This window comes from Nelumbo lutea, chromosome 1, assembly GCF_056320005.1.
Source record: "Nelumbo lutea isolate HS-2025 chromosome 1, American lotus-T2T, whole genome shotgun sequence".
In the NCBI taxonomy this organism is placed as follows: Eukaryota; Viridiplantae; Streptophyta; class Magnoliopsida; order Proteales; family Nelumbonaceae; genus Nelumbo; species Nelumbo lutea.
In genome coordinates this window covers 32,525,494-32,597,582 of record NC_142684.1, presented here as the reverse complement: position 1 = coordinate 32,597,582, position 72,089 = coordinate 32,525,494, and the positions used below count along the sequence as shown (strand labels likewise).

General features: G+C 36.1%; 1 protein-coding gene and 1 long non-coding RNA gene across 2 annotated transcripts; both read left to right on the top strand.

Annotated features, from left to right (window-relative positions):
• Nucleotides 1–24,782: 24,782 nt before the first annotated feature.
• LOC148874193 (uncharacterized) lies at nucleotides 24,783–32,087 on the top strand. Its single transcript, XR_016104971.1, has 5 exons — nucleotides 24,783–25,229; nucleotides 25,394–25,450; nucleotides 31,624–31,685; nucleotides 31,776–31,816; nucleotides 31,914–32,087. It is a non-coding gene; the product is annotated as an uncharacterized LOC148874193 (long non-coding RNA).
• Nucleotides 32,088–45,534: 13,447 nt separating this feature from the next.
• Nucleotides 45,535–48,495, top strand: LOC148874192 (7-deoxyloganetic acid glucosyltransferase-like). Its single transcript, XM_088965716.1, has 2 exons — nucleotides 45,535–46,200; nucleotides 47,448–48,495. Exons 1-2 carry the CDS (start codon nucleotides 45,654–45,656, stop codon nucleotides 48,398–48,400), a joined length of 1,500 nt encoding a protein of 499 aa, XP_088821842.1. The 5' UTR covers nucleotides 45,535–45,653; the 3' UTR covers nucleotides 48,401–48,495.
• Nucleotides 48,496–72,089: the final 23,594 nt, after the last annotated feature.

Genomic DNA, 72,089 nt, shown 5'->3' with positions numbered 1-72,089 from the left:
TTTCAGGGGTATTTTTGTCCTTAGAAAAGTCAAAATGTGTCATTTTTCCAATTAAAATCAATGTTGTAACCTCTGAGAGTCTCTATGCAAAACTGAAAAGTTTTAATGGCTGAAATGCATATTTTGGGAAGCTGGTGTGAAGTCCAGTTGAGAGAGGGTGTGTTTTTATGGAAAATGAGAGCAGAAGGGCGCCTCCTTTATGCTAAACCAAGTTTGGTGCCCCTCCTATTGTATTAGCATGCTCCCTACACCTTAGCAAACCATAGGGCACCTTTTAACCCATTCTTTTCACTCTTAGCGAACGCTAGCCACCCCTACGTGTTTAATCTCCACCCTCTACCTCTTTTAATCTCAACCACTCATTCTAAGGCACTCTTTTTCTAGCTTTTAAACCCTAGGGTGCCACCTAAGTACTAATCCTCACCATTCAGCCCCTCACCACTAGATCTCAGCCCTCCACTCCATCTTATATCACAGCCATCCACTCTAGGGCGCCACCCACCTCTTTTAATCTCCACCTTTCATCCTTAGGCGCCTCAATCTCCTCCATTCATTTATGGGCGCCCAAATCTCAGCCTTGCATAATATTGAGTGCCCTTTCCTTCTATTCTCAACCTTAGGATCACCCTAGAGCCATTCTAACCCTCTATTAGAAACCCTAAGGCACCCATAACTTTGCTAAAACCTAGCTGTCGCCCCCTTCTTTCTCTCTAATCCCAATTGTATCCACCATTCTCTATAAAAAGGACCCAAGAGATTCTGAGAAATGGTTAGATTCTACCCTCAAATAAGACGGAAGGCTGATCCTGAGAAGTTCAAGGGTAGAGGAAGAGGAGGATGCCTAGGCAAGAGGAGGGGTTCCTACATGCAGTTTGCCAACACCACTACTACCACCTCTGGAATCGAATCCCAACCACTTTTACTTTATTTTAGTTTTAATTTATGTTCTTTCAATTCCAATTTCATTATTTCCTTTATGCAATTTATTTCATTCCGACTGATGTTTGTTTTCTTTTCTGCAGATCTGCAACTCGGCCAGGTAAGACAAAAGGCCTAGTTCGAGAAGTTTGAGGGTCAAAGGAGAGATCCGAAGACTGCTACCTCTGATCGGATTACTGATTTTTATTTCGTTTCTTTCATTTTATTATTTCTATATTTATTTATGAATCTGCACTTTTAACTTTCAGTATTGTTCGAATTCTATATTTTCCTTAGTTTAATTAATTAATTTTTATATTTCTTTACTTCCGTCTTGTGTTCTGTTGCCCAGATTTGAATATGTATTAATTTTCCCTCGCTTCCCGGTGGATATGCTCCATTCTCACCCTTTTACTGCATTTGTAATTGTTGGAGACTTGGAAAAAATTTATAAATGTTTAAACTGATGTTCTGAAGTGGTTAACGACACACTTCCAGACACACCATATATATGTATAGTTTTTTTGAACTGTGTGTAGGATATGTAGTCACGTATTTTGGTTAGTGTTTTCCCCGTTAGACTTGGTATGAAATGGACAGTGTCAGAGCTCACTAATGTCGAGTTATTTTGCAATTGTCTGATTATAGTAAACTTTGCAGTTTATTCTTTTTGTATATGTTTGTGGTATAGATAAAGATAAAGTAAATAACGGGTGCCTGAGACTTGTAACCCAAAGCTTCATAAGTAATGTACAATGCTTGGGGTTGCTAGGGCTCTATGAGCACTCACCTAGCGTTTCCAAAGCTCTTTTGAGATAGTCACTTGGGTTTCTAGGGATCTATAAGATATTTTCCTGGGGTTGTAAGGTTTTGCAAGATGACGACCTATGGACACTAGGGTCTTATGATGCGAGCCCTTGGGATTTCCAGGATCTTATGATATGTGGGTTTAAGGTTGCCAGGGCCTCTTGGGGTTTGCCAGAGTCTTGTGATATGAGCGCCTGGGGTTACTAAGGCCTCCTGGGGTTGCTAGGATCTTATGATAGTAGCGCTTAGGGTTGTTAAAGCCTCTTGCGGTTACCAAGTCTTGTGATATGAGTACTTAGGGTTTCCAAGGCCTCATGGGGTTTCTAGGGTTTTATGATATGAGCACCTAGGTTACTAGGGTCTTGTGATATGAGTGCCTGGGGATGTCAACGTTTTATATATGAGCACCTGAGGTTGCCAAGGTTTTGTGATATGAGCGCCCAGGGTTGTCAGGGCCTATTGAGGTTGCTAGAGTCTTGTGATATGAGTGCTTTGGTTTCAGGGCCTCCAAGGGTTGCTAAGGTTTTATGATATGAGTGCCTAGGGTTTTTAGGCCCTCCTTGGGTTGGTAGGGTTTTGTAATATGAGCACCTAGGATTGACAGGGCCTCTTAGGGTTGCCAGGATTCTGTGATATGAGCACTTGGGGTTGCTAGGGTTTTGTAAGATAGTTTCTTGGGATTACCAGGGCTTATTATAACCTGGGTGTTAGCCCAGAGGTGGTGCCCAAATTTGGTAGACTAGGCGTGTAATAAATAAACTGCATTGGCGTTTAGCGCTTCTTATTCAAGACTTCTATGTGATGTCGCAAGAAACATGTTATTGAGTTGCAAGATATGTGATGAGTGCATAAATATTTTCTTAAAACTCATTTTATAATTCATAAAATTGACTCAAAGTCATATCTTCATTGTTAAATAAAAACCATGTTTAAAATCATGTTTTTTAGGAACAATGATGAAATAAAATTTCAGAACTAGATGATAACATATTTTACATATTTTAGAAGATGGTATTGAAAGTATTTTTTTGAAAATAAATATTTGAATAGGAAAACCTTGATGAAATAGCATTTTGTGAAAATGATATGAAAAAAACTTATTTTTCTTTTTTGTTAAAATGCTAAGATCATGTGTCTTTTCAAGTGGTTTGTTTGAAAAGGTCGTGATTGGAACTAAGTGATGCTTTTGAAGGAAGGTGAAATCCATCATATGAATGGCTGAACCATACAAGATGGTTGGGCAAAATTTCAAAAATTTTCTTTCAACATTTTGGAAATTGCATTCCCTGTTTTAGAAAAATTGCATTTTTCAAGGATTGTTCTTGCATCGGAACTGGACCAAATCTAAAACCAAAATAGAGGTATAAGTATAATTGACACAGATTCTACAAATGTAGCTCCCAAAGTTATAGTTCATGCCTGAATCGAATCCCAAAACCAGCCTCCACTAAAATTGGCATAGCTTGGAATGAAGCCGGTTCAACAACGTAGTTTTCAGCAAATCTGCAATCCAACTCTTTGGATCATACAAGGGAGGTGAGAAAGAGTTGATAATGAATTAGGGTTTCTAGGGCGGCAAGAGCAAAGAGAAACAACTGATAATAGTGATCTAGAGCAAATCAAACTCTCTTTTCTTTAACGTTAAGGAGCACCACTTCTAATTGAATTAGGAGGTTCCTAATCCAAATCTTTATATGGATTTGGACTTTATTGGTGGATAAGACTTATCCTTTTATCAGTATGGATGCTCTAGACCCATATCCAAACCCATATTTTTCCAAGTCACATGACTACTTAAGTTGTCATTTGATCACTTGATTAATCTTATTAATCATGGGCTTTAGGCCCATTAAGCATGTGGCTCACATCCCTAGGTAGTTATTTGCCCATTTTGGTTTAATTTATATGGCATGGGACCCCAATAACGACCTTACATAAGCCCACATGGGTTGGGCGTAGCCTCTATGAAAAGGCTTGGCCGAATTCACTTTTAAGTACAATGAACCCCTGAATCCACAAGTATGGACTCTTAATGGGCCCAACATTAACAATCAAATGATCATTGAGTCTAGCCATCCTATAAAGGCCCAAGGACAATGGACTTAAGTAAGATATAGCCCATTAGGTAAAAAACCCTTAATGGTCTCTTACACTTAACCTCTCATCCCATAATGATCAAACACTGCGCGATAGGAAAGGACCTCTCCCCTGACTACAAGGTGTAGTGTTGCACTCTCTGCTCGGATGGGTCTCGGGAATTAAAACCTTTTGCAAACACTTTTCTTAAAACAAAATATATATTATCATATAAATATATTTTGCTAAACAAATCTCAAACATGGTTGAGTGCTTTGAACAAACACACTTGAGTGAATTCTCAGACTACCCCAACAATCCAGGTTTTAACCCCCAAAGGATCTCACTAATTGGCATATCAAAGACAACTCGATCTGACACCCATTGTAGTACCATAATCTAGTCTAGGGGTTATGTGTAACTTTCCAGTTTTTCCCATCAATCTTCAAGGTCTAGGGCATAACTGGAAAATGGTCTGGGTTTAGTGTTTCAAACAAATACACACTACATGTGCCTCAGGTCCAACCCTAGTAATTGAGACAAGCTACCTCAACTTCTTTGGTAGTGCACTAGTGTCAGCCTTTTCAAGATAAACTCCCCAAGTCTATCCAAAGGCTGAGAACATTCTAAACTAACACGAGTCTCATAACTGTCCGGTTTAAGGGGTAATTACATAGAAACACACCAATCATAACATAAAACAATTATGTACTTTTATTCATTTACAATAAATGTATCAGTACATCAATCTGATTGGAGCTAGGGGCATACATTGTCTAACAACTTCATGCAATGAACCAAACTTATATCTAGAGCTTCTATCTGAGCTATCATAAATTGAAACGTAGACATGTCAATAGTTTTCCATTATTTGAGTAACTAATTTTCAAAACTCTTCAAAAGAAAATAATGAATATTGATCCATATGTGAAAATAATGAATATTAATCAAAATAAAAATCATTTTGTTTAGAAAATAAAAAAGATGAGGACATTGTGCTTAGACTATATCCATCAATTCAAAAAATTTAGAAGAAAAAAAGTACGACCACTGAAGCACAATGGGTTGATAAGGATTCTAAAATTGAAATCAAATGGTTGTTCGTCTATATCCTGAAGCATGATTATATCCTATTTGCTACATGATGAGACTTCTAATTACATGGAATTCAGTCAAGATATCAGGTATCACATCTTTCTAGTAAGGCATGAAGAAAATTTTCTATAGCATTAAAATAAATTCAAAAGTGTACAATATAAGATAATGATTAATTGTTAAAACTTGTCATTTCTATCTACGTGTACCCTTATTTTGTTCACAAATAACAGTATAAATAAAATAAGGTTAATAGGGGGGGACTAGGTGAACAACATAATTTCATTTTAAGGAAAATGAGATTTGAGATCGGAGACATACATGCTTGCTCCTGGAATTGGAACAACATAGGCTTCCCAAAACCTCTCAGTTTCAAAACTTTGTTGAAAAGACAATTTCAAAGAATTGGAACAACATAGGCTTCCCAAAACCTCTCAGTTTCAAAACTTTGTTGAAAAGACAATTTCAAAGGGAAAGGGACAAATAGAGTACGACAGGATGTTTCGATTGACTAATAATGATAATTTATCCCAAGCAATGCTACATATCAAAAGTAGTGTTATGATCAATGCAAGATTACTGACCAGTTTACATGATAAAGTGGGCCAACAACTAAGTAACAATAGATCATGTTGAGCAAGGGAGGGAAATAAAAAAGTTCAACTAGGTTTTCAAGGAGGAAATAAATTTATCTGAATAATATGATAATGAGTTGGGAGTGCAAGACAACAAACCATCATTCTACTAGGATTTGTTCCACTAGATTAAAATATCGATAACTATTTTCATTGAGGGAGGCTGCAAGCTTGATGTTTGAAGTGAGAACTAAGCTACTAAATAGTGATGTAGATGGATGTATGGTCAAATGCAATCGCTTGCTACAACAAGAACAAGATCATTAGAGTTGAAGGTGCTTTAGCCCTTGTCATTGGCACTTTGGGACAACAAAAACACCACCTTGCAATTGGAACCTAGGATTGCAAAATAGTTCTTGCATTCATAGTATTTTAGTCTAGAATGTCTTGGTGTGTACACAAACCAAATATCACACTACATGACATCTTTTTCATTTTTCTTATTCAATTCAAAATGCAAAAAGAAAGAAAGAATACAATAGATATTGTACTGATGAGAACATAAATCCTATAACCTTTATAACTATTACCTAGTGGACCTGTTCCACTAGATTATAATCTTCCCACTATAAGTAACCAACAATCTCATTACGTTGATAAATCCCATTTAGTAAATAGACAGGCTCTTTTAGACCAAAAGTACACCTAATTACACATTTAGAGAGAAAAAAAGGAAAAAAATATAAACAAGAGCCTAATAGAAGAAAGCTAAGACATCGTGTCATCAAAGATTTCTTTTTTTTTATACCTAATGTTTGTTAAACACTACAAGAAATATGACTTTTAACTACAAACAAAACCATAGTTAAATGTTATAAAAACTGTAACTATCGCTATATAGCTATGGTTTAGCCATGGACAGAAAACTGTAGCCTATGTTCATGTGGCTATAGCCTACAACTACGGTTAAACTAATCCGTAGTTATAGCATATCTATAGCTATAATAGTTGTCTGTGGCTACAGGATGGATGCAAACTGTATAAGCCTTTAGTCATGGAATAAACTACAGCTAAAAGATGCATATAGCCATGGTTTTTCGTAAATCGTAGCTATTGTTCAAATCTATAACCATAATTTTTTTGTAAATCATAGTTAAAATCTTTTATTTATAACTATGATTTGTTTCAAACTATAGCTAAATGCACACCTATATCCACATTTATTTTTTGCAAAATCGAAGCTAAATACTTCAACCTATAGCTATGGTTTTTAAAAAACTGTAGCTAAAATGTGCAATATGTAGCCACAATATATTGCAAAACTATAGCTAAATACGCTATTTATAGCCATAGTTTTTTTAGCAGAACTAAAGCTAAATACATGAACCTATAGCTATGGCTTTTGACAACTAACTAAAATGTATGATCTATGGCCATGGTTTATAACAAAACCGTAGTTAGAAAGTTGAAATCTATAACCATGACTAAAATGTATGATCTATGACAACAATTTTTGATAAACTGTGACTAAAAGTTGAAATATATTCAATTTATAGCAATAGACTTTTTGAAAAAAATGGCGATAAAATACCTATTTCATTCATACGCATCCCATAGTCAATTGTTCAAATTAAAATAATAAATTAGTACTAATCGGGACCACCACTTTAAAGCAATACCTATTTCATTCATACATCACATGAAAATTATAGAATAATTTTTAACAAATGGTTATATTAATATAATAAGAAATTACATTCAATGTATAATTTGAATACATCCATTGTTCTACCAAAAAATATTCATTGTTTAAAATGTATTACAAATGTCAAAATTTCCTCAATACATGTTAAAGTCTACAATAAAAGAAGTATCCACTATCTCCAACATGCTTTAAGAGCCACTTGTTGCATGCTTAACTTACAAAGAAAAATAAACAAAAGCCAAAATAAAGATTATTTTGATGATCTATTTAAATATGCAAAAAGTAAAAGAAACTAGGTAATAAAAATCATTAGTAGTTTGTCATTGCAAAATAAATTTTGAACTTCTAATTGAGTTTGGTGTGCTTGTTTAACTACTTATGAGAAAGGAGGAAAATAGATTGCGTAGAGGTTATAATATTGATTTCAAGTTTCTTTAATTTCAGGAGGAAAATAGATTACATAGAGGTTATAATATTGAGTCATTCTCCTCAGCCTAGACAACACCACCCTAGAAGACTTGTCTTCGGGATGATATTGTGCAGCTACTCAAGGACAACGCTCACTTGTTCACCTGGTCGATGGCAGACATGCTGAGGATTGACCCCAAGGTCATCACCGACCACCTAAACACTGACCTGCGCTACCAAACCATAAGGTAGAAGAAAAGGAGCTTCACCTCAGAATGGTAGTAGGTGATCAATGAGGAGGTCCAGAAACTACTCGACGCTGGCTTCTTCCGAGAAGTGACTTGTTCGTACTGGTTGGCGAACATGGTGATGGTTAAGAAAGCCAATGGAAAGTAGAGGATCTGCATTGACTTCACTGACCCAAATAAGGCCTATCCTAAAGATAGCTTCCCCCTGCCGAGGATTGACCAGCTTGTCGATGCAACGGTGGGGCATGAACTCTCATGGATGCGTTCTCAGGTTATAACCAAATCCAAATGCATCCTTACGACTAGGAGAAGATAGCATTCATTGTTGACTGAGGACGATACTACTAAAAGGTGATGCCCTTCGGTCCAAAGAACGCCAGTGCTACCTACTAGCGGCTGATGAATCACATATTCAAAGATCAGCTCAGACAAAACATGGAGGCATATGTGGACGACATGTTGGTGAAGAGAAAAAAAATCGAACAACACCTGGCTGACCTAAAGGAAGTCTTTGACACCCTCAAGAAATATCAAATGAAGCTAAACCCCACAAAGTGTGCCTTTGGCGTCGGTTCCAATAAATTCCTAGGGTTCATGGTTGCGCAAAGGGGGATGAAGGAAAACCTAGAAAAAATTCAAGCCATCCTTGACATATATTCACCATGAACCTACATAGAAGTGTGCAGTGCCTCACTGGATATATAGTAGCACTAAGGAGGTTGTGCCAAAGTCTGCAGATTGGTGCTTTACCTTCGTCAAGGCACTAAAAAAAGTAAAAGACATTTAGTGGATGAGGAATGTGAACAGTCCTTCCAAGAACTGAAAAGGTACCTAAGTTCACCACCTCTAATCACAAAGGCGAGCCTAGGAGACTAACTCCTACTCTACCTGTCAGCTAGAAATGAGTTGGCCAGCTCAGTCCTGGAAAAGGAGGAAGGTCAGACCTAGAGGCCAATATACTACACCAGTAAAGTCCTCACAGGAACAGAGACACGGTACTCAAACTTAGAGAAAGTCGTCTTGGCTCTAGTCACCTCGGCAAGAAAGCTCTGACCATACATCTAGGCGCATAGCGTATGGGTAGTCACCAATCAACCATTCAAGCAAGTCCTATAGAGGCCGGAGACGTCTGGTTGCCTAATTAAATAGAGTGTGGAACTAAGCGAGTTCAATATCGACTATGTGCCTTGACGAGCCATCAAAGCCTACGCCTTGGCTAACTTACTGGTTGAGTGCACCTTCTTAGTACAAGATCCTGTCTATTAGACAGTTTTGTATGCCCTTAGCTTCAATCAAAATGATGTACTTTATGAGTTTATTGTAAATAAATAGAAGTGCATATTTGATTCATGTTCCCCTGATATGTTTCTGTGTAATACCCTGAAACTGGACACTTAATGTGACTCGTGTTGGTTTAGAATGTTCACAGCCAGTGGGTCGGTCTAGGGAGACCTATCCTGACAAGGCTGACATTGTGGCGCCACCAAGTCGGTTGGGGTGGCTTGTCTCAGCTACCGGGGTGAGACCCTAGGCACATACAATGTAAGATTAATTGAATCTTTGAACTGGACCAGATTTCCAGTATTGTCCTGGACCTTGGAGATTGATGGGAAAAACTGGAAAATTACATCCAACCCCTAGACTCGATTATGATACTGCACTAGGTGTCGGATTGGGCTGTCTTTGATGTACCAATCAGTGAGATCCTTACCGGGGGAAAAACCTAGGTGTGTTGGGACAGTCTGAGAAATCATCTGAGTGGGTGATCATAGTGACATGATCAGCCCCTTTGTCGGACAAAGGTAATGATCGGGGATGCACTCTCATTGATGGAAACCAAGACTGCCGGCAGCCGATTTCAATCGTTGAGATTTGTTTTGCAAAATATATTTTATATGAGATATAAAAGTATATAAATTATGGTTTCGAAATGGTTTGCAAAAGGTTTTAATTCCCGGGATCCATATAAGCAGAGAGTGCAACACTGTTCCTTGCAGCCGAGGGAGAGGTGCTCTCTTATCGGGCAGTGTATATCATTATGGGCTGAGAGGTTAAGTGTAAGACCATTGAGGATAATACCTGATGGGCTAATCTTGCATCTGTCCACAGTCCCTAGGTGTTACAAGGTGGCTTGGCCCAAGGACCACTTAGGGTAAGTGTTGGGCCCATAGAGCCCATCTTATGGGTTTCAGAGGGTGCACTGTCCATAACAGTGTATTCGGCCAGGCCTTGTAACAAAGGCTGGGCTGAACCCATGTGGTTGATGTGTAGATCAATGTTTTGGTCCCACGCCATACAAGGAAGCCCAACTGGGCAGCAGTTTGGAAGGCTAAATGAATACATAACCTTAAATGGGCCTTAAGCCCATTTCGAACTGGGCTAATTTGATTAGTCGCTTAAGGGGCGAATTCTGAAATGGATCAGCTGATAGGATTGGGCCCAGATCCTATCCACTTAGAGAGTACAAGATCTAAATGAGATTTAGATCTGGAAACCTCCTAATTAGATTAGGAGATGGCTGATCTAATCTTCAGATAAGATAAGGGTTATCCCTTATCACTTAAAGGGACTTTCAATCCAAATATGATTTGGGTTAGCAACTCATAATGGGATTAGGAGCTGATCCCTTTTAAGTTTATAAAAGGAAGAGGGGGCGGCAGCCTTTAGACATGCAAGCAATACAGAGATTCTTGTCTTTAGAGCTGAGATTATTAGAAGAGAGAATTCTGCACCCTACGAATACTCTCTTGTCGCCTCCTTCCTGCAGCCGCCGCCTATAGTAGTTCGATCTCCAGTTCTTGGGAGAAATCAAGCTTGGTTCTTGATTCCAATCTTTTGGAGAAAAGATTGGTGGAAGTTGTATTCACAAGCCGTCCAGGTGATTCTTGAGAAGGATCAAGTTCTTTTGGAAGAACACTGCTGATTCTGCTCCACCCTACACTGCGTCATCTTCAGTGGGAGCAGATTTTGGATCCTTCCTTGGGCGTGAATACCTCCATTGGGAGATACTACTTCTCTGTATTGGATATCATCTCTCCCTACTCCTTTTGTTTCAGATTTGGTTCAGTTTATGGTTCAAGAATGATCATTGAAAATATGATTTTCTAAATGAGGAATTCGATTCCCAATTGAAGGGAGAGAAATTTTTTTTGAAATTCACCCCCTTATTCTGCAACCTTTGGGCGTCCATGTGATGGATTTCCTATCCCTTCACAGTTAATGTCCCACTAACCTAGACTCTTCTTGTAGATGGCTCATCCAACCAACAAGTCAGTGGAGCCGAGTTCATTCTCCTCAGCCTAGACAACACCACCCTAGAGCACTCCCTTAGGTTTGATGAGCTAAACTGAGTATGGAGATCTAATAGCAAAACTTTGGATCACCCTTGACCTTGGAGCTTGGTGAGTTGTGGCTTTCAACGACTTCTAGCTAGTGGTCAACTAGGTTATCAGATAGTTTGAAGCAAGGGTGTTAGCTATGGTGAGCTACTTGAAGAAAGTGCAAGGGCTCATTCAATAGCTCAAACACTTCACCATTCAGCAAATCCCTCGAGCTGATGGACATCCTCAGGGCCTTCCCCATTGCGGTCGAGTGAAAGAAGTTCCTCCTCGTTGCAATGGACTATTTCACAAAGTGGTTGGAGGTCAAGCCCTTGGCATGCTTTATCGTGCAAAACGCCCATAGCTTCTTATGGGGGTATAGTCGTTTTGACATTCCTTGGGTCCTCATGACCAACAATTTTTCCCAGTTCACCGATTAGAAGTTCAAGGCCTTCTATGCAAAGCTGAAGATAGACCATCAAACCATGGCCATTCACCAACCACAGGGCAATGGACAGACCGGAGTGAGCAACCAAACTCTGCTCCACGGTCTGAAGACTAGACTTGACAAGGCAAAGGGTAGATGGGTCAATGAACTACAAAGAATCCTCTAAGCCTACAGAACCATACCATGGACAACCACCGAAGAGACTCCTTTCAACCTAGCATACGGAACCGAAGCAATGATCCCCATGCAGATTGTTTCTCCTACTCTTTGGACCGAACTCTACAACGATGAGATGAACAGTGAAAATCTCCGTGCAGAGCTCGACTTAGTAGAGGAAGCCCGTGACTGAGCACACCTCAAGATGACAGCACAACAGACCAGGACGACCGAGTATTACAACTCCAAAGTCTAGAGGAGGGAGTTCAAGATAAGTGATCTCATCCTCCGCAAAGTCATAGTACAAGCACCAGGAGAAGGAAAGCTCGGACCCAATTGGGACAGTCCATACAAGGTGATCAGAGTCCTTGGTCTAAGCACCTACAAACTCTAATGACATCGAAGAGCTAGAATATTGAAAACCTAAGGTTGTATTACTAGAAGTTCAATCAATAAAGCTCTCTTTACATCTAATTGACTAGCAGACATTACACAAACTCGTCTAGCCAAACTCTAATGGTCGAGGTGCTCTAAGCGTCATTGCACACACTTTCACACAATGGCACCACCGAGCCAAATGCAACTAGCCGACCAAGCCGACCTAAAATGATTAAGGCCCATGCGGGAACGACGTCCCCACCCCAAAGGGCAAGAGGACGGTCATTAAATTCCACACATCTAGATGACAAAATGTTAGAGCAGAGCCAGCCGAGGAACATGGCTAGCCCAACTACAACATAAGGCTCCCTCGAGACCAGGTGTCACCGAGCCTCCTAAAGGCATCAAGAGCTCAGAAACACCTTAGCCAATGCAAAACCAAGGTAGTGGAGCCTACAACCTCAGCTACCAAACACCTCGGCTAACGTAAGACCGAGACCCACAATCAACCCAAGGCACAATAGTAAAAGAAATGAAGCACATGGAAAAGATTGTTCGACAAAAAAGTTTTCCATTAATTGACAAGAATAACTACATAGTTTAAAGCTTAGCATACCGACCCACATACATTATAGAAATAAAGAGAAGAAAAAGTAGGTTCTTCAGTCATCAACAAGGGGATCCTCGGCTTGTTCATTGACATCAACAACGCCATCCTCCCCGTCAAGCGTAGGGGGTTCAAATGGGCCGAATCCCTGAACAACCTCGGCCACCTCCAAGAAGTGGTGTATGTACAACCCTTTACTGGCAGAGAGTGAACCCCTACTGCCAAGATTCAGTGGCAAAGTCATCCAGGTCATTCTGGTAGGCCTCTGAAGCCTTGTACTCAGAGACGTCCTCTTCCTTTGCCCGAGTAACCTTCACCCCGATGATCTTAAGCTCCTTCCTCAGAGCATCCTGCGTCTCCTTTAGGTCATGGATGTGACTCTTCAGCTTTTGAATGGTGTTTCCCTCTCCTCGACACCGCACTTCTGCTTGGATAGCTTTACCTTCATCTTGATAGACTCCATCTTTAACTACTCATACTTGATCTCCCGCACCTCACAAAGGCGTCGCATTGCGCGAAGGCGGTAGATGAGACCAATGACTGAGCAAACAGACCGCAAAACAACAAATTATCAGTATGAGAAAAGCAATGAACAACAACAAAAGAAGTAGAACTCGTCGCCACAGTCTGGTGCATGGCTACGCTCTCCAAGGAGCTGCTGGTCGAACTACTAGCCTCCTACCTAATGCCAGGGAGCATCAAACCCCAAGCAAGTTGCTCAAGCACCCCTTTCATCTTAAGGATGTCCTCCGGCCGAATAGTCCACTATGACATATACAACCTGGTCGAGCTCTCTTCCACATTACTCTCCAGCATGTTGCCCCTCGGTGGTGATAGACGCTTGAACTAGGCCACGACCTCTTCACGATTGGCGACAACAACCTTCCTTGGAAGCCCTAGCCTCTTCCCTTGTCAAGGCGTGCACTTCGCGAACCACCCCTATTGCTTAATGACCCTAGGCTACACACTCGGAGCCTTAGCCGCTTGTGCCCTCCTCTCCATTGTGGCCCTCATACACTGAGTCATCTCCTCAGCACTAGACATGTTCATTCTTGCATAGTTTGCCACAAAGTAGATATGAGATCAAAATAATGGAAAGATCGTACAACCCACGAACCAAACTAGTGGTGGTCGCTCGTGCTGCTCATCAGCCCAACACAGATCAACATCAAGAACAATGTATACTCCTGCATATTTATCCTCTCTATTTGCCTTATGGGTGCCAACTCCTTCCTAGGAAGCTCAACCTCGATAAGTGCCTTCACCTTAGCCCTCGGAACACAAAGCTCGGTAGGGAATGGCTAGCCCTCAGGGCAGCGCAAAAGGAAGAATCTCTCCTTCTAGTGCTTCACTGATGAGGGAGCCCCAATGAGTACTTTGTTATGTTGTCAAGCCGAGAAATAGTAGTAACCCTGCTAGTGCTTCTTCTGTGCAAGAAATAAGAGAACATCGATAGAGTGATGCCCATGTTGTGAACCGAGCAATAGTAGAGAAGACTAACTAGGTATCTAAAGGATTTTGGCATCAGTTGGACCGGCTGGATGCGGTACCACCTCAACACCACAGCAATATCCTCGCTCAAAGGAAATTATATCCTAATTATTAGGTTATGCTCATAAATACAAAGCTCACTCACCAACACTCAGGCACTTCAGCTCATACTCTGCAGAAATGTAATACAAGGCCCTAATTCGAGCAAAATGCCATAGGGCCAAACAATAGGGAGTAGATGCAAAACAACTACCAAACCATGTAGAGGCGTTGGGCCCCTCATCTAACACAATCTCCACTTTGGTTTTGTCAACCTCATTCCCCAAGACTGCGGCCTCCTCCACCACCTCAACCTTACCCTTGAGCCTATTGACCTCACCCCCTTGGCCATTAGTCTCGTGGACCACGAGTGTGGCAGCCTTGGCATGAGACCCCTACTCGGACTCATTGCTCGATGAACTAAAAGAAGAGGATGAATAATAAGAACAAGAAGACGAGGAAGAGGAGAACATCTTATCAGAAGAAATGAAGACTACACTGCAAGATAATTGAAGCAACAACTGAGGACTACTTCTCATTGAACTCCAAGGAGTAGACTCTTTGCAAATGACAAAGGGAAATGGCTCTTCACCCCTCTTTTATAAACCCAATCAACGGTCTAGATCAAATCAAATCAATGACACCAATTCAACTCCACACTCTGCATGCGTGTTACCTTGGGAAGACAAAATGGCACATCTACCGACCTATCTCGAAAAAGGCATAAGCATCAAACTGGTCAGTTCACTTGGGAAACTGGCTTCACCCCAGGCCACTCAACTTGGGAAAGAAGAGAAAGAGCAAGTTAAAGTTCTTCAACTAAAGACCACAGAGCTCTTCTACACGAAACTGCAGCCGAGTACTACACTCTTCGACTTCGGAACTAGAGGAGTGATGTTTGGGTTATTGTTGAGTTGGTGAAGATTTCAATGTGACAACCTTCGTGGCTGGTTTATCTCCCCATCCACGTCAGCGCCACATGGGATACATAAGCATGACCAAGCAGTGTCCCACACGGAAGAGGAAGTTAACCCCATCAAGAAGAGGAGTCATCCCCAAAGACCTCAACAGGTAACCTCACCCCGACAACCTTAGAAACCTCATCTGAGTAGAACATGGACCTCCCATTATATATAGGTAATCTCCACCTAGGGTAAGGGACTTTTGGACTTTGTTACCTCTACTTTACCTCTTTCTCTTAGACCAGCACTGTTCTTAACTGCTCAACTTGACCACTTACCCTTCCATTCAACTAACTTGAGTGTCGGAGTGTCTACCCGGGAACAACTCCTCAAGCCTCTAACTTTTCCTCTTGGTTGAAGATCCCAGTGCGTGACTTCGTCCTTCCACCTCAGCCTCCTACAATTGGCAGGACTATCTGATTGCTTCCTCAGTTTTGAACACCTCGGATCATACAACATCAATATGTATAAAGAGAAGAGGATTTTAGGCTATTGGTGAACAGGGCTTTTGTTTCATATCTACTAAAAAATGTGCTATACTTCAAATGGAATCGGAAGAGGATTTCAAGAAAGGTGCCTAATTAATCCACTAAAATAGGGGGGATATTAAATAGCGGAACTTAAAGTAGGCATAGTATAGTATAAAGAATCCCGAACAAGGCTTAAACCAAATGGTTACATGTATTGGTATGATAGAAAAGCTTTACCAGGATCACAATAACATGATGCAAATTGAAATAAAGAAATGCAAGAAAGTCAAATTGGATATTTACTTACAGAAATTGTGTAGGACAGAAGCAACTACAATATAGTCCCTTCAACATTGTAGCTTGCAGGATAACACGTAAGCGTATGGCCAGATTGACCAGTGCAAACAGATACACATGGATGCATTTTGAAACTCCTTATGTTCCTGAGATTGAATGAGTATGAGACCATCTTGGCACATGGCCATGAATGTGCTTCGTTTTCCTAAAAGAAGAAGGTAATGAGATTGTTTAGAGCGTATAGTATAGATCTAGGAATAGAAATTAAAAATTTTAATCTTTTTTCATGTATTCAACAAAATGAAGAGGAATGAATTCTAGAAGTAGAGAAAATGAGTTTGATCCGTTGTTGGAAAGTCTAGAAGGGTTATTTTCTGCTACGATTCTAGTATCGAAGATACTACTGTTAGACAATGTATGCCCTTAGCTCCAAGTAGATAGATGTACATTATGTCATTTATTGTAAATAAATAAAGTGCAGAATTGATTCACGTGATTTGGTGTGGTTCTGTGTAATACCCTTAAACTAGACACTTATGAGACTTGTGCTAGTTTAGAATCTTCACAGCTGTTGGATAAATCTGGGGAGACTTGAGGTACATGTAGTGTGGGTTTTCTTGAAACCCTGAACCGTACTAGATTCCAATACTACCCTAAACCTTGGAGATAGATGAGCAAAACTGGAATGTCAAACTTGACCCTTAGACTCGATTATGGTATTGCATTAATTATTGGATTGGGCTGTCTTTGATATGCCAACCAGTGAGATCCAAAGAGGGGATCAAAACCGGTGTATGTTGGGGCAGTCCGAGAATTCATCTGAGTGGGTGATCATAATGACAGGATCAGCCCCTTTATCAGACAAAGTGAATGATCGGGGAATGCACTCTCTCTGATGGAAACCTAAACTATCGGTAGTAGATTTCAAACATTGAGATTTGTTTTTGCAAAATATATTTATATAAAGATATACATACATATATATATATATATATATATATATATATAATAGTTTCAAAATGTTTCCAAAAGGTTTTAATTCCCGAGACTGTGTAAGTAGAGAGTGCAACACTGTACCTTGCAGTTGAGGGAGAGGTCCTCTCTTGTCGGGTAGTGTTTGATCATTATGGGTTGAGAGGTTAAGTGTAAGACCATTGAGAGTAATACCTGATGGGTTAATCGTGCATCTGCTCACATTTCTTGGATTTTCATAAAGTGGTTGGATCCAAGAACCATTTAATGTAAATATTGGGCCCATTAAGAGCCCATGGTGATGGACTCAGGGGTTCACTGTCTCCTATAGTGAATTCGGTCAGGCCTTGCAACAAAAGCTATACTAAACTCATGTGGCTATTGTGTAAATCGATGTAAGGGTCCTACGCCATATAAAGAGAGCCAACTAGGCTGTAAGTTAAGGAGTAAGTGAGCACATAAACTTAATGGGCCTAAAGACCAATTCGAAATGGGCTTAAGTTAGTTAATTAAATAGGGCAAGATCTGATTTATAATTTGATTAGGATTAGCTGAAGGATAAGATAAGTCTTATCCATTTAAGAGTCAAGATCCAAATATCAGATTTGGATCAAGAAACGCTCTCCTAATTAGATTAGGAGGTTGATTCAAAGAAGACTATAAATATGGGGCGAATTCCTCAGTTTTAACTCAGTAATCTGTAGAGTTTCCCTCTGTTCTTGCTGTCCCTACTCAGTTCGATCTCCACTTTTGGAAGTGATCAAGAAGTGTTCTTGATATTGCTTCTTGGTAGAAGAAGCAATTTGAAGTCCACTAGGCAAAATCAGTTCGACCAGATTTGCGTAGTTAGTGTTTTTCTAGGAAATCAGTTCCCAGTTTTTGGGCGATTGATCAAAAAATTAAATCTTTAATATTTTGTTATATATTTAGAATTGTTCTATTTATGTTTTTGAATTTTGGTCTATTCGTATGGATGAGATCGAAATCTTTCTACGGTGCAAGAAATTTGCGCATCTGCGTTTTTCTATTCATTGTTAGTCTATAATTATTATTATTTTTTATTTTTAGATGAAATTTATAGGAATTTGTTTCTGATGTAATATTAATAGAAAAAAATTAGGTTTTCTATTTTTTTCATTGAAGACAAAGCTGGTTCACATGGAGGAGAGGATTTGCGCAGATAAGAAATTTGCGATCTGTGATTTGCAAAAATTGAAACTGCAAGCAGCGACTAATTTTTCTTGCAGGTTTGGATCCACACGAACTACCCACTAATGTGTTTGTTTTCTGATTTTGATTGTCATTTATTAGCTGTATTTAGTTTTCAGATCGTCCTCTTGAATTGATCTTGAATTAAACATCAAACCCTAGACCCATTAAAACCAGATTGGACTAAACTGGTTGGACCAAATCTCTGGTTTGATGGGGGTTGTTCTCAGCCCTAAAATTTCCTTCATGGGCTGAGGGGTTGATGGTTAATTGCAAGATGCAATTCGGCCCACATCTATAAAACCCAATTTTAATTTTTTAAAGCTACCTTAGCCCAATTCTGCATAAATGCTATATGGGCCAAACTGCTCTTTGCAGTTCAGCCCATATACCTAGACAATATTAATTGGTAATATTTTGGGTTTTAAATGGGTTTTAATTGTGGGTTTTATAGTTATTTAATTGATTGGATCAATTATGGATTTTATGCATGTGATGTATGGATGTGTGATGTGCTACGTAAATGGGCCATAAGCACTTGGCCCATGTTGATTCGATAGTGGCTCTTTCACTTACAATGACTGAATGCACATCATTGCCATGGTGTTCATAAGATCATTGGATGACCTCCCTGCTAACGGGCCCACATCTACTTCCTCCCCAAGAGGAACCGTGCAGAACCCCTAGCTGTTTAGGGCCTATCTAAATCTGACTTTATGAAAGTTAGTGGGAGCCACTTTGGTTTGACCTAAATAAAACTAGGGCATAATTATTCATTCCCTCTTGAAAATATAAGTGCATGTGATAGGGAGATTCATATGATGAACTCTCTAAAGGCCTTCCATCATTAGCATGAAGATGGATCATTCGGTAATGAGGAGATGCACCATAAAATTGGGCTATCCATTTGCTGTTGGATCTGTTGGATTGTTTCATAAGATGATAGGGGCGTCATAGACCGATGTGGGAGGGGCCTATTCTAAAATGGAACCCTCTCACGGTACCTTGGCATTCACGAATATGATGGATAAACACTTACTGGATAGAAATATTTAACCTAAATGGCAATGAACCTTGTCTGATAGATGCCAAAGGAAAAAGCTCATTAGATGAGTGGATATGATCTTTCATAGAAGGTGGTGGGGTTATATAGTTGAAACAGTTGGCTCCATGCACTGTATGTGGTTTCCCACATTTCCAGAGACATAATTTCACAGTCTCCATCACAGAGATAGGAGAGAAATCTCAGAGATGAACAAATGGAAATGGAATATAAATTAAAAGCCATGTCTATGTAGTAAACATAAATCAATTTAGGTTGTGGACTAATAATTTGTCTTGCCTTTTGTCAAAAATGGCAAACAGACAATTCGCCAAGCTGTTAAGCGATAACAAACTTAATGGCCCAAATTATGTTGACTGGTACCGTAACCTTATGCTGGTATTAACGTCGGAGAAATTAGACAAGGTTGCTAAGAACCCTGATTTGGATCGTCCAATTGATAGGGCTTCTAAGGCATGTAGGAAAAAGTATCAAGAATGGAAAGATAAAAATTCTCTTGCCTAGTTCTACATCATAGCCTCCCTCGACAATCTGATACAAAGATAATTCAATCAAATCAAAGTGTCAAAGGATATCCTAGATAGTCTAAGGGCAATGTATGAAGAGAAAAATCGTTCTACTTGTCAAAAGGTCTTAAAGTTGTTCGTGATCGCAAAAATGACCGAGAGCCAAATGGTTCATGACCATTGTCTTAAGATGATGGGTTACATTAATGAACAAAAGACACTCGGTTAAGGCTAGATCATATCACCAAGGTTGATGCCATCTTAAATTCCTTGTCTCCCTCCTTTAATCAGTTTATCATGAATTATAACATGAATAAGCTAAATGTTAGCCTTTAGAAACTCAACAATATATTGCAGAGGGTTGACAAACTGATTAAGAAGGATAAATTGATAGTCATGCTTGTTGAAGGTGGCAATTTGGGTAAGAATAAGAGGAGGGCAAAGAAAAAACCTCAGAAAAATACTAGCAAACCAAAAAAGCAGAAGGACTAAGTGTCGAATGCTTGTCACTTTTGCAAATAGATTGGCCACTGGAAGCAGAACTGTCCTCAATATCTGGAGGCTAAGAAGAAAGGTAATTTGTTGGTCATTTCTACTTCCTGGTGTATTGATTCTAGGGCGTCGACTCATGCATGTAACTCATTACAGGGGTCCAAGATAAATAGAAGACTGAGTGACGAAGAAGTGACACTCTACTTAGGGACTTCTACAACAATTGTAGCTACAACCATAGGAACTTTAGAACCAGTTTTCAGAGAAGGAACAATTGTATTTAAATATTGTCTTTCCACACTTATTTAAGAAGAAATTTGATTTTCGTTTCAAAATTGTGTTTAGATAGTTATTCTATCTTATTTAGTAATGTGGTTACTATTAAATGGAATAACAAATTCCTCGCATATGGAGACTTTTGAATAGTATCTATGTTCTCCATCATTCTCTAGAAACAAACATTACTGAAACTATGTCAGAAATAATCCCCAATAAGAGAATTTGTGATACAGTTAATCTTACGTGCCTATGGCATTACCGACTTGGCCACATTAATATATGTCATATCATAATGTTGGTAAATGATGGTCAATTGGATTTTCTAACTGTAGAAGATCTTCTAACTTGTAAGTCTTGCCTTCAGGGTAAGATGAAGAAGTAGTCATTTATGAGAAAGCCTGAAAGATAAATAGTACACTTAACCTTATACATACTGATGTATGTGGTCCCATGAATGTTAGGACACGTTACCACCATGTTTATTTTATAACCTTTATCAATGACTATTCTCGGTATGGTTATGTGTACCTAATGAGACATAAGTTTGAATCATTTGAAAAGTTCAAAGAGTTTAGTCAAGAAGTTGAGAAACAGTTAGGGAAAGAAATTAAGACCCTTTAATCAGATCAAGGTGGCAAGTATCTCTCTGATGAATTCATGGACTACTTAAAAGATAACGAGATTGTATCACAACTGGCTCCTCCTGCGACACCATAATTAAACGGTGTGTCAGAGAGGAGAAATCAAACTGTATTAGATATGGTCCATTCACTTTTTGTCCACTCAAAGTTACTTGCATCCTTTTGGGCTTTCGCATTAGAGATTGTGATTTACGTGCTGAATCGGGTTTCAACCAAATCCATTCCTAAGACTCCATATGAGATATGGACCGGTAAGAAACCAAGTCTAAGACACTTGAAGATTTGGGGTTGTCTGACACATGTTAAAAGAACTAGAGCTAACAAATTGGAATCCAAGACCAATGGTTGCCTATTTGTAGGTTACCCACAAGGCTCTCTAGGCTACTTATTCTATGATCCAAAAGAGCAAAAGGTGTTTTGCAATTGAAATGCCCACTTCCTAGAGGAAGATTACATCTTGGATAATCTTCATCAAGAAGTTGTTCTTGATGAGGAGTGCCCAGGGGTAGAGGGAGATGTCCCACCTGCTCCAGAAAATAACCAACCTAGAAGATCTACATGGGTTTCCAGGCCTCTAGCTCATTTCGGCTATGACTAGGATAGTTACCTGGTGGAAGCTATGACCGTGAGCCGGATCCTATAACTTATTCGGAAGCTATGTTGGACATAATATTCCTTGAAGTGGGTAGATGCCATGAGAGCAGAGATTGACTCAATGGAGACCAATAGAGTTTGGACTCTAGTAGATCCACCCCTTGGGGTAAGAGCAATTGATTGTAAATGGATCTATAAGAGGAAGAAGGGCCCCGATGGTAAGGTTGAGACCTCCAAGGCCCGTCTTGTAGTGAAAGAGTACACTTAGAAAGAGGGAATTGATTATGAGGAAACCTTTTCACCCATGAATATGTTAAATCCATTAGGATCCTGCTAGCTATAGTAACATATCATGACAACGAGATTTGGCAAATGGATGTCAAAACTACGTTCCTAAATGGAGATCTTACTGAAGATATCTATATGCAGCAACCGCAAGGTTTCAGGAACACATGGTATGTAAACCCAACCGATCCATATATGGACTTAAGCAAGCTTTTAGGAGTTGGAACATTTGGTTTGACTCTACCGCCAAACAGTTTGACTTTAAGTAAAATTTGAATGATCCCTATATTTATAGGAAGATAGTGGAAAATAGGGTTACATTCTTGGTTCTGTATGTAGATGACATTCTACTCATTGGGAATGATATAGGAATGTTAATTATGGTGAAAGTATGACTTTCATAGAAATTCTCCATGAAAGATCTTGGAGAAACCTCATACATATTGGGTCTTCGACTCTATAAAGATAGATCAAAGAGAATAATAGGATTATCCCAGTCTGCTTACACTGACAAAATTGTCAAAAGATATAGTATTGAGAACACCAAGAAAGTAATGTAACTTTTAGACATGGAGTCACTCTCTCTTAGGGTATGTCTCCCAAGACTCCCAAAGAGATTGAGGGCATGAGAGAGATTCCCTATGCCTCAATCATAGGGAGTATCATGTATGCCATGCTGTGCACTCGTCCTAACATTACTCAGGCAGTGAGTGTGGTAAGCAGATGCCAATAACTACACAACTCAATAATCTTTAGCTACATTCTTTTTATTCATAGCTATTTAATATATATAATGCATTGAAAATTAATAAATAATAATCATATAGTATTAACTTAAAATGTTTATTGTTTATTTATTACTATTTCTAGTAAAGTAATAATTATGGATTTTTCAAAATAAATAAATATAATTGATAATTAACAAATTATTATTAGTTCATCTATATTGAATTACAATAGTAATAAATGTGAACAATTTCTATTTAATAATAAGTAAACTAGAAAATAAATTATTAATTAATAATTTTATAAGTTCATTAACAAAAAAACAACAATAATTTATAAAATAGAAATAAATATATATTAACTATTATTTAACTAATTAAAATTAATCATAAAGAATAATTCAATTATTTAAATAAATTAATAAATAATAGGATATAAGAAATAAATAAATAACAAATAAAAAATGACCAACCACTAATACTTTATTAATTAACTAATAATATTTAATGATAAATGAAAAATAATAATGTCAATTTGGACTATATTATTTAATTTCATAAGATCATTAATAGGGTAATAGTTATATATTAAATATAGATAAATAATTATTAATTATTAGTTAATTAATTAAAATAAGTATTTATATAATAAATTAACACTTCATTAATTATTAAATACTTTTTATAAGTAATTGATAAATTAATACTTATGTAATATATAACTCATTTCAACCATTATATTTTACCAAGAAAACACATTTTCCCTCTATACCTAATATTTAAGTTTTTTATTTATAAAAAGATGAACAACTAAAATAAAATATATATATATATATATATATATGCACTAACCAATGTTTAAGAAGTTGGACCAGTTCACCAAATCGACCGACCAATTAGACTATCATTAGACCATGACCCAACCCTTAACCAATTTGATGAGTACCCTTATCCTTGATTATCAAAAACACATCGGGCAAAACCATATCCACCTAAAACGTCCCCTATCCATGTTTATCCAAAGCAGTCGCATTGCCTTCCCATAAGTATGCCCGTACTCCACCTTTCCTTCGACTCTCTTGTCTAGGACTCCGCACTCCTTGATGAACTTGAACTGGTCTTGCCTTTAGGTAACCACCCAATTTTTTAAAAGTTATATCATTTTTTAATTTACCTTGTATGTAAGCTTTTAGAGGCTATAACTTTCCACTTGGCTATCAAGTTTTATCCTATTGATCATATTTTTAAATTATATAATTTTTAATGTATTTATATCAAATCCAATCCAATCCATTTGTAATCCTAACCAAAGTTTGGGCCCTTAGTAGAGCTAGGGGTGCTTACGGTTCAGTGCCTTTTTTGTAACAGAACTGGTTCTACCGGTTTATGGAAAACTAGTAACCGAAACTGAAATGAAGTCAATCAGTTAACTAGTTGATCATTTTGGTTAACTGTTGGTTTGGTTAATCGGTTTTTAGTTTTTTAATTTTTATAATATATATTATAAAAAAATATATATAATATTATATTTTAAATAATAAATAATATATCATATATTATAAATATATATTTATTTATATTTATATATATAATGCATATTTATTAATTTATAATATATAAAAAATATAAAATATATATAATATACATAAAATATATATAAAATATATAGAAATATATATATATATATATATACTGGTCGATTTGGTTAACTGTCGGCTTTCTATATTGGTTAACCGAAACTAAACCAGTACCTTTGGTTTTTTAAATATTGAACCAAAACCAAACCGGTCGGTTTGATTAACCGATTTTTTGATTCGATTTTAGTGGGTTTTTTGGTTTTTTTTGCTCACTTATAGTAGAGCCACAAATTTTAGGGTTGGGCCGAGGGCTACTTTAAGCCTACTTTGGGCCCGACCTAACCCACATGTATTTAAATAAATGTATATTATAGATAATATATATATATATATTATTTTATATTACATATAAATATAATAGGCTTGAGAAAGCTAACCCACCTGGACCGGCCTTAAGCCATGGACCATAGTTGTAAAACCCAGTCCATTTTCACTCCTAACCCTATTGTATCCAAGGCTTCCCTCTTGCTGCCCCTTCGAATTTCCCCCTCTTCCTCTTTCACGCTAGCGAATCTCCTGTTTTCTACAACACTTTCACTGTAGTTTGCACCTTTCACTAACGAACCGTAGGTATTTCTCTACCTCCCCTTTTCTCTCGTGGTCTCCATCTCTCTATCCCGCACTATCTCTATGTCTCAATCTCTCAGTCGAAGATTTTGTCTTGCTGACTTGCAAGCAAAACTCTATACCTGGATACAAATACGAGAGTGAAGAAGCGACCTGCATATCTCCACCCCTCATTCTTTCAGTCGAATGGTGCAACTAGAATCGGGTTTCTCTGTGAAGCAAAAAAGAGGGGCATTCCAATTACGCAAAATGAGTTGTGGTAAGACGACAGCCGCAAATAATTTCTAAGGTTATTATTTAGGGCATTTTTTCTAGTTTCATATGCCAAATGGATATCCAAAATACGTCAGTGGTTAAAGTTCCTTTTTTTTTTATGTTTTGTATTGTTTAAAATAAATTAATTGTGTCATTGTGGTTTAACAGGCTTGGTTGAAAGTGGATTTAAGTGTTGTTTTTGTCTGCAGTAACGGAAAAAGCAAGGTAATCTGTTTTATTAATTTATTTGACTATTTTTGTGTGTTTTTCTATACTATTTTAATTGTTTTGACAAAGAGAATCTATTTTGATTCTTGTTAGAGTGGTCCCCTATCATGCAATTGTTGATTTTATTTATTAATGCTTTAGGTTCAGTCTGGCAGTAGTGGGGGACACAGTCCCACAATGTCTCCATTTCCAAGTCACCATACCATTGGAAATGTTGACATTGTTTATTGTTTTCCTTAGATGGATGTGGCACTTGACACCTGCACAAAAACTCACTATAGTCAGGCTTGAGTTCAAGTCATAATATTTGAAAATTGAAACTTCTAGAGAAGAATAGGCTCATGTTTGATGATTGGAAAAGAAAAGAATGCACTACTTCTAATGATAAAACTAATACATAGAAGTATCTTTATCATTTAAAACAAGTACTATTTGACTACTATATTAGCTGATTGCCAAGTTTATCAAATATAGAATATACTCAAAATAAAAAGGGCCATTACCTAAAAATGGTCCTGCCTATTCTGGATCTTGGGAGAGGTAGACTGGATACAAATAGACCTAACCTTTGGCATATTTTTTCTTTTGCACAAAGTGACTGTTCTCAATACCCTATATACCCAACCATACACTGTACATCAATACAGTAAGTTCAGAACTAAATGAAACTAATGTGAACGCCTAAGGTATGAAATGAAATCCAATACTAGATAGAGTAACATCTTGCAGGAACAGGGCATGCAACAAACCTGGGGAGGGATGCCCAACTCCAAGAAAAGAGGGCCCAAAATAAAGTCTCCTCCTAGACCAAGCAGCCCACCAACTACACCAGCCAATACTTCAATATTTGCTCTGTCATGGATTACTAAAATGAACAAGCTCAGATTATCAGATTCTCAGTTTCTCACAATCAATCATGTTCTAGTTTCAACTTTCAAAAGCTCAATAGAACTAGTTTCACTCCCTACTATGGGACTGAAAACTTCATTCACCTGAGGCCCATCCTATTCTCTAGTTTTAGTTTTCAAGTTGTATAACTTCAAGCCTTCTAACAACCTAGAGAAAAAGGAATCAGAAACCCTGCAGGAATTGGAAACTCTGCATCAATTTGCAGAGTTCCTTCTAAACACGGCAGGTCTGTGACACTACTAAAGAAAGCTCAGACTTATATAAAAAAGGTACCCCTTCTAAGTGAGTAGGCACTGGCCTAGCAATAAGATTGAAGTCAGAAACTTTCGTTAATTATCTCGAATACTAGATAGGAATTCTAAAGAATACTTGCAAAAGGTCTGAGGTAATGTCAAATGAAGAAACATTTCATGAAATTGCATCCATGAGTGAGTGCAGAAATGTAACACTTGATCCTCATGAATCATGATATATCTAGGAAATTTATGTGCTAATAACCCGGAAATGTTACCTGCAATACTGGATTGAGCTTTCTGATTTATACTCTTATTGGTCCATTTGATTTTATGTCTGATTCAAGTATGACAACAGGGTCTGGTCCAGTCTTGAAAACCTGACATTACCCACTTAGTAGCTCCTTTTTTCATCAAATGATGACCCATCTTACCTAAACAGCCTCTGGGGATTGTCTTTGCTCCAACTAAATCAAGCTTGGGTTCAGTTTGGACATTTCCTATCCTGATTCAATCATCCAGACAAACATATATTTGTTAGTAGTGGAAAGTAGAGCTTTCCAACCATTGCTCAGGGTCCAATTGATCTTCTGTGGTTAGAACCAACCAGCTTCCTTGATGGTCCAGACTCGTATACCAGCCTCCATCATGAGTATTTGAGCCCTGCTCACTGTTGGTCCAGGCTTGAGAGTTGGGATGTATCTTTTAGCCTATGGTTAGGGCCTGGTTAATTTGAAGTTTGGCCCGACCCAACTTGGATCAGATCCAGGATTCCCCTAAACCATCTTTCAACCGCGAGAAAGCTTTAGTCACATACACTATATGAGTATTATTTGAACCATGAGATTCTTAGTATCCGACACATTAGCACCAATGTGTTACAAAGATGTCAATAATTAAAGATAAGAGTCAAAATTTCCTTCCAAGTTCACCAAGGCTTGTTTCCGATGCCACCATTGCAAGGGTACCCTCAAGGTGTTTTAACTTTCTTCTTCTTCTTCTTCCATTTATCTATTTGATTTTTATGCTTCCTTGCATATCTACTGAATTCAATCATCTATGATACTTAGTGTTGTGGTTATTATATCTAAAAGCACATAGTAGTCCCTCATCAAGTTTTTTCCTGTTTTCATCTTCTATTTTCTGTTATCGTCTGTGTTTCTCCTTTAATAATGATGTTGATGACCATACTTAATGGTTTCTGTTTGTTTTTCCCAGTATGCCCATTGCTTTGTTTGTTGAGTTTCTTTTACCTTGTCTTTATTTTTTCCTGCAATTGACTACTACTAAATTCTGATTTCTACAAATTCTTTTCCTCTTTTGTTCAAAGTCATGATGTTGCTGATGATCTTTCCTTGTCTTCTTTCGTATGGACTTTTATTTATTTATTTATTTGAAGACCAAATATTGAATTTATTTGTTCTGTTTTATGATCTACACATTTTCTAACTTTTCTTTTCTAACTTTGTTTTTCACATATGGAATTTGCTTTTCACATATGTTTGCTTGTTTACTTGCAAACAACAACAGTTGCTTTGTGTAATTCAAAAGCAGTTTCATATAAGAACGACTAAAGCAAAGAAGCTATTCTTAGTGTCTCTGTAGGACCACCACAACAAAAAATGCTGGCCATACTGCTAACTTGTATGGGTGCAAATTGGGCAAAGTCAGTTTTGGTTGAGGTCAACCCGAACCCAACTTTCAGACTGAGATTCTTGGCTCTAACTAGCTGCACATGATATCTGTTTGTATGAATGTGAATATTCAAATATGAACCAGTTCATAGTTGGATTTAATATGGACCTGCCCTTATGCACATTCAACATGGACATCATGTTATAGTAATGTTTTACAAGAAACATCCTTCATCATCATCCTATCTCCCATAGTCATCCTCTCACACTAACTTATATACATAAATCATCAAGTATATATACACTGAAACTATTCACCTACCTAGTGGCAAGGTAAGGATGCCTAACCCAACACTGTGACTTATATAAAAAAGTTACCCCTTCTAAGTGACTAGGCACTGACCTATGCAATAGAATTGGAGTCAGAAACTTGTTTTAATTATCTCAAATACAAGATAGGAATTCTAAAGAATACTTGGAAAAGGTCTTAGGTTTTGTCAAATTAAGAAACATCTCTTTGATTACCTGGTGGGGTGATTTGTTTTTTCTGACCTTCATCAATTCAGCTTGACTCTATTGGCCAAATTAGCCTAACTCCTATACCCAAGTCAAGTTAGTATACCTAGGGCTCTAAAAGTTTGAAATCCTATTTGGTATCTAATCCAGATATCTAGGACTTGGATGATCCATTTACAAAATCATCAGATATGGATTTGATCATATCTGATATGATATAATTACTCATATTATTAAAACCTTTTAGTGGATTTTGGGTAGAATTCAGATTTAAAACTGGACACATCTCCTGGAATTAGTAGGTTGTAGGGGAGCCATATTTCCTACTCATAGCAGACTACACTAAGAAGCCAAAATAGGAGGTTTGTATCAGGTTTGCACCCAGCAAAACTTATATCAAACTTTTATTGACATAGATCCTGAAATTGGAGGTACAGGATTCATGTAGCCAGCCCATATACCTGGTACAAGGCTTAGCTTTACTATATAATGTCATTTCATTGTGTTGTTTTTTTTCTTTTTTTGTCTGACTATTAATTAGAGTGAGACCTATCTAGATGATGGGTCCCTATCTTTTTAATTTAACGTGGCTGCTTAAGAAGGCACCTCATTACCCTCGTTTCTCCATTACGAAAGAAGTCTGATGACTTGAACAGTAAAACCCACCAAATATTCAGTAACTACTACGAGTGGGACTGGATTTCATGTAAATTCTGATTTGCAGATATAGGGTATCATCATGCTTCCACAACAGCAGATATAGGGTATCATCCTTTTAATTTCTCTCCATCTCTTTTTTTTTTTTTTTGAAATGCTAGATCTCTGTATCTCATTCTTTTTTGGAAATGCTAGATCTCTCTATCTCATTCATTTAACAAATTAACTTTTCAACATTAATGATGATTCAAATACAATGTGATTAATGTATGATGATTCAAATAAAAAAAATCAGCATAAACATTTAGGGAAACATCATACAAGGTGCTTTCCAGTTTTTGTAGAAGCCACTGTCATTTGGAGACAAGCTTCTTTGAATCAGGAGCTCCAAAGAAAGAGAGAGAGTGTTTGCACTTAATCAATTTCATTTGTAGTGGTGCAAAATTATGGGATTGCAAAATCTGATTTTGTTGTTTCAGCTTTTGGCTTCTTTTTTCTTTGTAATATTGATGAAGTAAAACAAAACCTGAAGCAAAGTAAAGCAAATACCCAAAAGCCAAAGTGAATCAGAAGTTACATTCTTACTCTTCTCATTAACACTCTCATTGCATTTATATTCGTGCAAAGGAAATTACACTACAAACAAATGGAACCCTAGTTTCAAGTTTCAACGGGGATTCTGAAGCAAGACTTCAGCAAATCAGACCCATATCCATAATCTATGGGTTGCAACAGGAGAAGCCAATACTCAGGCTTCTCCAATTTCCAACTGTAATCAATACCCTTTACTACTTATAGAATTTCTCTTCTTAAATCAGCTATGCAAAATTCTACAAAGCCCTTTTCGTATTTACTCATATTTTAGATTTGTAGGGCTTGAAAATTTTATTATGAACTGGACTAAATGAAACAAAACCTATGATTTCAAGGGCAACTTCAATCAACCACTGAGATTTGTGTACTAATTCCTGAAACCAACCTCAACCTGTTTTTAATCAGGTGGTTTTCTTTCTTTATTTATATATTTTATTGATTTATATTCTTATCTTACTTTAATGACTTCTTTACTTTCAATTCTGAAAGCCTAATTTTCTCCCTCACCCAAGTTTTCTATTTAATTAGACTCTCAAAATGAATAACTCTGATTTTTAACTTAACTATTGGAAAAACATTTTTTACTTGTCAAAGGGCACACTGTGGAGGGGTTTGTAGAGTGTAGAATGTCACTTTAATGAGATTTCTTGGTGGCTTATGAAGTTCAAGTACATTTCTATTCTTAAGCCATCGTCATACATATTCATTCATAGGTTTCTGTAGCAATTGGTTGCATATATGTCCAATAAAATGCATCTCCAAGTTTAATTTCCTTAGAGAAGAACGATGGATCACTTTGATCTTCTTTCTTTTCCTTATTTGGTATCATCATTTTTTTCCTTTAAGCCTTACATTAGCAATTCATTTCTTAGAAATCATGACATGCTCTTTGGTTAATGAATGTATTTCAACTCAGTAATCAGCATTTCATATTAAGGTATGGTTTCTTGTATCTTTCCTTGGTAGTAAACATTAAACCATGATGAGGAAGTTAAACATAACTAGAATCTTGGTAGGTATGAGACATGGAGATATTTTTCCAAATTGTGCAGGAAACTAATGCTTGTTCTTTGCAAAGTTAGGTTAGCATTTGTGTTGTACCTATCGTTGACCAACTCATCACTTGTAGAATGGTCTTAATGTTACCATACTGTCATTTTAACTTGGGTCTGGAGATAAAGCTTACAAAGACTTGATTAGAAGCATAACTTTGGATTAAAGTATGTCTTAGAGAAACCATCTCTCTCTCTCTCTAGATCAAGACGGTCCCTTCAATTCAGTTTGCACAAGGATCCCAAGTTTCTTACCATGTCATTGGCTTTTTCTTTTTCTTTTTCTTTAGGTAGAACAAAGAACCCTAGCTTCCATGGAATGTGTTGTTGATTCCTTCTTGAGGGTTTTGGTTCAATGGGTTGGGGATACTCTTCACATGAGATGTTGCTTAATCCATTTAAAAACCCCACATACCTATTGGTGTTGGATTGAATCCCTTTTTGAGTTTTTTGACACATAAAATCAAAACAATTTATATTTTTTTTGGATTTTACTTTATTTTGCTTCATGTCTTAATTTACTTTGAATGTTCCACATGCAATCCATAACTAATTTTAAGTTTCTTTTTTTTTAGTATTCAACTGGAGCGCAAAGTAGTATCAGACTATTGCTTGGACAAGTGATCATAACAAAGATGTAAGTACCTAAATCTTGTTAGTTTTATTAAAACTATGCAAAACAAGAACATTATTTTAATGAAATCATTTGAAAATTTTAAAACTTTAGGACAAGTACAAGGATACAACATTGCATGGCCTATAACTTTGGTAAGTATTTTATACTTAATTGATTTTTACTATTTAGTTTTGGAAAATATGAAATGATTATTTTTTGTTTCTTATACTCGTTTTTCAATTTTTACAGATTGAGGAGGTTGCACAATGATAGAAAAATTATTGATGGAGAAGTTAACAAGATCTTGAAGACATTTGACACATTTTATTATGTTTATTGTTAAAAACAAGAACATCATGTTATTACTTTTTTATTGGAAATATTAATTATTTTAATTAAATGATACATGTTTTTTTTTTTGTATTTACATTTGCATATGAAAAAAATTAAAATTTACAAGTATCTTATGACAAGTTATATCAATGATTTGATAATTATGTAGTTATTTTATGACAGGTTATATTGATGGTTTGATAACTATATGCAGTTATCTTATAATAGGTTATATCAGTGATTGATGACCATCCAATTATTTTATAGTAGGTTATAATACACCATTGTTTTAGGTATTATATAACTACGGTTTTTTCTATAAACCGGTTGTAATAGGTATTCTATAATTACGATGTTTTCTATAAATCGTTGTAATAGGTATTTTGTAGCAATGATTTTCTATATAAACCGTTGCAATAGGTATTCTGTAGCAACGATTTTTTTTATACAAACCGTTGCAATAAGTGTTTTGTAATCACAACTTTCTCTATAAACCGTTGTGATAGACATTCTGTATAACGGTTTTCTCAATAAACCATTGCGATAGACATTTTGTAACAACGATTTTCTTTATACATCATTGTGATAAGCATTTTGTAAAAATGGTTTTCTTTATAAACCATTGCGATATGCATTCTGTAGCCATGTCTTTCTCCATAAACCATTGCTATAGGCATTCTGTAACAACAATTTTCTTTATAAACCGTTGCGATAGACATTTTCTAGCTATGACTTTCTCTATAAACCGTTGCGATAGACATTTTCTAGCTACGGTTTTCTCTATAAATTGTTGAATAGACATTTTCTTGTTATGATTTTCTCTATAAACCATTGCGATAGACATTTTCTAATTACGATTTTCTCTATAAACCATTGCGATAGACATTTTTTAGCTATGGTTTAATGAAAAACCATTGCGATAGACATTTCTTATCTACGATTTTTATGAAAAACTGTTGCGATCGACATTCTCTAGCTACGGTTTTTTGTGAAAAACTGATGTAATAAAAAGACTGATAGTCTTTCTAAAAGATTTTTAGAAGTTTGATAGATTAAAGACAGTATTTTATTGTTTGGCTAGTGAAAGCCTGCTAGACCAAAAGATAGACCCCGAAAAAGACCATAAAAGCCTAGATTGGTCTATAACTGAGAAGCTACAAGTGAAGCTTATGGTCTATTCGGGCTTCTTATCTTCTCGATACATTTGGCAAAATTTTCAAAGGATCGACCAAAACCTCCTTCGTTCTCCACTTTTGACTAAGAGAACTCTGCCCCCAGTGACTAATCAATACAGATATATTCTTCGCATTTTCTTCCTTCTTCTTCCTCTTCTTCTTCTTCACAAGTAATAATCGAGACTCACCTTTAACTGTGTTCAGGGATAATCACCCAACATTTCTCATTTTATTTAGATTCCATGATTAGGATTTGCGCTTCATGGATGCCAAAAAGGTTTTAGGCACCAGACACATCTTAGATAGAAAAATATATACGACTAGAATTTGATAATCTTCTTGATTTTGCTAGGTTTTGGACCATTGTTCTTCTCAGACAATTACATGGTAATTAGATTCCAATTTGGTCATATTTCATTCGAATTCCCTTTTTTAGGGCTTTTTAAGTTTAAGTGAATATCTTTCTCATGTTTCTAGGCCCTTCCTTTGGCAGATTTGGTTCCCTAAGGCTCTGGAACGCTAGGTCTGGTGAATTGAATCATAGTGATTTCGACAAAATGTTGTGGAATGCTGGTTTTGAAACTTTGAATCTTTGATTGATCAAGTCTTCATCCTCTGGTTGAATTTCGACAAAATGTTTGTTTTTAATGGAATCTAAAGTTTCTTTCACTTGGCATTGATTGACAATGGAATTCGGGTTTCCTTTTGGATTTTTAATTTGGTTGTCAGAACTAAGTGGGAACCATGACCAATGTAAGTAATTTCTGTACATTTAAATCATGTCTATTAAATTGCAATTTTTCTTTCCCTAGTTGATCTCAATATCACCAATACAAAACAAATGAAGTTGGTGTTTTTTTCCTAGAATTGACAGCACAAAAAAATTGAAGAGGAATGAGGTATGGCTTCCTAAATTTTCTTGTTTTCCCTTGAGGTAAATTTAATAGTATTCGTTGATTTTGATCAATGAAAAAAAAAATGGTAAGCATGTGGTTGTTTCTTCCCTTCTTTTGCATGGGAGATGGTTTTTCTTTTAATTGAGAAAAAATTATTGACTGATGATCCATTGAGTTGTCTTCAACATAAAGGTTAAGTATAGAAGTTTGGAACAAATGATGAGTATCAAGTCTATCATTGATCTTTTATTTACTTATTTTTGGATTAAGCATAAATGATTCTTTTTTTATCAATAACTCGTGCATTTTATTAATTAAAGTAGGAAGAAAATGTACAACACATTAAATACAAACAAAGACTATGAGAGATAAAACCTCTTATCTCTCCACCAACAATCCGATTCCCTTACAATTATGCCCACAACAGAGATTCTCTCCCCACCGCTTGTTTAGATTAGCACTTCTATCAACCCACCCAACATTTATATCCACTTTTCTCAACCCAGAATTAGTACTTTCTCTTATCATTGATTCTCTATACACTCTAGATTATTGTGTATAGCTTTACAACTTAGATAATAAGTAAATGACTGATTTGTGTCCATATTCAACCAGCTATAGCTGATCAAAAAGTAAAGTTGAAGCGGTTCTAGCAGAACTCTTAGCATGACATTTTGAATTTTACTAGTCTAGTAAGCTAAACTTGAAGAAACTATTAAGCGGAATATGTAATTAACCATGTAGGCCAGCAGGTGAATTATTGATACCCACAATAATTCTATTGGATAGTTAGTTCCTTTTGTCTTCCATTGGATGGTTAGGATTTGCTAATGGGTTTGGGGTGAAGAACGGCTTATAGTAATGTTTAGTTAAGTTGCAGTTAGATTTGCAAGAAAATATATGGTAGTTAATTTATTTATAAGTAGCAATTTTAGATTTATTTTGTATGACAGAATATGAATACAAGCTGAATGTTGACGAAAAGAGTGACACCTTCAGCTATGGAATTGTATTTACCAAGTTGATTATCAGAAGAAAGCCATTGGACCCTGAGTTTGGAGAATTGCACTTCTCTCTACTGCTATGTTCCCAACGATATACCTTCCATGACAGATGCCATAACAATGATGGGGGAGGCAAAGCTGTGGAGGAAAAGTAGCAGTAGCAATGGTGGCAACAATGCTATCAAAGATTCTATAGGATCAAAGATGAATTCATTTAGGGAAATCTGTTTTTTTTTTTTTTTTTTGTTTTGGTAATTAATTCTTCTATTGTATGTAATTTTTTCTTGTCAAATTCCATATCATGTTCATGGTCTAAGATGACTCATGTTTAGAGAATGATGCATATATGGAAAAAGGGTTTGAATATTTTCCTGATTATCAATAAAGTTCTACTTTTTATGGAATCGAGCTCTTAGAAATTAAGAGATAGGGTTGAGGCAGAAACCAATTATTTGGAATAGGTGAATGTGTAAGTGAGACCCACAAGTGCTATTTTGCACAAATGAAAGTGTATGTAAGGCCCATAAGTGCTAAATGTATGTTTGAATGCATCAATGGGTCCAACACATGACATTTTAGAGGTGTGCTTTCATTTAGATGTTCAACACTTGTTTTTTCTTCTATATATTTTTACCAAATAGTCTTTTAGTCTTTTTAGCTTTTGAGAAGATCTATGAAAAAGATTGCAACCAAACGTTCTTTGATCTTTAAAGATCTACCCATAAAATCTCATCAGTCTTTTAAGGTCTTGAGCTTTTGGAAGATCTTCCTAAAAAGACTTGCCAAACGCCTCCTTAGCTTTTTTGAAGCTTGTTGCTGAGAAATCTAGGGACCCTCTCCCTGATGCAACCGATGCTAGGGTGGAGTTGTTCAAGAAAAAGCTTCAGTTGTGGGACCCCTAGATCATCAAAACTTGATTGTAGAAGGGACACTCAGTGAGAAAAGTCAGAGGTTGATATCGGCACCCATCTATCTAAAGATCAAAGGGGAAACTAGAGATTCTCATGTAACTATCATAGACTTCATGATCTACAGGTGCCAGTTGGATGGATTTGGTCGTCCAACTTGATCCAATCCAATGTGAGTCCACTTATAAATGGACTGGACCCAATCTAGTTCAAATCCAATCCAATCCATTAAAATGCAAATGGATTGGATTAAACCGAATGTAATATAAAAAATTATATAAAAGCACTTTTAGCATTGAAAAATCACTTTTGTAAAAGTACTTTGATAAAAATATTTTCATAAAAGTGCTTTTGCAAAAGCACTTTATTCAAGATACTTTGGAAAAGTGCTTTTGTAGAAGTACTTTTACAAAAGTACTTTTATAAAAGTACTTTCATAGAAGTGTTTCTATAAAAGTGCTTTCATAAAAGTACTTTTATAAAAGTTCTTCCATAAAAGTGTTTTTCTAAAAGTGCTTCCATAAAAGTGCTTTCGTAAAGGTGCTTTTATAAAAGTACTTCTATAAAAGTGCTTTTGTAAAAGTACTTCCGTAAGATTTTTTGTAAAAGTGATTTCATAAAAGTGCTTTCGTGTAAAAGTACTTTTGTAAAAGTGCTTTCGTAAAAGTACTTTTGTAAAAGTGCTTTTATTAAAGTGACTCTGTAAAAGTTCTTTCACAAAACTACTTATGTAAAAGTGCTTTTATGAAAGTACTTTTGTAAAAATGCTTTCGTAAAAAGTATTTTTATAAGTGCTTTCGTCAAAATACTTTTCATAAAATTACTTTTATAAAAGTGCTTTTATAAAGTTGTTTTTGTAAAAGTGCTTTTGTAAAAGTTCTTTCATAAAAGTGGTTTTATGCTATTTTTAGTTTTGATTGATTTCAAATTGGACAAGAGTTTGGTCTCATGATCGGATTATTGGAAATTTCGTTTAGGTTTAATTCAAACCAATAAGAATATGGACCAATTTATTATGAATTGGCCCAATCCAATAATTATAATGGACCGTCCAAATCCGATTTGATAAGGTTTGGATCAGATTGGATTCAAACCAAAACCGATCGATTGACACACCTAATGATCACCATGGCCTAGTCAGGCTTCTGAAGGTTCAAGAGAATGGTAGTGAAGAGAGAAGAAGGGAGAACGGGATGGTTGTAGACTATGGTGGGAGAAGAGCAAGAAAGGGAGAGATAGTGGGAGATAGAGATCCCTAAGAAACCCTAAAGATAGGGCTATATGGTAGTCTCACATGGTAGGATAGTTGTTTTCCTTTTATAGACGGGATCCTAAGGCTATTAGGAGAAGATCGTAAAAGAGACATTTCCCTATTAGGAAAGGGGATCTTTATCCTCATGCCATTTATCAAGCGAAGTCTAGTAATTAAGGTTGCACCATGTGTTTAGGGAGACCTTCTAGGGGTAAAGTTTCCTTTCCCTAAGGATTCTCACATAGCACGTGTTAGTTACACCCCTTCATGGATTTTCATGCAGCCAAGTGACGAGACTCTATCAAATGATGTGTGCAATTGTCTTGGCAAGTCATCTTTGAAATGTTTCGTCACAGCTTGTCATGACTGTGCGGAGCGCGAGTTGCCTAATTGTCAGCTTTGGCTTTGTTTATCGTTCATCACAGTGTGAGTTGCTTCTATACTCACTACAAGATGTTGGTAGTGTATTGAGTTCGTTATAGAGTTGCAATATCATTCTGTACCCATTGTTGGTCTCGGATAATACACTGTGCTCATCATAGGTTTTAGAAAGCATTTCATGCTCATCGCAAGTGTAGAATGACCTTCTGTGTTCATCGTAAGTGCATGAGCCTTGCATCACTTTGATAAAGTTTTGTTGTGCTATTACAGAGGAGTCTTAATCACTCTAGTACCTCAGGCATTGCTTATTGTCTTGTTTAATTTTGACCATTCTATTATCACTGACTAGGATTTTCTATGCAGTCTATATTTAGGGCTTTCATTACAGTTTTGGTGATGACAAGCTACATGTACTTACACAACCATTGAAAGAATCATTGTGATCCCCCTAGACAAGGCTAAGCCCAAAAAACTATACAAGTCGGGTCTCTTCTCCCTCTAAACACCCTTTTTGAATTGTTAAGCTTCCTTAAAGACAAAGCTGATGTTTTTTTTTTTTGGCCCACCATTGACAAAGCCAATGTTTTTTCTAGACACTCTTTTTGAACTGTTAAGCTTCCTCAAAGACAAAAGTTGTAAGCCGTTGATATGCAAGAAATTAAGCCATTGATCATTACTTACAAGATGAACGTGAACCCAAGTTGTAAGCCATTTCGACAAAAGAAGATGAACTTTGCACCAAAATACGTTGAGAAGAGACTGAAGAGAAGGTGGATAAGTTAGTCTACATAGACTTTGTAAGAGAGGTACACTATCTTGAATGGCTAGCTAACATTGTTATGTTTAGGAAGGATAACGGGAAATGATGCATATGCATAGATTTCCTAGGTCTCAATAAGGCCTGTCCCAAATTAAGATAGTTTTTCCTTACCAAGGATAGACCTCTTTATCGATGCTACCTTAGGATATGAGCTCCACAGCTTCATGGATGCCTTCTCTAGTTATAATCAGATCAAAATGCACCCTAGTGATGTAGAGAAGAAATCCTTCATCAATGAGCATAACACATATTGTTACAAGGTGATGCTATTTGGGCTAAAAAGCTCTAGAGCTATCTATCAGAGACTAGTAAACAAGATATTCAATGAATAGATCAACTGCAATGTTGATGCCTATTTTGATGACATGCATGGTTCTGAAAAGCCTTAAGGCCAACCAGCACATCACCGACCTTAATGAGGTGTTTGGCATACTACGTCAGGTACCTCACTTCAAACTCGGGTGTTCCTTGAGCAAGGTACTTGATGTAGAGTGAAGCATTGGAATTGCCTAATTAGTTCTCGGACTTTGCTCAAATAGTTGGCATGAAAAACCTCGTCCCTAATTGGGAAGGCTCTTATAGAATCTGACAAATAGTAGGACCAGAAAGCTTTCGACTTTAGCACCTTGGCAAAAGACCAGTGCCTCATACTTAAAACTCTAAAAACCACAAAGTGTACTACAATTGATGTAAGCCGATGTATCCCAAGAATAAAAAAGGATAACAAAGTTCCCCTTCGCTACTTCATGCTCTCTATATTTTGTATTCTTGCTATCTACTTTTGTGTTTTTACAAGTTCCATCCAATGTCCACTTCGGCTTGAGCATACAACCTTTGAGGTTATACGCCTTACATGCTCCCTCGGCATGCATGGCAAAAGACCTTGGGACCTTTCTAATTGTTAACAAGGCTTAATAGACCTCGGCTAATGGGTTAGAGATCAACCACAGGTCAATGAATCAACCTATGATATCATCAACATAAAAAATTTCAAAAAGAAAAAGTATAAAAATCCAATAAGCCACTTAGTCAATGGGCTGTTGGCTGATTTAATAGATTCTATAACATAAAGATTTGTGGTTGACCCATATTAAGATTGAGTGGATCACTGGTCCAACCAGCCATATCAAGGATGGGTTAAAAAATATACTAAATTAATATAACAATATTGGCAATTTTTTTTCTTTTTATTTTGATGGGAGTGAAGAAAAGGCAAAAGGAAAATGAAGTAATGATTCATTTCGTTGGAAAAGAAGGTTGAGCTGATTAAATGTTGGTCCACCTGTGAAGATCTTTAACCTACAGTTGAAAAAGGAAGAAATAAAAGAAATTGATTTGAGCACTGCCCACTAAAGCAAGTTGCAACTTGAGATTACTGAATTGGTATGGGAGCGCTCTTTTCTTTCTCAAAAATGCTTTTGCTTAACTTGCAGGATAACATGGTGTGTATATATCACACCAAAATTCCCAACGTCGTGCATTTGTACATTTATTAAGTCAATTTCTATTCATATAGCATCTAATGGCCTATTTGTTTTTCGGTAAATTATTTACCTGGATAAATGCAGTTATCTGTATAAGTTTTTCTTGGGGAACAGTTACTCAGGTAAGTGTATTTATCTATATTCTTTTATTTTCCAAGTAAAACAGAAAATAACCATTTTAACCATAATAATCCATTTTTAAATGGAACATTTTTGTCCCATTCAAGTGTTGGAAATTTTCCTCCCAGGTGGGAAAGTTATTTACCCACTTAGGAGATAGGTATCACTTAATCTGAAAAATAAACTTTCCCTGATCCCCACATTAATATGAAAAAAGAACATGAGACTCTTGGTCAATGGGAACCAAAATCCCATTGACCAACTTTTCCCCTTCTCAAAATCCACAAAAAGAACACCCCCTAAGTTGGAGTTGCATTTGCATTCTAATCAACTTTCAACATTATGTGCAGTTTAGGGCGCTTAGTTAGACACTCATATCTACAGTTCAATGCACTTCGTTAGGCACTCAAATCTACAGTTTAGAGCTACAGCTCTGAGTCTTCAACACCATTATATACATGATGCTGTATCTAAGGCCCAAGAATTAGTCACTTAGATCCATAACTTAAAGCTTTCAAAATGTATGGGACTAGGGCTATTGATGATTTCAAACTTGACATTCGATCTAATTAAATTAAGTTGTATAGCTACTATATAGTTAGAGTTAATTGTTACTGTCAAGGTAATAATAATAAACCTTGGGGAACACTTAGAGAGTTTAATGTAGTTGACACAATTTTGAGTACAGGATCTAAAATGTGTGTATAGAACCAAAGCATAAAAATAATGAAATGTTTTAATTGAGAACAACAATTATCTTCATCACACTTGGTCCAAATGGACATGATCAATCTTTTCTCCGGCCTGAACCCAATAGTTTGAGTTTTTAAAATGTTAGTTTGGTCTGGGCTTGGGGTTATCAACTCAATCTCTATCACCAAGAATAGTTTGGTCAGAACCATGTCTTTGATTAGGCATAGCAATTTAGACAATGACATCTGATTATTGTCTAGGTGTACTCTAGGACATTTGATTATTGTATATGTTTGTAAAATAATATAAGGTAGTGGAGGGGCCCTGCTTCGTAGGGGTTGGAATGGAATTGTAACATTGCTATTTGCTATATTAAAAAAGACAATTGTTTCTTAATAAAAAAACTTGCAATTATAAGTATTCAAGTCTTGAAGCTCATATAAAGACTTAAAGGAGATTATCATGAACTTGTTTTTAAATATTATTTCAGCAAAGCATCTCATATAAAAGAACATAATCATACAGTGATAGTTCTGAGTTCTACTTCATAGTTGTCCTTTGTTTCATACCAAGAACTCCTAATTGACCTGGATGATAGGACCGTTTGGCCTGGGAACCGTCCAAGCAATTGGTTCTGTTTTACCTCAAAACTAGTCCCTAGCCAAAAATCATTGAATCAGTCGATGACCCATTGATCCAGGCATTGACCCATTTAATGGTTTTGGCTGTTTTTTATTTTTTATTTTTTTAATCTTTAATTTTTGTTGTTAGAATGGGCCATCTGTTCGAATTGGATGACCAAACCGTTGACCTGGAAACTGGTGGTCAAGATGGTTCCATTTTCGGGTCGTTTTTCCTAGGTGTCAATAATTAGACGAAATAACTTTGTAGTTGTAGTCATGGGAATGGTGGACATTGCAAGGGATTCCAAAACATTGAAAGATAAATTCAAAGTGACCTTAAACACATAAAAAAAATTGGCCATAAACCTACCAAACTAGAAAAGCCAAGGAAAAAAACCAAAAAATTGATTCCAAAGTTCTGCTTTGAGATGGAGCTAAACATATATGCAATCAAAGAAAGAGACAAAGCAAATCGTCTTGTAAGAAAATAAAAAATTGCATAAGAAAGCCCAAAGAAAAACCAAAAGGGAAGAAATAAAATGGTGGTAAACTCTAAACCGTTTTGGAGGATCTTGAAGAAGAAGACCAAACACAAAAAAAAAAATGCAAAAAATGAAAAAAAGGGAATATACCGCACACGCTCAAATATAGCCCACAATAGAAGAAACCTTTGAATAGTGAAAATCCAAAAGCATAAAAACCATGGATTTGGAATTGCTGTTGACTCAGGCGGATGGACATTTTGGCTCGGGAATCGTCTAGGAAACCGGTTCCATTTTATCCCAATCCCGGTCCCTAGCCAAAAACCGTTGAATCGGTAAACAACCCATTGACCTAAGCGTTTGAACCATCAACTTGTTGACCAGTTCAATGGTTTTTGTTCTTTTTTTTAATTTTTTTTTTTAATTGGGAACCATCCAGGCAACCAGTTCTATTTTATCCTAATCTTGGTCCTTGGCCAAAAATCGTTGAAGTGGTCATTTACCCATTGACCCGGGTGGTTGAACCGTCGACTTGTTGACCCATCCAATGGTTTTTGGTTGTTTTTTATTTTTTTTATTTTTGTTGTCAGAATAGGCCATCCGTTCGAACCAAATAGTCGAACTATAAATCTGAAAACTAGTGGCTAGAACAGTTCCGTTTTTATGTTGTATGAGCCACACGCTCGAATGGCATAACATGTATGGTATTGCTTAGTGGACCTCCCACACTCAATTTATTGCCTATAATTTTTGTTGTTAGAATGGGTTGCCCATTTTTTTTATTTTTTTTTAATTAGGAATCGTCGAGGCAACCGGTTCCGTTTTACCCCAATCCTAGTCCCTGGCCAAAAACCGTTGAATCGGTCAATGACCCATTGATCCAAATGGTCAAACCATTAACACATTGACCCATTCAATGGTTTTTGGTCGTTTTTTAATTTTTTTTTTTATTTTTGTCGTTAGAATGGGTTGTTCGTTTGAACTAGACAGTTGAATCGTCAACTCAGAAACCAGTGGTCAGAACGGTTCCATTTTGGGGTCGTATGAGTCACATGCTCGAATGACATAACAAGTATGATACTGCTTAATGGACCTCACACACTCAATTTTTTAACTGTAATTTTTGTTGTCAGAATGGGTTGTCCGTTTGAATTGGACGATCAAACTGTCAACCCGAAAACCGATGGCTAGAGGCCTAGAATGGTTTTGTAATTTTGCTTGTAATTTTTTGTTGTTAGAATGGACCATTTGTTTGAATCGAATGGTCGAACCGTCAACCTAAAAACTGGTGGCCAAAATGGTTCCGTTTTTGGGTCATATGAGTCATACACTCGAATGACATAACAGGTATGGTACTACTTAATGGACCTCACACACTCAATTTTTTGCCTATAATTTTTGTTGTCAGAATGGACCATTCGTTCAAATCAGATGACCGAACCGTTGACCCAAAATCCAGTGGCCAAAACGGTTCCGTAATTTTTTGCTTGTAATTTTTGTTGTTAGAACGGACCGATTGTTCGAATTGGATGGTGGAACCATCGATTGTCAAAACGTTATGAACAACATTTATCAATAATAGTAAGTAATTATAATATTTTATTAAATAATCAGTAATGATAATTTTAATAATATTATTTAGTTATTTTTAATATATTAGCGATATTCATTAAATTAATAATTACCAAAATTAAATTAAATTAAATTAACAATATTTATCAGTAATAGTTAGTAATTATAATATTTCATTAAATAATCAATAACAATACTTTTAATAACATTTTTCATTATTTTTACTATAACAATAATTACCAAATTTATTGACAGTATCTATTAATAATAGTATTTATAATTTTAATTTAAAGTAAAATTAAATTAAATATCTATCTATTAACAATTTTTATAATAATAGTAATTATTAATTATAATCACTAATTATATATTTATTAAATTACTGTAATAATCAGTAATTATTAAAATTGGCTTACTAAATTTATTAACAGTACTTATAATTTTAATTTAATGTAAAATTAAAGTAAATATCTATTTATTAATAATATTTATAATAACAGTAATTATTAATTATAATCACTAATTATGTATTTATTAAATTACTGTAATAATCAGTAATTATTTATAAAACGGTAATGACAGTAATTAAATTACTATATATATATATATATCAATTGAGAAATAATTATCTAACTACTCATTTCCACTAATCGAAATAAACATCATGAGGGAAATTTCTAATTCTCTCTTCATCAATTTCATATTTATCATAATCCACCTTTATTTTATTGCTTTATGCCCTTTACCTATATCAAAGCTTTCTCGTGACCAAATCCTTATGTTCTTAGAGTACAAACTTATTATGCAACCAATTAATAAATTATAAAATTAAAATGTATCAATTATATATTCATAAGAGAAACATAATAAGTACAAAAGATTTAACTCTTAACTCCGTTTCCATCTCCGAACCCTTCCTCTTCCCACTTCCAAATCCATCATTTGTATCATCTCCCAGCATTGGAGATCCCACAAATCCTATGTACCCACTGCTCGTTTCAAACCCACCATTGCAAGAGTAGTTTATTTGGCTCCATCTCCGAACGAGAATGGATGAAGTAAATTGGAAGGCACTGAGTGTAGGACGATACTCTGCAAGCAAATCAATCCATCCCAAACAAAGAGAGGCCGATTCAGACATAAAAAGAAGGTTAAAAACTTGACACCGTCCACTTTGACGATCTACAAATATATTATGAGGTCGCTGAGAAATCTTTGAATTGTTTCACATAACCCATTTTCTGATTTAGATTTCTTTCAGATCTGAAAGTATCTCTTTGCAAGAAATCCATATTTGAAATGTAAGAGATACTTAGATCTGAAAGGAACCTTAGTTTCTGTTAGTGTTTAACGAATACCCATTAAAGAACAGCCATCGGCTTTAACTTACATTCAGAGCAGAAACATTTCAGTTAATTTCACAATTTTTTGGTCAACAACGATGCCAATTTTCAAGAAAACTTGGGAGAATGAAACCGCCCTATTTAATACATGTGGGTGTTATTTAAAAGCAAGAGGGGTATTCATTTATGATTGGTTGCGATGGTGTGCTATCTGAATGCTATTAGTTAGAGTAAGGTTTAAAAGACTCGAGGTGGTTTATCCAGTGTGGATGCTTCTATGATTAAATTTGTGATGAAAGTTTGAATGCTAGTAAGCTAGTGAGCAATAAATCATGTATATATTGAAACGTTGGGATGGGTGCCCTTGTATATGTGATTTATCATGGGTCTTATGAAATTCTTCTGAGATCCTTAGTCCGTGTTGTTAGAAATCCATTCCTCTCATCCAGACGTGGATTTCGTGCTAACCGATAAGCCTTATCAAGTTTGTTTGATCCAAATGAAAGGAGGATAAAATTTGATTTCAAAAAAAGTCAAAAATAGCTAATTAACTTCTAAATATTGGCTACCTATCATTCCGAATAAGTCGCTTCCACGTGTCTAAGGATAAATCGGGCCAAATTACCCATCAAACTTGCTAAGAGCAGATCATGACTTGTTGGGGTGACGAGAAATGATGCAATCAATAAATCGCTTCCACGCGTTTAGATATTGATGAATCGAACCAAATTACCCCTCAGGTCGGTCGGGAAGAGTTAAAAGCGGATCAGATTCCTTTGTCTTTATCTTACTTTTAACGAAGCAATGTCTGACACCGTCCGGAGGCGCCCATTTGTGAGGGTAGTGAATGTTACTTTTTAAATAAATAATAGATCGGGTCTTGATTAATATAATTTGTAGTGGATGCTGAGAATGGAGAAGATGGAGGCATCAGTAGGAGAAGCAGAAGCTCATCCTCATCCTCATGTGGTCGTCTTCCCGCTCCCCGTGCAGGGCCACGTTAACTCCATGCTCAAGCTATCAGAGCTCCTCTCCCTCACCGGAATTCACGTCACATTCCTCACCTTCGAACACATCCACCGCCGCCTCCTCCGCTTTACCAACGTCACCTCCCGCTTCGCCCGTTGGCCTGGATTTTACTTCGCAACCATCCCAAGTGATCTCCCATTTGATCACCCCAGCTCAGGCCCCCAGCTCATGGAGTTTTTCGACTCCTTAAAATTCGCGTCCATCCCTCCTTTACGAGAGATGCTCGTATCCAATCGATGGGAATCTGACGTCCGGCCGCCTGTGACATGCATTATAGCAGATGGGACCCTGTCATTCACCATTGATGTGGCTCAAGAGCATAACATTCCGGTAATTTATTTCCGTACTATCAGCGCTTGCAGCTTCTGGGCTTATTTCAGTATTCCCAAACTCATTAAAGCAGGCGAGCTTCCGTTTGGAGGTAGGTCGGGATTTCTCGATTTTGTTTGAGCTTTACTCGCTTCGTTAGTTTCATCGAGTTTATAATAATATAGTAATTTTTTATATACTTTTTTATTTATAATAAAATCAAAATTAATTTATTTATATTATAAATAATGATAAATTTTCGCAACCTCCCCTGATATTTGGTATTGATACATTTGCAAATAAACCCTATATGTCAGAATCTTGTCAACGAGAGGTACAAAAGTGTCCAAAATTTCTCATCCACTTATTTTTTAATAAAATGTTTATTTTCCATTTTTTTTTCTTTTTAAGAATCATTATCCTAACTCCTAAGCCTCTACAATCTATTTTTTAAAAATGACTTATTTTCCAAAATAGCTCTTCATATTAATGGCTCAAAGCTAAATATACGAATTCAAATCTTTTTTTTTTGTTTTCATAAAATTTGTATTTTTTTTTTAAATTGGACTTTTTCATACCTCTTATCAATGGATTTTAAGAGATAGTTCTACTTAAAGCTATATTAGAAATTTCAAGAGGTGATTGCAATTACTAAAATTAAGGGGAGGTTTCAACAATTTACCCTATAAATAAAGGGTTTCTATCATATAAGGGCAACTTTTGGGGTTTAACATTAATAAAAGTAATATATTTAAAAAATTTTTAAAAATAAGCTATTTTTTTAAAAATAATATCAATAAAGGGCAAAAACAATATTCATCTTCTTCTTGCTATTTATTCACTTGAGTTATTGTTTGCCATTGCTGTCTGTTGCTGCCCACCACCACCTTTGCTTCCGACAATGTTGCCGGAGATGGATGGAGACTAAGGTTGTGGTGGTAGTGGACAGAGGAATGACCACCAGTGCTACTGTCGCCACCTTTGCCTTTGGTTACCTTTGGCAACATTGTTGGAGGCGGAGGCAGAGGTTGGGCGGCAACAAATGGTGGTGGTGGGTGACGGCGAAAGGCGACTCAGGTGAACAAGTGGCAAAAAGAAGAAGATGAACATTGCTTTTGCCCTTTATTGATATTATTTTTAAAAACTTAACCTATTTTTAATTTTATTAATATTAAACCCCAAAAAAAGCTCTTATATGCTATTACCCCATAAATAAATAAACTTACAGCTATATTATATTAGAAATCGGTTGACGCTGCAAGATTCCAAATTTTCTCTGTGTTTCTTTTTTCCCTAATTTTTTCCCCTCTTGCTATTTCCAAGTATTTTAATATTTCTTTCGTCGTGATCGAATTGTAGGAGATGCTGACATGGATTGTCCGATAAAGTGCGTGCCGGGGATGGAAAGCTTTCTCCGACGACGAGACCTCCCGAATTTTTTACGAACCAATAACTTGAGTGATCGTTTTCTCCAGTTCATTATGACAGAGACCCTTAACACGACTCGAGCATCTGCCCTCATACTAAATACATTTGAGGAGCTAGAAGGACCAATCCTCTCTCAAATTCGTTCTCATTGTCCGAAACTGTACACAATCGGACCTCTCCATGCTCTCTTACAAACCCAGATTGCAGATTTCTCACCTTCTGTTTCGTCTAATAGCCTGTGGGAAGAGAACAAAAGTTGCATAAGATGGCTTGATTCAAAACCGTTGAGATCGGTGGTGTATGTAAGCTTTGGAAGTGTAACTGTGATGACCAAAGAAGAAATAGTGGAGTTCTGGCACGGTTTGGTAAACAGCGGAAAGTGGTTCCTATGGGTGATAAGGCCGGACTTGTTAGCTGGAAAGGAAGGGGAGGATCAGATCTTGACAGAATTGGTGGAGGGGACGAGGGAGAGGGGATACATAGTGGGATGGGCTCCCCAGGAAGAAGTCTTGGCCCACCCGGCCGTCGGTGGTTTTCTGACCCACAGTGGGTGGAATTCTACCCTGGAGAGCATTTGCGCAGGAGTTCCGATGATCTGTTGGCCCTACTTCGCGGATCAGCAAGTGAACAGCAGATTTGTCAGCGAGGTGTGGAAGCTGGGTCTAGACATGAAGGATACGTGCGACAGATGGAAGGTGGAATTAATGGTGAAAGAACTGATGGAGAAGAAAATTGATGAAATGTTGAAATCGGCAGATAAGATGGCGAAGTTAGCGAGGATGTCTGTTAGCGAAGGAGGTTCCTCTTCCTGCAACTGGGGCAAACTGATCAAAGATATAAAATCGATGTGCCTGCAGCAAGCTTATTCCCATGAAGGAGCCTAAAATGTTTCAGTTACTGGTTTAGAATATGCATGTTCAATTTGTTAATTGTGTTGTCAACCCATTTTTGTTTCAAGGAAGGTGATCTGTTTTACTCACAGTATCCGAATTAAACTGAAACTGGACGAGACATTTCGCTTAATTATCTAAATTAATTAGAACGATAACTAAATTATATAACACAAAAAAACTTTAATATTGATCTCTTCTCTGTTATGATAGATTTTGTTACTGTTGTATTTTCATTCAAACTTTTAATTACTTTAATATTCAAATCTTGTACTGAAGATACGTGTATAAATACAACCTTCATCTGCTCTGTGTTGTATCGAGCTTTCTCAAACTTCTTGTCGCTTGAGACGATGGAGACGACACCGCTTCAGCTCCACTTCAGAGAACGAGTTTGAGGGTTTTCGAGATTGATTTTTCACTTGTTTATTTTGTTACTTATTTCATGTATCTCTCAATCTAATTTAGCGGTTACTAATAAAGGCTCCCTAGTAGTTACCAAAGAAGACTCTCTCACAAGATTAGCAATTGCCAAAGAAGACTCTCTCTCAAGATTAGTAGTTGCCAATGATGACTCACATACAAATTTAGAAACAAGTAAATTAGGAAGAGAATCAATTAGGAATGATTGTACATAGGCAATGCCTATTCTCTACTTGTTTCCATTATTATTTTATTCTTTGTGTATATATATTGTACCCATCTCATCCTGGTCAACCAGGGCTAAGAAATACAAGAATTCTTTTATTAGTTTTTTATTGTTTTTCCTTTTCTCCAAACTTTAACTTGGTATCAGAGCGAATGGCATCTAACATTGTTGATTCGTATGAAGTCATGAGCTCCAATTCTTCTGATCTTCAGAACATGACTACTACAATAGCCATGAACTCCATTCTCAATATTTCCCCCTATCTCATCATTAAGTTGAACGGAGAAAACTTTCTTCTAAGGAGAGCTCAACTTTTGCCAGTACTCAGAGCATACAAGATGATGGGCCTAATTGATGGGTCAGCCAAGGCACCACCAGAGGAAATCCCAAATCCTAATGATGGTAGTAAGAAAATTCTTAACCCAAATTACTCTTCTTGGGTACAGTTGGACCAACTTGTTCTAAGTTGTCTTGTTGCATCTCTAACAGAGGGCGTATTAGCCCAAGTTGTTGGATTGTGCAGTGCAGCCAAAGTCTGGAGTGCCCTAGAGAGATCATTCTCTTTTCACTCACGATTTAGGGTGTTACAACTTATGCGTCAACTATAAAACCTTAAGAAAGGCAGTCTGTCCATAAGTGAATATGTTCAAAAAGCAAAAACTATTGCAGACAACCTGTCTACTGTTTCTAAACCAGTAGCCAAAGAGGATCTTGTCCTATATGTTTTATCTGGGATAGGAAGTGAATATGAATCTCTTACCATTACTATTACTAACAGAACATATGCTGATCAGTTAAGCATCAATGATATTCTTGGTTTGTTTCTTAGTCATGAATCCTGGCTTGTTCAACATAATGTCTTCAGCGAAGTTCCCCATGCCAATATAGCTGCAAATAACAACTATAATGGCAAAAGCAACAATAACAATTCTTAATTTCAGAAATACAAAAGAAACAACTATGGTTGTGGTAGAGGCAGGGGGCATGGCAATCAGTCTAGACAGGGACAAGGTCAAGGCAGAGGTAATCCCATTATTTGCCAAGTATGTAACAAACTTGGTCATGGAGCATTAAAGTGCTATAAACGGTACAATCTCTCGTATCAAGGAGAACAAAATAATAATTCTCCAGACCCTACGGCTACATTTCATAGTGGTATGTCCTCCTATAATGGGTCAACAACCAATTTTGACCCTATTTGGTAATCATGATAGTGGAGCAACTCATCACATGACTCTAGATGTTAATAACTTACATAACAAGTCTGAATTCTTGGGTACGGATCAAGTGAAAATTGGTAATGGCGAATGTTTGACTATTAAGAGCATTGGTTCTACTTCCTTAAATTATAATCAACATTAGTTTAATTTGAAAAAAGTTTATCATGTTCCTGCTTTGACAAAGAATTTGATTTTTGTTAGCAAGCTCACAAGAGATAATAATTTAGTGTTTGAATTTCACCCGGATTTCTTTCTACTGAAGGATCATATGGGGAGGACTTTAATCAAAGAACCCAGTAGAGATGGACTCTATCAGTTTTCGGGAACCAGTGATGACAAAGAAATTTTAGTTGAAGTGCTTTGCAGAAAGAGCTTCTCTCCAGGATTGGCATCATCGACTTGGACATGCATCCTTGAAAGTTGTTAAACTAGTGATTTCTAAATTTGGATTGCCTTATTTAGGACATGTGAATGATAATTTTGTTTGTGAAGCTTGTCAATTAAGCAAAGCCCATTGTTTACATTTGTTAGTTTTTTCTAGTAGTGTTTCACAGCCTTTGGATTAGTCTATTCAGATGTATGGGGACCCATCCCAGTTTTGTCTACTAAAGGTTATAGATATTATGTTTTGTTTATGGATGCATATTTGAAGTTCTCTTGGATTATTTATCCCCTTGAAAGAAAGTCAGATTTTTTGATGCTTTTCTGAAATTTAAGAGACATGCTGAAAATTTATTTTCTACTAAAATTAAAATGTTCCAAAGTGATTGGGGAGGAGAATTCCGAAAATTATCTCCCTTCTTGGATAATGAAGGAATTTTGCATCGGGTGAGCTGTCCTCATACTCATGAGCAGAATGGAAGTGTTGAACGGAAACATTGACATATTATTGAATCCACTCTCTCTCTAGTAGCATCCTCCTCTCTCCCCAAATCCTTCTAGGTTGAAGCAACAGAAACTGCAGTGTTTCTCATTAATCGGTTGCCTACTCCAATCCTTGATAATCTCTCACCTTATGAAAAGTTATTTGGTCAAAAACCTGATTATTCTATTTTACGGAGATTTGGTTGTCTTTGTTATCTTTTTATTTGGCCTTATACCAAGCATAAGATGGAGACTATAGATCTGTTTGTTGCATTTTTATTGGATACATTTCTTCTCATAAAGGGTATAAGTGATATAATCTAGTAATTTCACAAGAAATTATTGCTAGACATGTGATTTTTGATGAGAAACAATTTCTAGGATTCTATCAAGAAAGTTGTTCTTTTGTACCTCTAAATTCGGCACCAATTACCTTGCTACATGTTCCTTTAGTCACTGGTAAATAAGAGAATGATAGTCCTTCACATGACTCTCATCCTCTTGAGCAAGGTACACCTACAAGATCTTCTTCTGTTGATACTAATGATTTTGTGTCTCATACTGACAATCAGGTAGAGCCTCCACACTAGAGAACACGATTGCTTCAAGACATTCTGGACACCACATCTATTGTTGCTGCCCTAGCTGCACGGACACATTCTATGATCACTCATTCCATGGCTTCCCAACATGCGCAGATTGCCACAAGGTATCCTCTACCTAAAGGACTATTGGCAGATAGTAGTCAAAGTGATGTAGAACCATCCTCGTATTCTCAGGTTTCTAAGTCTACTCACTAGCGTACTGCTATGGCATTTGAGTTTCATGCTCTCATACAAAATGACACGTGACAACTTGTCCCTTATGATCCACCAATGAATGTTGTTAGCTCTAAATGGGTTTACAAGATTAAAATTTAACCTAACGGGTCTATAGAACAATATAAAGCTAGATTAGTTGCTCATGGTTTCTCTCAAGTTCTCGGTGTCGACTTCACTGACACTTTCAACCCTGTTGTTAAGCCAACCACTGTCCGCACAATTTTGTCTTTGGATACCTCACAAGGATGGGACATTATATATATGAGGGAACCATGGGGTTTCAAAGATTAGACACGTTTGGATTATGTTTGCAAGTTAACAAAAGCTTTTTATGGTCTTCGTCAAGCTCCTCGGGCTTGGTTTTCTCGGCTTAGTAGCAGGGTTCATGATCTTGGTTTCAGAGGCTCCTAGCATGACCCCTCTCTCTTCATCTATACCAAAGATCAAGTTTCTCTATATGTTTTGGTTTATGCAGATGATATTATTATTACTAGTTCTTCCACTGCTCATGTTTCTCAACTTATTCTGGACCTGTCTCAGAGTTTCTCTCTCAAGGATCTTGGATCTCTACAATATTTTCTTGGAGTTGAGGCTCATTGAGACAAGACTGGGCTGTTTCTTTCTCAACGGTGTTATATTTTGGACCTCCTGCAGAAGACCAATCTGGCAGCCTCTAAACCTTTGACCATGCCTATGGCACCTACATCCAGATTGTCGAAATTTTAAGGTGAACCTCTTCCTGATCCTACTCAATATTGCAGTATTGTTGGAGCCTTACAATATGTCACTCTGACTTGGCCAAATGTGGCATTTTCTGTAAACAAGGCCTGCTAGTTTCTTCAAAATCCAACTGATGATCATTGGATAGTAGTAAAACACATATTGCGTTATCTCAAAGGTACAATTGAGTTTAGGATATTCTTTGCATCTAATTCTCCTAGGAGTTTAGTTGTCTTTTCAGATGATGATTGGGCCGGCTGTTCTGATGACATCCGGTCTACCGGCGGTTATGGTATTTTTCTTGGGTCTTATTTGATCTCCTGGAGTGCTAAGAAACAATCCACCATTTCTCAGTCCAGCACTGAAGTTGAGTTTCGTTCTCTAGCCAATACCACCACTGAATTATTGTGGCTTCAGTCTCTGTTACAGGATTTGGGTGTTCATCAGTCCTCTCCACCTATTCTCTATTGTGATAACATTGGTACTATGTATCTAGCGGCGCATCCGGTTTTTCATGCTTAGACGAAACACATCGAAGTGAACTTTCATTTTTTACGTGATCATATTCTCTGCAAAAATCAGGATGCTCAATACATTTCTACCGATGATCAATTGGCCGATATTTTTACCAAACCTCTTGCTCTAGCTCAATTTGATTTTCTCCGGTCCAAGCTTAATGTGCTTCCGGCCCAGTTTTGCTTAAGGAGCACTCACACAGAAATGGGTATTAGTAGCAGCTTTTTAGTTGGCACATGGGCCGTTGCGGGTAGAAATGCTAAGTCATTAGTGGCAGTTGTCGAAAACCGTCGCTAAAGATTAGATTGACTATCCCCAACAAATACAGCCTTTTCCCACCCTCCTGCTTGTCTCTCTTGGAGGGTCTTTATTTCTCATGGTATGATGATAAGAGTTATGTTCTTCAATCTCCTTGTTGGAGCTTTAGCCTGTTTAAGCGTTTTCCTGCTAGTGGAAGCAGAAGACCCTTACATATATTTCACCTAGTCAATGACCTATGGAACAATATCTCCTCTTGGTGTTCCTTAAAAGGTTTGATCGGTTATCAACTCACCCAGTTTAATGTTCAGTGTAAATTGAGGTAGACAAATGAAGTAAATATTTTCTATTCTCGGTCTCAAGAAAAGGGAGTTTAGGTTTGATATGATCTTATTGGTTGCTTATTTTTACAAAGTGTTGTGTGGGCTGATTCATTGTATTTCTCTTTGTTATGGGTGCTTTCTCCTATGTCCATGCCCCTGAGTTCTTTCTTCTACCTCTGTGAGTTTAGATAGGTATGTTCTGGTTGGGGTTTCTTTGTATTGATTGTGTATCTCCAAAAGCCCTAGCTAGGATAAAGCCAAACAGTTTTAACATTTTAATATTGAGTAAAATCATACATTTATTTATTTTATTTAGCATGTATTATAATTTCTTTTGCAATATTAATGTAGGTTAGAACTTGTAACTATTGAGTAAAATCATACATTTATACTGAAGTCTTATCTTTTTTCGAATTTTTGAAGCTTCGAAAGAGCTACCATATAACATGCTATTTTGTATCTATATAGGTAGAGCTGAGAACATTATGTGCATATTTTGCGGACAGGCCTATGAAAGAAATTCCACACATTAAGGTAATCTAGAAATACTGAGTATTCACTCCTAGAATGATTTGGTTTTGGTCTTTTGTGTAAGATGCAAAAAAGTAATAAGAATAAGCCATTATTTGTGCTTGTGCCATACATATAGATGCATGCATAATAAGAATATGCACTCCCACAACTATACATCTTTCTCTTCAATTTATTGTATGCCCTTGTCTACCAAGCCAAAATAGATAGGTGGCTCATGTTTTGGACAAAATGATTTTTTTTTTATTAGTTAATTTCTATAGAAGGGTGAGATAAGTTTTGAAGTGATTACTCACTAATGAGGATAGCCCTGAATAAAGGCCATTACTTGGGAGGGGTGGACTGGGTAAGGTCCTAAACTTTGACATTTTTTTTAGTACAAAGTGGCCACCCTCATATTGGAACCCTTGTTCCCACACGTTTGTACTCTTAAGGGATGTCATAGTGGAGGGAGATTGTCAAGCGCTTATTTGCTGGATGAAAGGTCAAGAACAAAGTTTGTTTTCTTTAGTCCGTAGTTCTGATATATTTTCTATTAAATACAGATGGTGGGATCCATTAAAAGATTATCATAAACCCACACTTGTTTTTAAATGATTTTTTTTTTCAAAATGAAAATACTTTATTAATTACAAACTGGATTTAACTTTTAGGAAGCAACCTAATTTAATTAATAAGAATAAATAACTCAAAATAGATTTATTAGATAAATATTAAATACCAAATAAAGTGGGTTATTGTTTACGAATAAGATCTCATTTAATATCTTAAATCAAATTAAGAAAAACATAAATTAACAATGGTTTTCAAATAAAGTAGGTCAAAATAGATTGTCAATTACAAAGATGCAAGACCTATATCATTTTTTTTATTTAGTTTTTGATAACTAAATAGTAAACTTCAAACTAAATTATTCACACATTTTGTTACCCAGTACTTAGTAAGAGCGTCATTCTCTAGTGTAGGATGAAAGTGGAGCCATGTTGAATGTGATACACACATACCCCGTACTTACATCAATGGTTTATGTTTTCTTATTTTAATATCATTGTCATTTTTGCTCTGATATATTTATTATTTTAAGTATTACTTAGTTTGTTATGTAGCCATGTCCAGTATGAAACACATTTGTACACACATAATATAGACATGGTTCTTGAGGATACCCAAAGGATTCCATTTTTCTTCTCTATTTCCACTCAGTAAAAAAATATAAAGAGACAAATAGAAGAAAGGTTTATCACTTTATAATTAATTCATACACAAAAAATTCCACATTGAAGAGGTGGCAATATCAGAACCAATTACCAAAATAGGAAGGTTAAACAAGATAAATGTCATCAAGTACCAAATTACCAATTTCAATGGGGCTGACCATTGCTTCATGCTATCCCTCTTCCAAGCTACATGATGTCTCTCCTGGTAAACCACTTGATATAACTTGGTTTGGTGGTTCTTTGTGGTATGCATGGTTTCTTTATTCTCTGCTTAGAAGTAAGGAATGTGAATGTCTAATCGTCAAAGATCATCTGGTGGAAATTCCTGCAGGTCCTTTTAATCTATTTGACAAAGGGACCATTTTTGGTGCATTGGTAAAATCTTGGGCCGATTAGTATGAAAGAATGAGTTCAAGTCTGGGAATGGCCACTTTGTGCAAACTGCACAAAATGCCAAAAGGTTAGGTCCACATCCAATACACCCCTCCCAACATTCTGGATAGTTGGGACCAACATTGGATAATGGTCCTTTTATTAGTTTACCATGTGGACAAGGTTGATGGTGTCATTTCAAATTTGTCTTTTTAATCATTGCTTTATCAATTAAAATGTTGTTGAAAGTATTCCTTCTTCACTGCTTCAAGATGTCCTTTGCTTTTGTCAAATGTTATCCTACAGTAAATAAGTTGAGGGATTTGATTCAGGATGTCAACTGCAATGTTCTGTTCTGGTAATAGAATGGGATTCTATCTTTTTAACTTAAAACTGTTGTCTGTTCTATTGTTTGAACTGTATTTGTTAGTCTAATAACAAGTTGTGGTTACCTATAGTCCAAAAATAACACCCCTGCTGCTCAGGAGAAATGCATTACCTACCTACTGCTTTATCATTTTGGCATGACTTACCTGTTATGATTCTTTCCTATCCTTTCATAATAGGTGAAGATCAATAAACCTCAACAATAAAGAGAATAAACCAAATGAAAAAAAAAACCTGAAAAATATGATGCGGGTAAAAGCATAGATTGACTTCTACTTTGTAGGCCCACATTTTGAAGAACCTCATACCTCACTCTTGAAAGCAGAAGCTGCAGTTCCACAATCTGTAGGATCTATAGAAAGCAAGCCCTAAAGCAGCAGGAGGGAAGTCTTTAAATGTTTCTACATAACAGCTATCTTATGGTTGTTGTGGTTTGAAAGTGGGTTGTTTTTGTATTTTTGTGAGATGGTATGTGCCCTAAAAAGGCCTCAATGATCTCGGTAATGTTCAATTGATCTAGATTTAATGGTGATGACTAAACAGGGGTGGTTGCCAAGCTGAGTAAGCAGCTGGTTTCTTTCATGAATTGGTAGCTACATCTAACTAAAATCACAACTTCTCTAGCTATGATTTATCTTCATTCATAAGGTTGTAGCTTCTCAGATCCTTACAGACATCATATTGTGTTAAGAGGGAGTTGCCTTGAAGCCATAAATCATGGAAGCTAAATCCCACTCCATTGCCAAACAAGTGTTTAATAAATTAATAGGATGTTCTACAACATGAATGTTTTTATTTTCATTTTTTTTTGGAAATCGCCGCATAAGAAAAAACAAAAACATGTTTGTTGAACAATGGGTTAAAGTATCTATACATCCAAATGGTAGGCTGAGGGAGAATATATCACTTATTTCCTGTTGGCCAGTCCATGGACAACCAACTGTATCAAGCATATGAACTTTTGATATTTAATAGAAGTTGATAGAAGAAAATAATATATATTACAACTTTATTTCTTTTCTTTCTGGTGGATGATACACCCACATTTGTTTCTTCCACTGGATTCCAAGGGGCCAGAACTATGTCTGCCATTTACACACGTTCATACAACTAAGCAGACCCCATTCTCATATGTGATCCTCTATGAGTATTAACAGAAGCATTAAAATTAACTGAATATCAAACTAATATTGAGTTCAGGTGAGACTGTAATCTGATGGCTATTTATAGTATACAGGTAAATGGATTTAGCGACTAGAATCTGTTTGAGCTCAGTTCTTCCATCAAATTTTAGAGAGCAAGATTGTTTTGCACGCTTAGGATAGTTTCAACTTCAAGTATGTTGAGTATTCCCATGTGTAGAGTAGGGATAAGAGTAGGATAACAAAGAAGAAACAGTGTCTTTATCCATGTACCATGAACTGGACAAACTGAATGAGTAGACTTGTCTTTTAGTGAATATGGGCTCTGTACTAAATTCAATGACAAGATGATTTTGTACAGTCTCTGTTTTTAAATTTTATGCAATGAACTTTTGTATCATAAAAAAGCTTCAACTTAATGCTGTAATGCAGAATCATAATCTCTCCGTCAATGTGGTTTAGGGGTTCCACTGCAATTTTACTTTAGAAGCCTTACCTTACCACCGATGGGTTGCCGATGTTGATGGTGCAGGCCCCTGCTTTCTCCAAGATCAGTACCATCAAACTGTACTAATGCCCAATTGGATGGCGTTCATATTTTTGGTTGGGCATGGTTAAAATTGTCTGATCCCATCTGAGATTGGCTCTATACAATTGATGAGCACATATATATGCTCTGACATTTACATGAGCCGCCAGGTCTGTTCTCTGGACTGAACTTAGCTTGTTATTAGGCCCATGTGGTTTAAAATTGTTTATTCCATATCAGCCCCTGTGGCATCTTGAATCTGGAAATGTTTTACTGAGATTTTCACCCAACAACCACTGGATGTTCTCTCTTCTTGATTTGTTCATTGTTTTTGATATTTAGAATTGAATCAATCAATATCATTTGAGAATGGAGTATAAACTGAGAACAAGGTGGTAATCTTTGCATGGGAGAAAAATGCCAGATTTACGAAGTGGAGTTTGCCAGGCGCAGTTGAGATCCAAGCAGGTCAATGATCTCGAAACAACTACTGTAAATCCAGTGAGAGCAACCCGACATGGTACTGGAAGGGGAAATGGCCCAAGTGCTCCAATACTAAAACCCTGCTGCCAAGGAGACTACTACATTCTTGTGAGTTGAACCTCTACAATTGTATATTGGTTATTGAAGTTCGTGATCCGATGCTTCCATCTATATCTAATGAGTATTCTGTTCTACTTTATTCTCAGGGGCACAGTACGTTATGCAAGTGTGCATTCTCATTTGTGTAGGACAGGGAGCAGAAGGGATGGCCTTGTGTCATTGGCATACACCCTGATATTCCTCCTCAGAGGAAAGCTTCCCTGGCAAGGGTTTCTTGTAAGTTATTTTATCCTTTAACTGTATTGTCTCTTGTAACTTAATAATCTATTTTTTTATTTAATATATTGTTTGAACGCTCTATCAACATGCAGGGAGATAACAAAAGCTTTACTTTGTACGGAGAAGATGACAACTTCTCCTAAGATGCTTTGTAGCTTCTGCCCACTCCCATTCCAACAATTTCTTCAAACAGTCACCAATATGAGTTTTGACGAAGAACCAAACTACTCAAAACTGATGGTATACTCAAGGTTGCTTTTTTTTTGGTCAAAGTTGAATTGTTCACTGGTTAAAGAGAGTGGATGTTCTAATTCTTTCATGCATCACTATAGGTGGGACAGAAAGTTCGGATGGGTACTCCTGCTACTCAGAGGATTTCAGTCTATAATTCTAGATCTCCCATGAAGCAAAGGTAATTCAAAATTTTGACCAACAATGCAAGCCATGAAAGGTGTGGAGACAGACCCGAGTATGAGGGTGCCCTCCTGGTTTGAGCAATATGGAACCTTCAAAAATGGGCAGATGCTGCCAATGTTAAAACTGATATGTGTAACATTGGAGCTCCAACCGTGGCATAAAGAAGAAGTTACCCAAGGTTCGTTCTCATAGGCTTCAAAATACCATGTTGTTATTACAGGAGTTTCCTTCTAGTCCTAATCAAGAAGGGTCAAGACTCAAGACCAAGTAGTGTCTTTAACCATGCATGGTGTTTGTGCTTATCTTCTTAATATACACTATTTTGAACAATTTTCAAAGAAGATTAATGGCTTGCTTGATAATTATTTATTTTTAATGAAGATTTTCAAATATTATGTTAATATTCTCTTCCATGCAGTTGTTGGGAATGTATGTTTCTCAAATAAAGAGATTAGAGGTGTGGATGATTTACAACTAAAGCTTGTTAATAAGCTTGTTAAGATGGCATCACATCTTGAATCCAACTTCATAAATACTTATGCATAATCAGTACACTTGCCTAATACTATTAGAACCATTCATCATACATAAATTGCATGGCATGTCTAGCTCCTTGCTGACTGCATTTCATGGGTAGTTTTATATCTTATTAACTTTTAAATTTTATTTTTTTCCTATTTGTGCAGGAAGTGCAGAAAGAAGGGTTAAATGTTTCCTTGAGGTCTTGCAATGAATTTCTGATATTCTTTTTAATCATAACTGGTTAATGAAGGAAGTGAAATAGAAAGCATGGACATGTTTATGGAACTTATCTCCTCATATGCTAGAGTTAATGAAGGAAGTGAAATAGAAAGCATGGACATGCTTATGGAACTTATCACCTCATATGTTAGAGTTAATGAAGGAAGCGAAATAGGCCCACCTTTGAGGATGGAATTAGCATGCACACTATGGTGATTCAGAAAGTTGAAAGGATTCTTTTCTTATGGTTGCCCATGTTGGAGTTCAAAGGACTGACAATGAAACTCTACCATCTTTAATTGACTCTGTTTTTGATGTATGATGTACAAGTTGTTGCATATGCATCACAAAAATATATGGTCATATTACAATTTTGTAAATGGGTTTTACTTCATGTTTACTGATACAATCAATATCCTTATATGGAGAGAGAACTTTGACGCCAAAGAATAATCATTATTTGTATTTGTATCATCCAAATATAACGTCTTTGATTTGTTTCTACTTTCTAATAAATGGTTTCATTTTGTATCAAAATAAAGATTTAAATTACCCAAGCTCTAGCTTCTCCTATTTCTAAAGAATGTGGTTCATCTCATAGATGGATCTGAATAAGAACATCAAGGTTATGCCCCTAACTGCCGCTAAAAGATCATGTGCCAAACTTATAGCGGCAGTTGGCTCAACTTTTAGCGATAGTCGTAGCTGCCGTTAAAAGTATTTGTAGCAGCAGTTTTTTGTTTATACCGGCAGTCGAGAAAACTGCCGCTAGAACATATTTTTTAGTGCCATTTTGCTGACTGCCGGTAAAATTTCTAGTGGCAATTTTGACTGCCGCTAAAAAGTCATTTTTTCTGTAATAGGGGCGTATTAAGGAAAGTCTGGCAGTTACCAATGGAAGCTCTAAATCTAATTTAGTAGTTACTAATAAATGCTCCCTAGCATTTACCAAAGAAGACTCTCACAAGATAAGCCATTTCCAAAGAAGACTCTCACTCAAGATTAGCAGTTGCCAAAGATGACTCTCATACAAATTTAGAAACAACTAAATTAGGAAGAGAATCAATTAGGAATGATTGCACATAGACAACTGCCTATTCTCCACTTGTTTCCATCATTATTTTATTCTTTGTGTATATATATTGTATCCATCTCATCCTGGTCGACCAGGGCTAAGAAATACAAGAATTCTTCTATTAGTTTTTTATTGTTTTTCCTTTTTTCCAAACTTTAACTCAGGCCAAGTGGTGGCTCCCACCATAGATGCGTGCTCAGTTGTTAGTTTCCACCACGATTTGGAGAATAGTTATTAATGACATGTTTGGCTCACCACTCTAGAATGAATAACACTAGAGTGTTTGGTTACAAAATTCTTGCCCAGGGCCACATTCTTTTTAGAATGAAAAATCAACCCCATTGAACAAAAATTAACTAGCCTGCAACATGAAAATAATCATGCCCCATCTTGCTCATTTCACTCTTTGAGGAAACTCTACCTATAAAATTATTGTCATATATGTTTACTTTTGGGAAAGCACTTTACGAAAGCATTTTTACAAAATCACTTTTATAAAACTACTTTTACATGAAAACACTTTTACAAAAGCACTTTTATTAAAGTACTTTTACATGAAAGCACTTTTATGAAAGTACTTATATGAAAGCACCTTTACGAAAGTACTTTTGTAAAAGCACTTTTACGAAAGTATTTTTATAAAAGCACTTTTGCGGAAGTTCTTTTATGGAAGTACTTTTATGAAAGCACTTTTATGAAACTACTTTACGAAAGCATATTTATAAAAGCACTTTTACAAAAGCACTTTTATAAAAGTACTTTACTAAAGCACTTTTACGAAAGTACTTTTATAAGAGTACTTTTGCGAAAATATTTTTATGAAAACACTTTTATGAAAGTACTTTTATAAAAACACTTTGTACTTTTACAAAAGCACATTTATAAAAGCACTTTTACAAAAATACTTTTGCAAAAGCACTTTTATGGAAGTACTTTTACAAAAGCACTTTTACAAAGTACTTCTATAAAAGAACTTTTATGAAAGTACTTTTATGGAATTACTTTTACGAAAGCACTTTCGTAAAATCACTTACAAAATTACTTTTATAAAAGCACTTCTATGGAAGTACTTTTACGGAAGTACTTTTATAAAAGCACTTTTATGAAATTACTTTTATGAAAGCACTTTTATAAAATCACTTTTACAAAATTACTTTTATAAAAGCACTTCTATGGAAGTACTTTTACAGAAGTACTTTTATAAAAGCACTTTTATGAAAGTACTTTTACGAAAGCACTTTTATGGAAGTGCTTTTATGAAAACACTTATGGAAGTACTTTTATGAAAGCACTTTTACGAAAGCACTTTTACTAAAACACTAATGAAAGTACTTTTATGAAAGCACTTTTATGGAAGTACTTTTACGAAAGCACTTTTACGGAAGTAGATTTACAAAAGCACCTTTAGGAAAGCATTCTTATAAAAGCACTTTTATAAAAGAATTTTCATGAAAGTACTTTTATAAAAGCACTTTCACGAACATACTTTAATGAAAGTATTTTTACGAAAGTACTTTTATGAAAGTACTTTTACAAGAGCACTTTCATGAAAATACTTTTACAAAAGTATATTTACAAAACATCTATGCCAATTGGTAAGCATTGACTATTTGAGACCTAGGTTGGCGGTTTGTGAACTTTTTAAGAATGAAAATGAGCAACTTAGGACATTTGTCAATATGAAAATAATTCATTTTTAGGAAAAAAGTGTTTGGTTCATAACAATATTTTCTCATTTTGCCTATTTTTACCCATTCTTTTTCATTTTAGAATTTCATTTTGGGCAAGAATGAGAAAGAATGAGAATTGAACCAAACATGGCCTAATTAACCACGTACAGGCCAGAAAAATTTTGATCATTTCCTTCTAGAAGATCCCATAACACACCCCTCCCCTAACACTTTGGATAACCATATACACCAGAAATTAAGAGCCACTCCTCACCCAATGGAGAGCTAGTTATAAGCCCCGCAACCATACATCTTTCAACACATAAGATTTCAAACTCCAAATCTAAATGCCATCCAACCAAAATCCACCCTTCACTCCTTCTCGAGGTAGTGGTGGCAATTGGGCAAGTTAGGTTGGGTTTGGTTCAAGTTGACCTTCAACCCAATCCATCTAATCTGCCAACCAATTAATGACCCAGTTATGTAAAATTAAATGGGTTGGGTTCAACCTGCTTTGACCAAATCCAACTCACCCAAACCTATTAATCTTATATTTATGTACTTAAAACAAAAAACTTAACTCCCATTTAACAAATAAGTTGGTCATAGCTTGGTGGTAATAGTAGTTGCTATTTATACAAGTGGTGAAGGTTAAGATCACGTTACATGCATGTTATTTTAACACAAGCGGCGAAGCCATTTGATTATGTTTGAGTTTCGTGTTTGATCAAACCACTTAGGTTCAAACCAGTCAAACCAACTTGAACTATCTAATTGGATTGCCTTTGAGCTAATCACATTAAGAGTATTTGAACTGTTTGGATTCGAATCAATCCATTTGGACCAGATTGGACCGATTCAGTCAATGGTGGATTGACTTGGACTAGCCCATATCAGGTTTGTGCACGGGTTCGGGACCGAATTGACTGGCATGAAGCGGGTCAAGGGAAGTAAGTCAGACCGGTCCGGATTCGGGTTGGGTTGTATATATGCAAGTTGACTAGATGATCCAAACCGAGTCAAAGCAAGTGGGGCAGACCAGATCGAGGTCTGAGTCGAACCATCTCTTCCTATCCCATTTCAGATTTTGGTCGACCCAGATCGACCTGCCTTGGGTTGGGTTGGGTTCAGACTGGGTTGACCAACCCAAACGAACCAAATAGAGGTGATCGGGTCTATTCATATTTAGACTAAGTTGAGCTGGTCTGAACACGGGTCAAGTTGATTCTGATTTATGTCGATTTGGGTGAAGTGTGTTGATTCGAGACAAAACCAATTTTAGTCAATAATTAATAGAAAATTAATACATTAATTATAAATTATTTCATTCAAATAAAGAAAATTAAAAAAAATGGCTAAGGAATTAATACTTATATCTTTAGTGGTTAATCCAATGGTTATCCACAATCCAACCCGACCCAACCCATTTAAATTGACCCAATGAGTGATCAACCCATTTCAAACCTGCCAAGTAAATGGGCGGGTTGGGTGGGTTTAGCAGGTTGGGTGAAAAATTGCCACCCCTACTCGAGGGTAGATACAAAACTTTTCAAAACCAATACTACATCCCACTCTTTCATTTCATTGCTTTGGGCCGTTCTAAGGAAGAATGGGCAATAATGGATAACATTACAATGTTTGATTACAAAATTCTTGTCATAGGCCACATTCTTTTCAGAATGAAAAATTAGCCCCATAGCTAAAAAATTGTTCATTTTCATTCTTAAAAAAAAATGGTGTCAGTATAAACTGCCAACCTAGCTCTCCAAATTGTTGGCATAGATGTTTATTGGTTGACATAGATGTTTTGTAAAAGTACTTTCATAAAAGTGATTTTATAAAAGTGCTTTCGTAAAAAGTACTTCCATAAAAGTGCTTTTATAAAAGTACTTTCGTAAAAGTGCTCCCGTAAAAGTGCTTTTATAAAAGTACTTTCATAAAAGTACTACTGTAAAAGTGCTTTTATAAAAGTACTTTTGCAAAAGTGTTTTAGTAAATGTACTTTTATAAAAGTACTTTTTTATAGGTGTTTTTATTAAAATGTTTTCATAAAAGTACTTTTACAAAAGTGCTTTCATAAAAGTGCTTTAATATAATGTAAAAGTACTTTTATAAAAGTGCTTTGGTAAAAGTACTTTACTTTCATAAAAGTACTTTTATAAAAGTGCTTTGGTAAAAGTACTTTACTTTCGTAAAAGTACTTTTCATAAATTTACTTTTGTAAAAGTGCTTTAATTTAATGTAAAAGTACTTTTATAAAAGTGCTTTGGTAAAAGTACTTTACTTTCGTAAAAGTACTTTTCATAAATTTACTTTTGTAAAAGTGCTTTCATGTAAAAGCACTTTTTATAAAGTGCTTTCGTAAAAGTGTGTTCGCAAAAGTAAACATCTATGACAGTAGTTTTGTAGGCAAAGTTTCCTTAAATAATGAAAATGAGCAAGATGGGGCATGATTATTGTTCACAGGCCAGGCTTCGGGTTTGACTTTACACTATATCGGGCTCGGGGATCTGGCCGAGCTCATTCAAATTTTGGCAAAAACCAAGCCCGAGCCTAGCCCATGAACATGTCTACTGTAGGCTACTCAATTTTTGTGTTATGTTGTTGATTTTTCATTCTAAAAAGAATGTGGTCCATGGCAAGAATTTTGTAACCAAACACACTAATGTTATTCATTCTTCCCCATTCTTGCTTAGAATGAGTAAGAATTAAAAGAATGAGGCCTAGAGCAATGGACCAAACATAGCCTTAGTCATTGGTGACTGCAATGCCATTGCAAATGTGGAGGAAATCGAAAAGAGGTGGTTGTCAGTATGTTGGATGTAGTCACTATCTTCTAGCTGCCATGCAAGACTGTTGCTAATTGATTAATATTGGATTTATGTAGCGGGGCTATGCAGAGGTTATTTTTTAAGCCCAAATTTACAGTTTTTTTTAAGTGTTCATACAATAATTGCTTATTCAAAAATTTTCTCCCAAAATTGTCCCCAATAGATTTTTAGAATATCAATTATACCCTTTCAATATTGTTACTTTTATGAAAGCAATTTTATTAAAGAAGAGTACTTTTACAAAAGCACTTTTGTGAAAGAATTTATGAAAGCACTTTTATAAAAGCATTTTTACATGAAAACACTTTTTTAAAAGTACTTTTATAAGAGTACCTTTATGAAAGTACTTTTATGAAAGCACTTTTATGAAGGTAGTTTTATAAAGTACTTTTATGAAAGTAGTTTTATAAAGTACTTTTATGAAAGTACTTTTACAAAACTACTTTTAGAAAACCACTTTAAGGAAGTACTTTTGCAAAAACACTTCTATCAAAGTACTTTTATTCATTCACTTTGGATTGGATATTTTGAAATTTTGAAAGAAAATGAAGGACAAAAGAGTCACAAGTCTTTATTTAAGTGCTTATTGGAGAAAAAGACCCCCAAACACCCAATAAAAAATATATACTTTTTTTTTTTTTGAAATAAACACTTGAAAAAGCCGGGTGCCAAATGCAAATAAGTGATTGTTTTTAAGCACTAATTGAATAACCACTTATTTTTAACATAAGCACTCCCAAATATGGCCTAATATTGATTTTAATTAGATAATAAGAATCCCAATTATGGGATTAATATAAATTTAGGGCATGATTGGATAGTCTCTTATTTTATTTTTTGAAATATGGGTGAAACATAGTAGTAAAGACTCAATAAGAAGGGCTTTAATTATTTATTATAGCCATGTTATGATTGTCTAAAAAGGGGACCCGCATTCAATGGACCATAAGAAATATATCTTCTTCAAAGAAGAACTCATAAAATTTGTGATTGTTTAATCTTATACCATTTGATATGTTGATTTTATTTGAGCTGATTGAAACTACAATTCAATTGGAATCATAAAATTATATGGTTGTGATATCTTAATCACCTCAATTTGGTCAAATCTAAGAACCATTCTCTTGACAACCTCTATATTACTACATCAAGTATAAATATCTTTCATACAAAGTTATACTTACTTCATAGCCAAATTAAGAGCATATAAGAATTATGAATAAGAGCAAAATGCAAACCCAACATATAACTATAGCATATGAAATAGGTGCACATGTGCAAATTGACTTTAGGTTTGTGAATTACAAGGTGCTGAAATATATTTTTTGATTAAATAATGAAAGTGCAAAATAAAGACAATGCAAGAAAAAGTGCATGAAATATAATTGAGAAAGATATACAAATAGATGAAAAATTAATAGCAAAGAAATAATCATAAGTTGTCAAACATTAAAGAAACCATTTTCTAATGACCTAAATAAATCTAATTATATTTTTAACTATTATTTTTTTTATTCATTTCACCTTGCATCGCACAGCTTCCTCCACTAATATTATAAACAACAAAACTTAGGTTTGAATGTTTTTTCTCCCAGACTTCAGCCCAAACCCAGGTCAGTTTTAGAAGCCCGATTTTTCAAACCCAGGCCCAATGAAACTTGGAAGTGAAAATAATTACTGATGAAACCAAATCAGATGTTAGATTGGAAAAATGGCACGCCCGGTGGGACTCGAACCCACAATCGCCTGATTAGAAGTCAGGTGCCTTATCCATTAGGCCACGAGGAAAACTTTTATATAAGAGCCTCTTATGATAAGATATGGTATTCATCAAAATTTGTAAGTGCGCTTTGATTGATAAAAACACTTCCAATAACATCATAAATTTTCTCTAATATAAATTCAACTTCGAATAAAACAACCCAAGCCGTTAGATCTTCAAAAGTTGTCCGCCACATAAAATCACCCCAATTGGATAATGCAATGCCTAGTTATTGACATATTACTCCACACTAAGTGCATATCCGAGACCCAATCTGCTCCTCACACCTGGTGCCTTACATCCACATCCTGTCATACATTGGGAACATCTCCCGTACTTATTTGTTATTATATCCTGTCACTGCATCTACATGCATCTTACAACACCTGCTTTGGGAACATTTCTATACTTGTCATGGGGAGATATTCACAATGCACATTGGGATGTATTGCATTGTGACATGCATGTGGCTCAGTAATATGGGTGCATCACCAAACAATAAGAAAACCATTTCTTCTACTACATAATCACACTCATGCAAAATGTTAAAACATTAGTGCCATTTGGCAAGTCTTTTTGAAAAGATTTTCCAACAGCCTAAATGCCCAAAAGACATGTTGAGTTTTTAGGGTCTTATCCTTAAAGATAAAGACTGTTTGGTAAGAAGCTCAATTCACCAAGCTTTTAAAAACACATTTGGAGGCACTGTCTATCAGACAGAAAACTAGAAAGCTTCATTTAAAGCTTATTAAAATTTGACATTTTTGGCCTTTTTGGGTCTTTTCGCGCACATGCCTTCTTTATCTTTTCAGCTTTTGATTACCAAATGGAAGGTCTTTTGAGCTTGCTGAAACCCGGAAGACTGTGCGAAGAAGACTGTGCGAAAAGACTTACCAAACATCGCCATTTTACGCTATCTTGCCTTTGCGAGTAAAAAGCCAATGAAGGTGCTAGTATTTGCTCATACTGTAGATTTTTGGTTCCAAAGTCTTATTAGCCAGACCGAATGTCTCCTTATCTAGAAATTATAAAAAAAAGAAGGAATCACATGGAGAAGGTTCTATCAGTGTTTGTTAATTTAAATTTGGTTAGGGGCTTATCCCTAATAGCACAGATGGCCAACAAGGCATTTAGTTATTATCTAGAAAATAGTTACTGTAACTAATTTGTCATCATGTATAATTGTTGTTTGTTCAAGTTAATGTGTAACTTTTGAGTTGAGCTGCAATCAATTCTGAGATGGTATCAAAGCATTGCCCTAATTCATAGTTTTCAAATGGCTAAAGGAAACTCCACTACCACAAGTAGAGTTGCTTCCGCTTCAGTCAATTATGCCACTTGTTATCCTTTAAACATGGGTAATATTGCTCATCTTCTTCCCATTAAATTGAATGGGAACAATTTCAATCTCTGGAAGGCAAAAGTTTATGACTATTTTTCGACTTCATCAATTGATGGGGTATGTGAATGGTTCAGTCAAATGTCCACCACAGTTTATTGGTGACTCAAGTGATTGTGTTAGTGCATCCAACATCAAGTATCAACCCAAAATATATCGAGTGGCAACAAAATGATCAAATGATTCTTAGTTGGATCATTGCAACTCTTACAGAATCCACCATGGCTCATGTAGTGAGTTGCAACACATGGCTTATGAAGCATGGTAGAAACTTACATGCACTTATTCTTCATCCTCTAGAGTACAGGTTCAACAACTTCGTTTCCAACTAGCCAATCTTAAAAGAAGAACCTCTAGTTGTATTGAATATATTCAAACTATTCGTACTGTTGGTAAATGGGGTCATTGTAACTTTGGAGGAGAAGCTCTGTGGTACATTTGAAGACACTGTCTTTAGAATGTTATTTGCCCCCACTCAGTTTCACTGAACTTGTTGTTGGATTACAGGCAAATCCGTTCCCAGGATACGACAGAGCCTTGGGCAAGAATCTGCAACTAACAAAGTTGAAGAATCTCTGAAGAAACCTTTTGTGAGACTATAGCAGACTGGACTGAAAGAGAGAGAGAGAAAGTGGATTTCGAAAAAATGTGTATTTTTGAAGTCTGATTCATGCTCCTTAAATAGTTTATGAAGTGGTATGAAGAAAATGTAGGTGCTGGTTCAGAGAAGGCACATTGAACAGTCACAATTTCAAACATTGTGACTGTTTAAAAAGTAGTTAAGAGTTAATGACTGTTAACTTTGAATTGTGCCTTTTGATCACACTCGATCGAATCGTGACTGTTGATCTCGTCAACGGTGATCAATGGTCAGCATCACACCAAAACCAAAGCCGCCCTTAGCAAGCCACGCGGGTGCAAACAAAGTGTGCCTCTAAAGCGCCTCATTGCACCGCACACATGTGCACGCGCATTACGCAATATCAAACCCCCATACTCTCCTCTACTATTTCTAAGGAGTGTAAATCAACTCCTATTAAAATACTGAAAACAAAGCTTATAATTTTCCAATGTGGGACTATTTCAAAATTAGGTTTTGTAAGAGAAAAACTATTTTTTTCAATCAAGTGTGTAGGTGCAATTTCTCATGTAATTGACCAATCAAACCCATTGGATTTAATCTCTTATGAGATTAAAATCCAACAATCCCCTACATTGATTGATCAATTACATAGTTATCTCTCAATCCAAACTACTATGACACAGTTATGCATACAAAAGATATTTATCAACTTAAACCTTTTGGTAGTATAGATATCTTAGAGCATTGTCAAAGTTATTGGTGGTAAGACCTTAAACCAATTACTCTTAAGACAGACCGAAGACACGCATACACACAAAAATGTCCAGTCTCTGTAGGAGTCAAGTTTTGCTCAACATTGTTATGGCCATGTGCTTCTTTCCTGGTTTCATGAACAATCCTGAGAGCAAACCCAAACTCTCATGAGAAGTAACACCACTTCTATGTTCACATAGATAAATTTCCACTATGTGTTCCGTTATTTGACACGTTTCAGAACTTCATTAAGAGTTTAATTCAACCTCTCATCATAACAAACAACGCAGTTTATGTTGTCATGGGAAATTTCTCAATGTCAGTGCTAACATTCACATTGCTATAACTTGTTGTTACCCATTAAACCCAATACTTATGGTTTTTTAGTTCAGGTTGGGTTTCCATTACAGGTGACTAAGTAAAGGGTTTTAATTCCATCTCTTTGGTTGTCATTCTTACCAAACCTCTGGCCAAGTCCTTGGTAAGATGATCAACCAAGTTTTTACTTGACCTCACATAGGTTATAGTGATAATTCCATCTTGAATCAGTTTCCTAACAAATTCATGTCTCAGACTTATATGTCTAGACTTACCATTGTAGGTACCACTGTAGTCTCTTGACAAAGTTGCCTCGCTATCACAGTAAATGGAAATTGAAGGCATAAGACTAGGCCAAAGTTTTATATCTAATAATAAATTTCTAATCCATTAAGCCTCTTTTCTAGCAACCGCTAAGACTATGAATTCGGATTCCATGGTCGAGTGAGATATACAAGTTTGTCTCTTGGATGTCCAAGAGATCGCACCCCACCAAGGACAAAAATCCATCCATAGGTGGACTTGTTATCTCCATTACCGGTAATCCAACTTGCATCAGTGTACCCTTCTAATACAACTGGATAATCACAGTAAAACAAGCCAAGTTCCAAGGTTCTCTTGAGATACCCAAGAACTCTCCCAATTGCCTTTCAGTGCTCTACACTGGGATTATTTGTAAACTGATTGAGTACTTACTACAAATGCAATATCAGGTTTAGTACAAAGCATAGCATACATCAAGCTTCCTACTGCACTAGCATACTCAAGTTGTGCAATTGCTCTACCAGTATTTTATACTAGCTTTATACTAGAATCATATGGTGCGCTATATTCTTTAAACCCTAAATGCTTAAATTTCTCAAGTACTTTCTCAATATAATGTGATTGGCTTAATGCATAACCCCTACTATGCTTTTTAACTTTTATTCCCAAGATGGTATCTACTTCTCCTAAATCTTTCATCTTCAAGAAGGAGGAAAAGTAGTTTTTAGTTTCATTTATGCCAACCATATTTGTATCCACAATAAGCATATCATAAAGACATACAATTACTCCATAATTTTCAGTGAATTTTGAGTAGATGCATCTATCAACACTATTATGTTTAAAACCAAAAGCTAAAATGCAAGAATCAAAATTTTCATGCCACTTTTTAGGTGCTTGTTTTAATCCATATAGTGATTTAACCAGTTTACAGACTTTCTTCACATTTCCAAGAAGAACAAATCCTTCTAGTTGTTTTATATAAACCTCTTCATTTAAATCACCATTTAAGAAAACAGTTTTAACATCCATTTGATGAACAGATAAGTGATAAATGGATGTTAATGCTATGAGTGTTCTAATAGAAGTTGTTCTAGCCACTGGTGCATAGGTGTCAAAGTAATCAATCCATTCCTTTTGACTAAATCCTTTGGCTACCAATCTATCCTTAAAAGTTTGTATAGTTCCATTTTATTGGTTTTGATCCTGGATGTTGGTCTACTAGTACCCATGTGTTATTTGACATTATTGAATCCATTTCATCATTTATAGCGTATTTCCAAAAGACAACATCTCTAGAGGTCATGGCCTTAATGTAGGTTTTTGGATAATTTTCAACATTCAGGACAATGTGTGTCTTATTTAAAGTCTTCTCTCTATCATCTTCAACAAAAAATATACTTGATTGAGTAGAGATAAAATCTGAACCTAAGTGTTTCTCTATTCTTTGTCTTTGACTTCTTCTAAGTCCTATTGTAGGTGTTACAATTGTGTCATTT

Bases quoted from the DNA above. Each gene is read 5' to 3' on its own strand.
- LOC148874192 (XM_088965716.1), top strand. From the start codon at position 45,654: ATGCTGAGAATGGAGAAGATGGAGGCATCAGTAGGAGAAGCAGAAGCT. The intron at 46,201-47,447 runs GTAGGTCGGGAT...ATCGAATTGTAG, and splicing joins AGGCGAGCTTCCGTTTGGAG to GAGATGCTGACATGGATTGT.